At 42.4% G+C, this 72,089-nt stretch overlaps 1 protein-coding gene across 1 annotated transcript; it reads left to right on the forward strand.

Annotated features, from left to right (window-relative positions):
• Positions 1-20,096: 20,096 nt before the first annotated feature.
• LOC143276448 (uncharacterized) lies at positions 20,097-38,242 on the forward strand. The gene is made up of 5 exons (XM_076580941.1): positions 20,097-20,179; positions 24,024-24,136; positions 26,494-27,173; positions 32,199-32,270; positions 35,025-38,242. The coding sequence occupies exons 2-5, from the start codon at positions 24,037-24,039 to the stop codon at positions 36,279-36,281; spliced, it is 2,109 nt and encodes a 702-aa protein (XP_076437056.1). The 5' UTR covers positions 20,097-20,179; positions 24,024-24,036; the 3' UTR covers positions 36,282-38,242.
• Positions 38,243-72,089: the final 33,847 nt, after the last annotated feature.

Consider the following 72,089-nt stretch of genomic DNA (forward strand, 5'->3'; position numbering starts at 1 on the left):
GTGTTTGTTTGATCACATTGCATCTTACTGCATTGTGTTTGATCACATTGCATCTTACTGCATTGTGTTTGATCACATTGCATCTTACTGCATTGTGTTTGATCACATTGCATCTTACTGCATTGTGTTTGTTTGATCACATTGCATCTTACTGTATTGTGTTTGATCACAGTGCATCTTACTGCATTGTGTTTGATCACATTGCATCTTACTGCATTGTGTTTGATCACATTGCATCTTACTGCATTGTGTTTGTTTGATCACATTGCATCTTACTGCATTGTGTTTGATCACATTGCATCTTACTGCATTGTGTTTGATCACACTGCATCTTACTGCATTGTGTTTGTTTGATCACATTGCATCTTACTGCATTGTGTTTGATCACATTGCATCTTACTGCATTGTATTTGTTTGATCACATTGCATCTTACTGCATTGCATTGTGTTTGATCACATTGCATCTTACTGTATTTTATTTGATCACATTGCATCTTACTGCATTGTGTTTGATCACATTACATCTTACTGCATTGTGTTTGATCACATTGCATCTTACTGCATTGTATTTGTTTGATCACATTGCATCTTACTGCATTGCATTGTGTTTGATCACATTGCATCTTACTGCATTGCGTTTGATCACACTGCATCTTACTGCATTGCGTTTGATCACACTGCATCTTACTGCATTGTGTTTGTTTGATCACATTGCATCTTACTGCATTGTGTTTGATCACATTGCATCTTACTGCATTGTGTTTGATCACGTTGCATCTTACTGCATTGTGTTTGATCACGTTGCATCTTACTGCATTGTGTTTGATCACGTTGCATCTTACTGCATTGTGTTTGATCACATTGCATCTTACTGCATTTTATTTGATCACATTGCATCTTACTGTATTGTGTTTGATCACATTGCATCTTACTGCATTGTGTTTGTTTGATCACATTACATCTTACTGCATTGTGTTTGATCACATTGCTTTTTACTGCATTGTGTTTGATCACATTGCATCTTACTGCATTTTATTTGATCACATTGCATCTTACTGCATTGTGTTTGATCACATTGCATCTTACTGCATTGTGTTTGTTTGATCACATTGCATCTTACTGCATTGTGTTTGATCACATTGCTTCTTACTGCATTGTGTTTGATCACATTGCATCTTACTGCATTGTGTTTGATCACACTGCATCTTACTGCATTGTGTTTGATCACAGTGCATCTTACTGCATTGTGTTTGTTTGATCACATTGCATCTTACTGCATTGTGTTTGATCACATTGCATCTTACTGCATTGTGTTTGATCACATTGCATCTTACTGCATTGTGTTTGATCACATTGCATCTTACTGCATTGTGTTTGATCACATTGCATCTTACTGCATTGCGTTTGATCACACTGCATCTTACTGCATTGTGTTTGTTTGATCACATTGCATCTTACTGCATTGTGTTTGATCACATTGCATCTTACTGCATTGTGTTTGATCACAGTGCATCTTACTGCATTGTGTTTGATCACATTCCATCTTACTGCATTGTGTTTGATCACATTGCATCTTACTGCATTTTATTTGATCACATTGCATCTTACTGCATTGTGTTTGATCACATTGCATCTTACTGCATTGTGTTTGATCACATTGCTTCTTACTGCATTGCATTTGTTTGATCACATTGCATCTTACTGCATTGTGTTTGATCACATTGCATCTTACTGCATTGTGTTTGATCACACTGCATCTTACTGTATTTTATTTGATCACGTTGCATCTTACTGCATTGTGTTTGATCACGTTGCATCTTACTGCATTGTGTTTGATCACAGTGCATCTTACTGCATTGTGTTCGTTTGATCACATTGCATCTTACTGCATTGTGTTTGATCACATTGCATCTTTCTGCATTGTATTTGTTTGATCACATTGCATCTTACTGCATTGTGTTTGATCACATTGCATCTTACTGCATTGTGTTTGATCACATTGCATCTTACTGCATTGTGTTTGATCACATTGCATCTTACTGCATTGTGTTTGATCACACTGCATCTTACTGCATTGTGTTTGATCACAGTGCATCTTACTGCATTGTGTTTGTTTGATCACATTGCATCTTACTGCATTGTGTTTGATCACATTGCATCTTACTGCATTGTGTTTGATCACATTGCATCTTACTGCATTGTGTTTGATCACATTGCATCTTACTGCATTGTGTTTGATCACATTGCATCTTACTGCATTGCGTTTGATCACACTGCATCTTACTGCATTGTGTTTGTTTGATCACATTGCATCTTACTGCATTGTGTTTGATCACATTGCATCTTACTGCATTGTGTTTGATCACAGTGCATCTTACTGCATTGTGTTTGATCACATTGCTTTTTACTGCATTGTGTTTGATCACATTGCATCTTACTGCATTTTATTTGATCACATTGCATCTTACTGCATTGTGTTTGATCACATTGCATCTTACTGCATTGTGTTTGTTTGATCACATTGCATCTTACTGCATTGTGTTTGATCACATTGCATCTTACTGCATTGTGTTTGTTTGATCACATTGCATCTTACTGCATTGTGTTTGATCACATTGCATCTTACTGCATTGTGTTTGATCACATTGCATCTTACTGCATTGTTTGATCACATTGCATCTTACTGCATTGTGTTTGATCACATTGCTTCTTACTGCATTGTGTTTGATCACACTGCATCTTACTGCATTGTGTTTGATCACATTGCATCTTACTGCATTGTGTTTGATCACATTGCATCTTACTGCATTGTGTTTGATCACATTGCATTTTATCGCACTGTATTTTATGACATTGCATTCTATGACATTGTATTCTATCGCATTGTATTCTTTCGTACTGTATTCTATTGCACTGTATTCTACCGCATCGTATTTTGTCACCTAATGTTCTATTCAATCGTATTTTATCACATTATATTTCACTGATTATTGTATTTTATCGCATTGTATTTTATCACTGTGTTCTATTGCATCGGTTGTATTTTATCACATTGTATTGTATATTGTATTCTATTGCATTGTACTTTATCGCATTGTATTCTATTATTGTGTTCTATTGCATTGTATTTTATTATTGTATTATTTTTGCATTGTATTTTATCACATTGTGTTGTATTATTGTATTCTATTTCATTGTATTTTACCGCGTCAGTCGTATTTTTAGTATTGTATTCTATTGCATCGTGCTGTATCATATTTATTTCATGATTGTTTTCTATCGCATCGTATTTTATTGTATCGTATCGTATTTTGTCATGTCGTATCGTGCAATACTCCACTGGTTTGTCATATACTGCAGTGTTCTGCACAGTGTTCTATTTCGTTGCATTGCATTGACGGGCGCAATAGCCGAGTGGTTAAAGCGTTGAACTGTCAGTCTGAGGGTCCCGGGTTGGAATCACGGTGACGGCGTCTGGTGGGTAAAGGGTGGAGATTTTTACGATCTCCCAGGTCAACATATGTGCAGACCTGCCAGTGCCTGAACCCCCTTCGTGTGTATATGCAAGCAGAAGATCAAATACGCACGTTAAAGATCCTGTAATCCATGTCAGCGTTCGGTGGGTTATGGAAACAAGAACATACCCAGCATGCACACCACCGAAAACGGAGTATGGCTGCCTACATGGCGGTGTAAAAACGGTCATACACGTAAAAGCCCACTCGTGTGCATACGAGTGAACGTGGGAGTTGCAGCCCACGAACGCAGAAGAAGAAGTTGCATTGCATTGCATGGTATTGTCTTGTCTTAAATCGCATCGTGTCGTATCGTATTGTCGTCCGAATGGGTTTTCCACCTTGTGTGACAGAACTTCATGGACAATCTCTCTGTTTGTATGTCTGTCTATCTGCCCCTCTGTCTCTCTCTGCCTCTCTCTCTTCTGTATTTGTGCCTGTCATTGATACTTTGAGCATTGTGTTATTTTTACAAGTATTGCTCCAAAAAAGAACGGTCTCGTCATATTTTGTACAGTAATGTAGTGTGTGTGTGTGTGTGTGTGTGTGTGTGTGTGTGTGTGTGTGTGCATGCGTGGGTGTGTGTGTGTGTGTGTGTGTGTGTGTGTGTGTGTGTGTGTGTTATTGATTTGCGTGTGTACACAACGGGGATCTATCTCTTTTCACGTGGGATAACTGGTGTTTTTGCCATGTACAAAAGATGAATCAAATGGACTTCCCATTTGCATACGTATTGTTAGTTTTGCAAACGTTTTGTGATCTGTTGCAGCTGCAACGATGAGCACAATGCTGTGTGTTATTCAGCATTGTTTCCATCTTATGATCGTTGATTTTGTCTGCAGTTATCATTGCTAAAATTAATCTGTTTGTATGTTCCTAATACATGGTCGTTTTTGTTTTTACTCCAAATATGTCTCTTAACTAATCAAGCTGGTATGGCCATTGTTTTGGGTTTTTTGTTTGTTTGTTTTTTGTTGTTGTTTTTTGTTGTTGTTTTTTTTTTGTGAACGCAGTACAATTGTTTTTCTTTTAATTAATTTTCTTCTTCTTCTTCTTGATTAAAGCGGCGAATTTCATTGGTCCTCTATGTGTGCTGTTTTCTGAAAAACTGGAACATGTGTGAATTGTATATGTTGTCAGCCCGCTGATCACTTGAACTGATGAGGAATTTAAGTGTTGCGTTTTTTAGCATTGGAGTCAGTTCTTCTTTGGTTTCCTGGAACGTCGTGTTATTTGTTTTGTGACTATTATTCATTCATTCATTCATTCATTTATTCGTTCATTGGTTGGTTCGTTTGTTCGTTCATTCATTCACTTGTTCGGTCGTTCATTCATCCATTTGTTGGTTCAGTCAATTGCTCATTCGTTTGTTTGTCGCTAAGTGGATAACACATTTGTTTTTTCTGATTCCAATAGATACGTGTTGTGTGTTGTGTATCGGAATATAAACTAAAAAAAATGGAAGACATCCATCTGTATTAAATGTATATATCATCCAGTTGCTTCTTTAATATTTTTCTTTGTTTCATTATTTTGATTCTTCTGGTTGCTTATTCAATCATTTATTTATTCATTCATACGCATGTTAATTAATCATTTTCTCTATCCATTTATTTATTTATCTATTTAATCATCAGTCGGCATTTTCCAATATTCCTATATCTATTTATTCATTTATTCGCTTTATCTATCATTACATTCATTTTTTGTATGTTTATGGGTGTATGTATCTGTAAGACTCTCTCTCTCTCTGTGTCACAATCTGGCAAACGTTTTTATCTTGTTTTCCTCTATCTTCTATCTTTCATTTTCTTTTCTTTTGTGACTAACTTAATTTGTTGTCACTGTTTCTTTATGAGCGTCTTGACTGAAATAAAGAGACTTGGTCTTGACTCTGTGTGTGTGTGTGTGTGTGTGTGTGTGTGTGTGTGTGTGTGTGTGTGTGATTGTTTTCGTGTGTGTTTGTGTGTGTGTTGCTTTTGTGTGTATATACATAATTATGTGTATACATGTGTGTTTGTGTGCGTGTGTGTGTGTGTGTGTGTGTGTGTAAGAGAGAGAGAGATAGACTCTCTCTCTCTCTCTCTCTCTCTCTCTCTCAGAGTAACTCACTTCGTAATCAAGACAAAAGAATCAAAGTTCAATCATACTGATATAATTTCAAAGAGCAAAAAATTGTTTCCATCAGAAGCAAGGTGTTGCAAAGTATTCCAGTGCAACACTAACAGAATACAAACTCTTTTCTGAAACCTAATGCCTGGCAGTGGTAATGATTAATTTTCTTTCCATTGGAAAATAATCAGTACAATATGCCGCAATATTTCAGTGTCTCTATCACAATAATATATGCTGCCATATTTCAGTGTCTCTATCACAACAATATGCTGCCATATCTTTCAGTGTCTCTATCACAACAATATGCTGTCATATTTCAGTGTCTCTATCACAACAATATGCTGTCATATTTCAGTGTCTCTGTCACAACAATATGCTGGCATATTATTTCAGTGTCTCTATCACAATATGCCGCAATATTTCAGTGTCTCTATCACAACAATATGCTACCATATTTCAGTGTCTCTATTACAACAATATGCCACCATAATTATATCAGTGTCTCTATCACAACAATATCCTGCCATAATTATATCAGTGTCTCTATCACAACAATATGCTGCCATAATTATATCAGTGTCTCTATCACAACAATATGCCGCCATATCTTTCAGTGTCTCTATCACAATATGCCGCCGTATTACAGTGGCTCTGTCACAATATGCTGCCATATATTTTAGTGTCTATCACAAGACTGATATGCTACCATATTTCAGTGCTTCTATCACAACAATAATTATGCAGCCATATCTTTCAGTGTAGCCACGCGCTCTCCCTGGGGAGAGCAGCCCGAATTTCACACAAAGAGTTGTGATAAAAAGAAGTACAAATACAACATAATGATGAAAACGAAACACTCACGCATGGCGTGGTCTGCTACGGTCTGGAATCGACGAAAGGAGATAGGGTCTTCATCTGTATCACTGTCAGACATGGCATCCTGTAGCTCCCCGGTCTCTTCATCGGAGCTATCAAAGTTTTAGTTTTCCGAGATAGAGTGTTGTGCTGAAAGGTCACCTCGGGAAGGCCCACTCCATTCTAGTGCCACAACGCGGCGAACAGGGGAAGCCAATTCCAGAAAAGTCGCTCCGTCATTACGTCAGCTGATGATGCAGTGATACATTTTGTGGCTGCGGCTTGTAGATGTTATTTAGATCAGGGATCTATAGGCTCTTTTTTTTTTTTTCTTTTCTTTTTTTCTTCTTCTTTTGTTTCGAACTGATTGTAACTAAGAATAAAATTTCTATATCAACTTATACGTTTTAAGACATACAATGATATCTAGTTCCCAAAAAAGGTTTTTCCGACTGGATAAAAACAGCTGATTCCAATTCCAGTTCATTCAAAATTGCATTTAAATCAGTTCTTTTATCTAGTACAATGACTATATATATATATATATATATATATATATATATATATATATATATATATATATCCATTTTCTTAATGAATTCAATCAGAGTGAAACAGCAGACTTGAACCAGGATATGATGCACAACAGACAAAAAAGCCTGATCTCGGTGGCACCAAACCCAAACGGTGTGCAAGAAGCATTTTCATACCAACGGTTTTAAGAGAGATCGAAAGTCAGAAAAGTGGAGTGATGTTTTCGGCGAAAACCAGCTTAATAACTGACACTCTGAGATTAGCCTCAGTATTTTCTTCTAACCATGAATGTAACCTTGAATTCAACACAGTTGTGTAACATTTGGATATGATATTAGGGAAGACAGTGACACCCCTCTGAAATTAATTTACACCTTCTATTTTCACCTTTTTTTAATGGATTGGTATAACAATAGCTTTTGCCCATTCCTGTGGACACTCACCCTTACTAGATTTAAATATAGTATTAAATAGTTTTGTTAAGAAGGAAATAATTTCCTCACCACCTAATTCAGTTCAACATTTCCGTGCACTTACACCATGATCAAGACCACTTGCTTTGCCTGTTTTTAGCTTTTTAATAGCCAGTTTCACTTCCGAGCTCTTCTGTAATAATCAGTGTAAACATGACTGATGTGATCTGGTTCTTCAAACCGATCAGTCAAACTTGAACTCAGGAAGGTCATGACTGAATTCATCAGTATTACTATTTCCAAGAACATTCTTAAAAGTAATGTTCATACCATTCATCAATCGTTATATTGTTGCTAAGTCTTTTTGTGACATGGGGGTACAAATCAGAACAATAACTGATGGTGAAAACAATGAAACAAAATCGAATAGGGTAAAGAAAAAAAAGAAGAAGAAAACGAGAGAAAGAGAGAGAAAGAGAGAGACAAGACAAGACAAAACAAATTCCTTATTTCGAGGATAATAGATAAGCACTGGTGTGCTTTTTTTTTTTTTACATCCAGTCCCCGCCCGGAATAGGGTCTACACTACATAATATTTAATAAAATGAAAGCATGGTGTTAGTAGAGATACATAACAGAGGAAAAAATGTACATAAATCAAAACAAAACAACGCAGTCACACACACACACACACACACACACACACACACACACACCGACGCACGCGCACACACACACACACACACACACACACACACACACACACACACATGGCATACAGGCACTAGCATGGTGTTAGTAAAATGCATAGGAGAAAAAATTAGTGAACAAAATGAAAGAAACAAACACACAGAACACACACCGCACTACAGACCAGAATGGGGGATAGAGGGTGAGGAAGGTTCTCAGTCAACCATACACATTTGACAAACAGTATCAATATAATGAACGATTTACATAACATATTATGGCATAACTGAAGGTACAGAGAGAGAGCGTTCCCCGTACTATGAGTCGTGATGAGAGCGTCTAAATCCGTGAAATAAGGCCCGTGTGACTACACGTAAAGGCAGCGAGCCCACACTCACTGGCTCCAACCATTGAGCTGAATGGCCCCAACCATCGAGCTCAATAGTACCCTTTCAGCTCAATGGCCCCAACACACATGTCAGGCACTGCAGCAGCTCAACTCTGAAGTCGGACGCCCGGTTGTAAGAAGCGGAGAACACATAACACATTCATCATTCCACAACACATCTTTGATCAAGCAGAAAGCATTATAAGTCACAACTGTATACATAAATGTATATTTGACTGTTTTTGGATCTTTTTGAGAGGGATTAACGAGCCGGGGGAGTATCGGCACGGCGGAGTATCGACTCGGGGGGGGGGGGGGGGTCAGCCCGATACTCCCCCGTGCCGATACTCCCCCGTGCCGATACTCCCCCAAGTCGATACTCCCCCGAGTCGATACTCCCCCGAGTCGATACTCCCCCGTGCCGATGCTCCCCCGTGCCGATACTCCCCCGAGTCGATACTCCCCCGAGTCGATACTCCCCCGGCTCGTTAATCCCTCTCGAAAAGATCCAAAAATAAGCAATTGTAATTATACAGTTGTGACTGATAATATGTTTTCTGCTTGATCAAAGATGTGTTGTGGAATGTTCAATGTGTTATGTGTTCTCCGCTTCTTACAACCGTCCGCCTTCAGAGTTGAGCAGCATTGCGCGACGTGTGTTGGGGCCCGCTATGTGTGGGCTCGCTACTGCTGTCGTCACGATTCAGTGCATATATGGGTGAACGCTCTCTCTCTCTCTCTCTCTCTCTCTCTCTCAATAGATGGTTTGAGACAGGTAGATTAACATCTCCTTGTCCAATGTGTGGCGAGAGTAAAGAAGATGAGATACATTTCATGTTCAGTTGCAAAGGATACGAGGAGGTTCGGGAAAACTGTACACTCTTTAAAACAGCTGCAACAAAGAGGAAAGACCTGGTCAGTGTCTTAACATCAAATGACGAAAATATTATCCTCTCAAAATACGTCTCAGAGGCAGAAGATACACGGAAAAAGAAAATAAATGATCAAAATGCCCGTTAATTCAAAATATATACAAACATTAATGGTTTCAAAAATGATTTCTTTGAGGGTCAAAATAGAAGCAGATAGAATTAGTATTTGGATGGTCAATCTGATGATGATGATGTTGTTGTTATTTTTTGTGTGCAATTTGTTGGCTGTTGTTTATTGATATAACCTTTGTAACATTAGGTGCGTTAGTTTTTGTTTTTGTTTTGTTTTGTTTTACTTTTTCAAATGATTGGATAAAACGACACTGTAACTTCCCCTGCACCCCCCTGTCACATGGGCTGTTAAGCTAATGACAGTAAAGAGTCAAAGTGTCAAAGTGTCTCTCTCTCTCAACAGAAACATCCTGTAGAGTAAGAGCGGGGTACATGGGAAGTTTCACATGGCTGTGAAAAGTATCTATGATTCTGTACTTGTATGTGTTCGTGACAAAGGTACTCATTCAGACTTTTCTCAGTGTGCTAGAGGGGTTAAGCCCACAGCTGTTTTCCTTTTTCATCAATGAATTGGCAGTGGAGTTATCCGGCAAAGAAGAGTAGACATCAGTGGAATACAAATGATACCTGGCGCAACAGAATTGTTCTGAATGCTATTTGCAGATGATGTTGTTCTCTTGTCTGACACACCCATAGGGTTACAAAATCAATTAAATGCCCTTAAGCAAGAAACAGACTACAACTAACAGTAAATCTCGATAAGACCGCAATGGAAGTCATCTTTCGACTAGTAAAAATGGTGCTATGGTGATAGGGAAATAAAAGTAACCAAAACATATAAATATTTGGGAATGTTATTCACAACAAAATTGAGTTTGACGTCTGCGTGGGATGAAGCAAATAGAAAAGGGGAAAAAGGTGTAATCCAAATTATAAAATCACTCAAGAGACTGCCTTCGACTGACGCACAGCTTTTTTGGAAACTTTTCGACACACAAATTGAACCAGCCTTGAGCTATGGAGCGGAAATATGGGGACTCATGCCAAATAACCAAATGGAAAAGGTACATACATTTGCAACGAAGCGCTTTTTTGGTGTCCCATTACACTCATCAAACACTATAATGAATGGCGAAACCGGCAGGTACCCATTGCATATTAGATCAATTGCAAAATGCATAAAATATTGGCTCAAACTAACAAGACTGCCAATATCACGATTGTGTAGACAAGCATACGAGATGCTGCTACTGCAAGAGGAGAAGGGCAAACAGAACTGGGTATTCCACATTAAGAAAACACTAACGGAACATGGATTCAGTCTTGTTTGGATGAGCCAAGGAGTAGGTCACGAGAGCGGCTTTGTATCGGAATTTAAAGACAGACTTATAGCATGTTACAAACAAAATTGGCACGGAGAAATAGAGAGCAATGATAGGTATAAATGGTTTTATTCTTTTAAATCAATATTTCAAACAGAGAAGTATATTAAGATTATAACAAATAAATGGCATAAAATCTGCTTTGCGAAGCTCAGATTGAGAACACTTGGACTGAATGCCAACAGAAGATGGTTCGATTCAGACGTAGCAACATCTCGTTGCCCAATGTGTGGCGAAAGCCCAGAAGATGAAAATCATTTCATACTTAACTGCAAAACATACGATGAATTACGAAAAAACTGCACCATTTTCAATACAGCTCCAGCGCAGAGAAAAGATTTGTTCGGCATACTAATGACAGAAAATGAAGATATGATACTTTCACTGGCAAAATATGTATCTGAGGCAATAAATATACGGAAAACGTCCATCATCGGTCCAAATACTCATTAGTCAATTAACAATTAGTATAGATTCTATGAGAAAAAAGCATAGGCAAAAAAAGGAAGGACTACATTTGGATGGTCAATGTCGACATTGTAATTATTTGATGTGTTCGTATTGATATGATGTGTATCGATGTTACATGCTTTTTATATGATTTATCTGTACTTTGTTTTATGTGTACTGTCCAAACCTTGGAGACGAACGACTGAAAAAAAAGCAAATTACTTCCTGTCACATTTACGTTTAAGCTAATGACAATGAGCCAAAGTGTCGCAAATCTCTTATTAGTTTATGCTGTTTCAATTCTGGTTTTGTTTTTTGGGGTGTTTTTTTCTGTTCCATTTCATCTGTTTGCACTATTTTGTTCTTATTAATTTTGTACCTACTATGTCACCAGAGCTTTTCAGCTAATGACATTATACATTTCAGTGTTCAGTGCTCTCTCTCTCTCTCTCACGCACACACACACACACACACACACACACACACACACACACACACACACACACACACACACACACACACACACACACACACACATTTACTCATTTGTTGGGGTCTTCTTCATACCTTTTCTTTAGACATGTTTCCCTTTCGAGGGCTGGAGAAAGCAATTGTTTGCTTACTCTAATGCTATCGGAAATAAAATTCCTTCCTTTCTTCATTCATTCATTTATTCCATCCTTCCTTCCTTCTCTCTCTCTCTCTCTCTCTCTCTCTCTCTCTCTCTCTCTATCTATCTATCTATCTATCTATCTATCTATCTCTCACTCACTCATTCACTCTTTCTCTCTCTCATTACTTTATTCACATACATTATTGTCATGAATGCAGGTATCATGATTATGTACTTGTAAATGCTTACTGTGCAATTGAGTGTATTTGAATGTCACGTATGTTTTTCTATAACCTTTTGTTATCTTGTGAACAATTTGATTTCATTTCTCTTTGCCCTGAGGGCTGGATGTAAAAAAGCATATACATGCTTATTCCACGTCCCTCATTAAAAAGATTTGTTCGTTTGTTCTCTCTCTGTGTCTGTCTGTCTCTCTCTCTCAGATTCTCTCTCTGTCCCTCTGTCTCTCAGATTCTCTCTCTGTCCCTCTGTCTCTCAGATTCTCTCTCTGTCCCTCTGTCTCTCAGATTCTCTCTCCCCGTCTCTCTCTCTCTCTGTCTCTGTCTCTCTCCCCTCCTCTGTCAGATTCTCTCTCTCTCTCTCTCTCTCTCTCTCTCTCTCATAGTCTCATGTTATTTGCAGATGATGTAATTCTTTTGTCTGACACGGCCATAGGACTTCAAAATCAGCTGAACATATTAAAGCAAGAAGCAGATAGATTATTTTTAAAAGTTAATCTTGAGAAAACAAATGTAGTTGTGTTTAGAAAAGGTGGTTACTTATCTAGATATGAAAGATGGCACTATGGAACTGATGAAGTGAAGGTAACTAATGCTTATAAGTATCTTGGTATGATTTTTACAACTAAGCTGAGTTTGACAAGGACAGTAGCAGAAATTTGTAGAAAGAGGAAGAAGGGGGTTATAGAAATCTTAAGGTGTTTACGTAAGTTAGGCTCGATAGATTCATATATATTTTGGAAACTTTTTGATACTCAAATAGAACCAATGATAACATACAGTGCCGAAATTTGGGGACTTTCTGATAACAAAGATTTAGAAAAAGTACATACATTAGCTATTAAACGTTTTTTAAATGTTCCATTACATGCTTCAAATACTGTATTATATGGAGAAAGTGGTAGATACCCATTATACATTAAATCATGTGTGAAATGTATAAAATATTGGTTAAAATTAATAAGGCTACCCACATCGAGATTATGTAAGCAGGCGTATGAAATGTTAGTAAATGAACATGAGAGAGGGAAGGAAAACTGGGTATATTTTGTAAAGAAGACATTAACTGTAAATGGATTTGGGATTGTGTGGATGTGTCAGGGAGTTGGATGTGTAGAAGGATTTGTTTCAGAATTCAAAGATAGGCTAATTGCTTCATATAAACAGAATTGGCACTGTAAAATTAATGGAAAGCACTGAGAAATATAGATGTTTTTTTAGTTTTAAAAGTATATTTCAAACAGAAAAATATATCACAGTCGTGACAAACAAGTGGCACCGAACAAGTCTCGCCAGATTTAGAACGAGAACGATTGGTTTGAATGCTTATGAAAAGTGGTTTCAGACTGAGCCCTCGTTACTCTCCCCTTGTCCGATGTGCGGTCATTCAAGGGAGGATGAATTACATTTTTTGTTTAGTTGTAAAGCTCATGACGATATTCGAGAAAAATGTGTTGTATTTAAAACAAATTCAGCAAAGTATGAAGATATTTTTGGAGTGCTTAATTTAAATCAGGAAACTTCACTACAGTCACTTGCAAAATATATTGCAGAAGCGAATAACATGCGACGAAAAAAAACTCAACAATAATAAAATAGTATCAGGTGTTGCTCATTGTGAAAAGTGAAATCTGTGTTGTCATTCTCATATGGAAAATATTTATGTTATACATTTATATATGTTTTTGTTTTTATTTCTCACTACATGCCATTACTTTGAATGGATGGTCGAACTGCACTTTGTTGCACAGATTGATTGATTTCGTTTTGGTTTTGGTTTTCATCAATATTATTACTATTGATGCATGTTGTTATTTGTATTATGAACCCCCATGTCATTAGGGCTGTAAAGCTATTGACATTAAAGTGTTCAGTGTTCAGTGTTCAGTGTTCTCTCTCATAGTCTCTCTCGTTTTCCATTGTTTTGTTTTTTCCCCTATCCAGTTTTGTGTTTCATTGTTTTCACCATTATTGCTCTGATTTGTACCCCCATGTCATCTAGTACAGCCAATGATATTAGATATTTCAATATTCACCGACGGGCGCAATAGCCGAGTGGTTAAAGCGTTGGACTGTCAATCTGAGGGTCCCTGGTTCGAATCACGGTGACGGCGCCTGGTGGGTGAAGGGCGGAGATTTTTACGATCTCCCAGGTCAACATATGTGCAGACCTGCTAGTGCCTGAACCCCCTTCGTGTATATATGCAAGCAGAAGATCAAATACGCACGTTAAAGATCCCGTAATCCATGTCAGCGTTCGGTGGGTTATGGTTATGGGTTATGCATGCACACCCCCGAAAACGGAGTATGGCTGCCTACATGGCGGGGTAAAAACGGTCATACACGTAAAAGCCCACTCGTGTGCATACGAGTGAACGTGGGAGTTGCAGCCCACGAACGCAGAAGAAGAAGTATTCACCTCTGTCTGTCTGTCTGTCTCTCTCGTATATTAGTGTGTGTGTTAGTGTGTGTGACCAGGGACAGGAACCGGCTGTTGGACAGCTGGGTGTTATTCTGTTATTAGCGTTATTAGCTAGGACTTCGCCTCGAGTCGTGCTGTTCACTTTGATTTTCTTGTGATGTCTGTGTTGATGTCCACCTACCACTCTGAGTGTTTTCAATGCCGCTGAATCAGTGAACAAAAGATTTTTTCCCCTTCCTGAAAAAATAGATACCATCATTCAAATAATTTTCATTAAATTCATCCGTTCAGTCTACTGATCTCTCATCCATTCCTTTCGAGTCTCTCTTAATACAATATTCAACAAGCCATCTCTCTGTGTCTCTTTCTATGTCTTTCCGCATGTGCGTGTTTGTGTTCGATCGGTCCATATTTATTAATTCCGTGCATACACACGCAGACACACACATACGCACACACAGTCTCTCTCTCTCTCTCTCTCCCTCTTTCCAATGCACGTGCACGAGCACACACAGAGACAGATATGCACACACTCACTCACTCTCTCTCTTTTTCTCTATCTATCTCACACACGCACACACAAGCCTACACCCACCTACTCTCAAACACACATCCCCCCCCCCTTCCACCATCCCTCCACCGTGGTGGAAGGGAGAGTAGGGCACACCTAGAGAGTGATGTAGATATAGATATATGTTTATCCGTCCACCATCTCCCACTACTCCCCCCCTTCCACCCCCTACTCTCCCTCCCCCCCCTACTCTCCCTTCACCCCCATCCCTCCGTCTCCCCACTGTCCTACTCTCCCTTCCACAATCTTTCCACTGCCCCCCCCCTTCCCCCATCCCTCCACCATCCCCCTTACTCTCCCTTCCCCCATCCCTCCACCATCAGCCCCTCCTCAACCCCACCCTACTCTCCCTTCCACCATCTTCCCCTTGTCCTATTTGACCTTCCCCTATATTTCCCACCCATCCCCCTACTGCCCTGCATCTCTATCCCTAGGTGCTTCTCCACCCCACGCCCTCCTTCTACTCTCCTGTCTGACCTAGGAGACACTTTTCACAACAACAAAAAAAACCGGAAGAAAGACCACACATTTTCCTCTAAAGAACAGAGGAGTAGAGTTATTGGGTGTGATCCCCGCAGAGATCGCCTAACTCAAAGCTAGTTTTTGAAGACATTTTCCTGCTACAATGCCACCCAACCAAACTAAAATGCCCATAATGTCCTGGTGTATCCACTTTAGCAATTTTTAGCGTATTTCATATTTCAATTCTTTTCATTTCCCGAGATTTTACTGCCTTACCAATGATACTAAAGCCCTATATTTATTTCATACAATCTTCTTGCATAATTTGATATGGCATGATTACCATATTTTCTTGGTTTCTTGGGTTTTTTTACCCTTTTACAAAAGCAAATCTTACATGATTATCTTACAAACACAAGACGTTGCATGACAAAAAGATAAGGTGTGATACATCACTAAAATTACTCCGCTGCTCTCAGCGTGTATACTCATTAGCAAACAATGCTTTACCATCGTGTCAAACTGCATGTGAAGCGGAGAAATCAAATGATTGTTGTTTGGGTAAAAAAGCCAATGGGTTTAGTTGGAAATTACTGCCCTTTGATTAACAGAGGGAACGTCCACCTTCATCAAGAATTTATAAAATTATATGAGACGTTACATGACAAAAAGATAAGGTGCGATGCATCAGTAAAGTTACTCAATTGCTCTCAGCGTGTATACTGATTAGCAAACAATGCTTTTGATTTGTGTTCAACTGCATGTAAAGCGGAGAAATCAAAGGATTATGTCGTTATGGGGGGAAAAAAAAAACTCAACTAATTATTTGGTCGGAAATTACTGCCCTTTGCCTAACAGAGGGAACATCCACCTTCACTCCCCTTACTGCCAATATTCGACAGCTGAGTTATTTCTGTCCCTCTCCCCGCCACCTTCCTGTCTCTGTCTAATTCTTCATCATGATCAAAGTGTAATCTGTTCAGTCTTAAGGATAAAGTCCTGTCATGCACTGGATTGAATAATAAATGACTTCCACACACACACACACACACACACACGTGCGCGCACCTGCGTGCACCAAATAAATACCTCCCTCTCCCTCGACACACACACACACACACACACACCAAGAGAGGGGTGAGGGAGGCATGGAGATAGATTTATATTTGTTTATTTATGTGTGTACGTCTTTTTAAGCCACTGATGATTAGATGTGTTCAATTCTGTGCAGGATAAGACGCTATCCTAAAGACTGAGCAGATTATATTTTGATGTTGATGATTGATAAGACAGAGAAAGACAGGAAGGTGGGATGGTGATGGACGGATATGACTCAGTCGATTGTTGAATAGTGAAGGTGGATGTTCCCTCTATTAATCAAAGGGCAGTAATTTCCAACTAAACCCATTGGCTTTTTTACCCAAACGACATAATCATTTGATTTCTCCGATTCACATGCAGTTTGACACGATGTTAAAGCATGGTTTGCTAATGAGTATACACGCTGAGAGCAGCGGAGTAATTTTAGTGATGTATCACACCTTATCTCTTTGTCATGCAACGTCTTGTGTTTGTAAGATAATCATGTAAGATTTGCTTTTGTAAAAGGGTAAAAAACCCAAAAAAAACAAGAAAATATGGTAATCATGCCGTATCAAATTATGCAAGAACATTGCATGAAATGAATATAGGGCTTTAGTATCATTGGTAAGGCAGTAAAATCTCGGGAAATGAAAAAAATTGAAATATGAAATACGCTAAAAATTGCTAAAGTGGATACACCAGGACATTATGGACATTTTAGTTTGGTTGGGTGGCATTGTAGCGGGAAAATGTCTGCAAAAACTAGCTTTGAGTTAGGCGATCTCTGCGGGGATCACACCCAATAACTCTACTCCTCTGTTCTTTGGAGGAAAATGTGTGGTCTTTCTTCGTTGTTTTTGTTTTTGTTTTTTTTTGTTTTGTTTTTTTTTGTTTTGTTTTGTTTGTTTTTGTTTTGGTGAAAAGTGTCTGCTAGGTCAGACAGGAGAGTAGAAGGAGGGCGTGGGGTGGAGATGCAGGACAGTGGGGGGAGGGGTGGGAAACATAGGGGAAGGTCAAATAGGACAAGGGGGGTCAAAGGGTAAGAGTAGGACAGTGGGAAAATGGTGGAAGGGTGAGTAGGAGAGTGGGGAGATGGAAGGATGGTGGAGGGAGAGTATGGGGGGGATGGTGGAAGGGTGGGGGGGGTGGTGGAGTAGGGCACTCCTAGAGAGTGATGTAGATATATGTTTATTTGCTCATGGGAAGGAGGCTGATGATACTTGAACAGCATCACAGTTTTGGTCTTTTAATTGACATTTTAATAAATTATGTCTGAGTAGATTGTTTCTCCTTTTGATCACGTGGAAAATAAACTTTGATACTTGACAATTTATCTGCTTGTTGTTTGATCGGAAAAGTGTCCTTGGAAACATATTTAAATAGTCTTGAAGAACCTCATCTGCAAATCAATGTACATATAACAAACAATAAATGGTATTCAGTTTCAGTTCATCCTGGCAAAAAGGACAGAGAGAGAGGGGGGGAGAGGGAGAGACAGAGAGAGAGAGAGAAAGAAAGAGAGAAATAGAGTGAGATGGATGGATAAACAGGCAGACACATAATTATTGTTGCCGGTAATGTATGGCAGGAGAGACACAACAAAAAATCAACTGCGCCGGCGACACTGCATGCAAACTATAACATATTGCGGCATATAATGTCGCCGGGAATCACCTCAACAGTTGCGTAGCTGTTGTGCTGGTGGTGGTGGCCACGGTGTGTTCGTGCGCGCATGCGTGTGTGAGTATGTGTGATTATGCGTGCGAGTATTACAAGGTGTGTTTGTGTGTGAAAGTACTTTGAAGTTGTGTGTGTGTGTGTGTGTGTGTGTGTGTGTGTAAGTGGGTGCTTGCGTGTGTGCGCGCACGGCGGCGATCGCACCCAGTATTATCTGGCGTTTATAACTAACATTGCTGTCGTGTTATCTCCGCCACTTGGCTGGGTCATAAAACTTACAACTTTTGTGTCTGCTGTGCTCACTGTGTCGATGTGTGCGTGCGTGCGTGCGTGCGTGCGTGCGTGCGTGTGTGTGTGTGTGTGTGTGTGTGTGTGTGTGTGTATGCTAGCGCGTGCATTTGAATTATACATGTGAATATGTGTGTGTGTAAGTGGTGGGTATGTATGTGGGGAATGGGTATGTATGAGGGTGGGAGGGGAGGCGTCAGATGGTCCGTGTGTGTGCGTTTGTGTGTGCGTTCATGTGTGCATGTGTGTATATGTGTGTGTGTGTGTGCGTGTGTGTGCGTATGCGTGTGTGTGTGTGTGTTCTTAAATGTGGGTCTTTGTCTTATGTGTAACGTCTCTTCCTCGGCCCCTTCACATCTGCATCTGGGGTGGGGCGCTCCAAGATGGGGCCATAAAAAGGCCATAAAAGTGGCCCATAAAAGGTCGGAAGGTTGTTTCAGGCAGCGGGATCAAAGCCTAGCGCGGCGGCTTGGCCAAAGAATGGGGGGCCAAGGGGAAGGGGGTGGGGGGTGGGGGGTGGGGGGCAATATATCGAGGTCCAACAATGTCACTGTACGCGCACGCGCCGTGTGTGTGTGTGTGTGTGTGTGTGTGTGTGTGTGTGTGTGTGTGTGAAAATAATCAATAAAAACGAAACGAAAAAAAAAAAAAATTTAAATGCAACGAGCAGTAATTGCTACATACAACTGATTAATTGCCTTCTTTATTTTATGTATTACAAATTATGTAACATGAATTATCCGTGCTAAACCTGACAGCGGCAAAACGCTATGTATGTGTGTGTGTGTGTGTGTGTGTGTGTGTGTGTGTGTGTGTGTGTGTGTGTGTGTGTGACGGTGTGAAAACAATCAATAAAAAGAATCGAAAACCGTGAAAAATCCATGCAAACACTGACGCATAACCCCACCCCTCAAAACCATATGCCTTAAATAAATCATACAATTAATTAAAATCTTTTTTTACCTGTTTATATGTTGCTAATCGCATTATATTATATTGCTTATTAACGCTTAATCATACCGATTCAAATCTTTGATTAGTCAAGTTCGCTTACTGTTATCATTAGCATTTCGTTCTAATGATGTTTTATTGTAATCTCATTTTTTAATCAAAATTTCACCAATTATGATTATCCAACACACACACACACACACACACACACACACACACACACACACACACACACACACACTTGCAGTTACCTTCACCAGTAGCCGTCTTTTCCCCCCTATCTTTGTCAAATAACACTTTTGGCTAAAAGACGCAAAACTGAAGAAGAAGACAACAACAACAACACACACACACACACACACACACACACACATACGTGTGTGTGTACGGGGTAGCATTGACACGGGGGAGTATCGACACGGGGGAGTATTGACACGGGGGAGTATCGACACGCTCCCGACTCGGGGGAGTATCGACACGGGGGGGTATCGGGCTGAGCCCGCACCAACCAACTCGTGCAAAATCGCGAGTCAGTACGAGAACTTGTTTCATTTGACGTACATTTGGTGCATTTGGTCAAGAAAACTGTGAGTTCGGATATTGTTACGATAGGGTTTTGAATTTGGTTTGCTTTAATATGATGGTGTTGCCCAGTTGAGAGATTTCCACTGTCCACATTCGTCTATGTCCGTGTTTGTTAGTGCAGAACAATTACAGAATCTTCACTATGATGAAGGCGGTAGAGAAGGGAAAGAAGAAGAACATGGATTGATTCTGATCGTTGACCTCAATCATCAAAACTTATGATGGAGTGAAATATCGAGATAGATAATAATATAACAATATGATTTTCATATATTTATATATATTCTTTCCGATTACGTCCACGTCTTGATATTAACACTACTCATTCCGTTCCGAGGGGGAAAATTGTGGATATTGCTTATTGTCAAATATTCTGAATTTTAGTTTCAGTTGTGCCCTGTTAACTAGTATTCGTAGTAAATTTTGTTAATGTTCTGTGAATATTTTAACACTGAGTTCAGGTTCAGTTCAAACTTAGACATGATAATTTATATTAGTGTGTATGGTTCAAAATACTGTGGTTCATGTGACCGTTTCAGACAAAAACAATGGGCCATTTTCAAAATAAAAGTGTCGTGAAAAACACCAGCTTCTTCCACCCCCATAGGTTCCCACAAAATATTTGCAATTTATTTGTATTGTTCTCACACTCTTCAGTCTTTGGTATGTGACAGGGTTTAAATTGTGTGTGTGTGTGTGTGTGTGTGTGTGTGTGTACAGACTATGTGCCAATGTTAACTGTGGAACAACCTAGCTGTTACATGACTGATGTGCTGATTAACATGGAAATAAACAACAAAGCCATTACCAAATTTTATTTTGCAAAGCTGAAGTGAAATGCTGATAGTGTGCTGACTGCTCAGGACTGTAAAAGTACACATTGCGTTAGAATAAAAGTAAAGGAGAAAATAGAAACGTAAGAACTAAAATACTGAAATGATAAAAAACGTAAGAACTAAAATACTAAGTACCATAGCCAGAACTAGCTGAGTTCAGTTTTTGGAAAAAATTTAAGTGAAATAAAACAATGGATGGTAGCTGAAAGGGTGTATCACAATTTGAAAAACAACAACAAAGAAATCAAAGCAAAACTAGTTGTGTCAGTGTTTATGACACCATTTTGATCTTATGAATAACTGTTATCAAAGATGAAACAAAGCAGTTGATGGACTTGAAGTTGTAATTTGTAACATGATGATCAAAACTTGTGGGATGCATATTCAAAGCTTTAGCTGACCTGTGTAATTAACATGCCAGAATTAAACTGTGAAATCCTGAGTTGAGCAGCTTCTCAGCCAGCCATGCCAAACAATTTTCTGTGGTGATTTATGCTGTACAAGTGCATAGCACATTGCTGTTTCAACTTCATTGTGTGAGAGCTGGCAGGATTTGCAATCATCATTCAGCCCTCTCTGCACAGTCTGGTGCATGAAGCGATGGCAAGGGAGCACCACTAGTCTCTGTCAGCTGCTGTTCGAAGGGTTTTCTGTTGTGTCAGGCCTTGGCTTCCACCTCTCTTTCCATTGTCCTATTCCACAGTTTCTTTTCCCCTTCGGCGCCCATATGAGTGCGGTTCTGAGCATTAGGTCCTCATTGGAGATCATGTTGAGCCAGAGCCTTACTTTCTAGGCACTTGAAAATAACAACTCTTATTCCAACTTTATGCACCTCACAGAGCCACACTTTCTAAAGGACATAATTTTATTGATAAAGACTTTCCGTTTTGTTACATTGTGGGTCTCACACTTTTTGGAGCACTAATATTGTTCGGCAAACAATTTACAAGAGATGGCCAACAAAAAGCTGACACCATATATTCACATCATTGTGTGTAAGACCTTTTGTTTGTTGATCCAATAAGGACCACTCTAGTCATCCTAGTGCTTTGATAGTCTGTGGGTGCAGAGTTGGCTGATAATGTTGCTTCATGCATGGAATGTTTGGTTACAACTAGGGTTAAAACTTCCTGAGGGTTGCCAGTTAAAACTTTTCTGGCCTGTTTTTGTTGTTGTTGTTGTTGTTGTTTTGTTTTTTGTTTGTTTTTTTGCTGTGCTGCAGATGTTCTGTTTTCCTTATATTTTGGTGCCTTTATGGATAGAGTGGTGCCACTTTGCATGATCCTTGACAGTTTTTCCCCAGGTGTCAGGGTATATTCAGAATACTTTTATTGAATGTTTCAGTCTTTGTAGCATTTCTTTTGACCACCATTTGACTGCAGTTCTGGTTGAAGCTTACCAAAATTAAAATATCTTGGGTAGCTGGTAGTCTGATATGTGAACCACATGTCTAGCCCAGCAAAGCTGGGACTACATCTGGGTGGTGTGGATGCTGGACAGATCTCATCAGATCTGCTTGAGCATTCACCTTGGTGTCTGGTGTCTTGTCCGCAGGATGTGTGGGAGCAGTTTAGCTTCTTGGCATGATGTTTGTGTATTGTTCAAGTTTCACAGGCATGTTGGAAAAGTGACAGTTCTGTACACCTTTAGCTGAGTCTGTCGACTGATGTCTCTTGTGTTCTTGATGCTGGCATGAAGTCTGCCAAAGGCTTCACCTTCTCTCCCAATTCTGGCACTCACTTTATTGTCAGTGATGGTACTTGATAGGTGAACTTATTCACTACATTGAGTCACTGATTATTGACTGTTAATTATGTGGGGCTCAGCATAAGGTCTCCATGGATCTGTTGGATGCAGCACTCTGTCTTTGTGTTTATTGTGAGGCCAAAGTTTATGCTGGCAGTGGAAGACTTGTCAGCACAGCATTGCATGTCAGCGTTTGTGCCAGCGTTGATGATGCAGTCATCATTGATCAGAAAGCCTCTGCTCTCTCTCTCTCTCTCTCTCTCTCTCTCTCTCTCTCTCTCTTTCTTTTTCTCTCTGTGTATGTATGTGAGTGTGACTATTAATATGAATGCAGTGGAAATATGTTTTGGTGTTTATGTGTTGAATACACACGAACACAGAGTTGCATCCTGTTGCTCTGGACACGCTGCCTGGTTTGCAGCCTTTTTCCAAAGGCAGCAGCTCAGACTCTGAGCATGAAGTTGAATTGGGGAAGATATTCCTTATGAGGATGGCAGTACTTTTCAGCACCACCACCTGCGACTAGAAATACTACAAACCACCCACAGTTCATCTTCAATGATGCCAGACTAAGTGACCCTGTGTCTACATTCAAATTCTGTCTGACATCAGATAATTTATCACATATAAGATTTACCAACATTGGACAAACATGGCATGTCTTAAAACCAATGGTGAAACCAATATTGTATTGATGCTTTGATTGGTTGTAGCAATGTATAACAAAGAAATAGAACTGTTTTGTGCTGCTGATGCTGCCCCAAACCTTGATAAAGTGGGAAGGATCAGTCAGGTTGAATTGGCAAGGAATGTTGTCATTGAACTCCACTCTTGCTGATATAGAGTTAGGTGAATTGCTAGTCTACAGTGAGCTGTTGTTGGCACTGTCAGGAGCAACAAACATTTCCTGCCACTGTATTTCAAGGAGAAAAGCAGCCTTCCTGGATAGCAGAGTTTGTATCCCAACGGACCCAAGATACATACAGATATGGGAGCACTGCAAAAATTGACTCTATAGTGAGTATGGGTATGACAGACCCACAGCACAGGAATAAGTGGGTAAATAATGAAGCACTGTGAAGATTAAGATCCATTCTCTGTATGGCCATTTCATGATACAGTTGCAAAAGTTGGTAATGGGCCCACTTTGCTGCTCATGGCACCAGAACTTACACCTCCATTTTTATTTTTATGAAATGTATTCATAAGCAAATATTGATTAAAACTGTGTAGAAGATTTTACATGGGTGTGATATGTGTTCAGACAATCAGACCAAATGGCATCCCTGGATCCGCAAGAACTGATGAAGGTGAAGGTTGAGCTCAGTGACCGTGAAGATGTGAAACCACAATTGATGAAACAAAATCAACATTCAGGTCAGTGTCATCTTTTTTTTCCACAAGAGGGTGCCTCTGTATGCTCAAGATGTATTGCTAAAAATGGTTGCATTATTTGAAAATGCTCAAAACTGCACTTAAGGAACTTCACTAACCAGTTGAGTGCCAGAGAATTTTGTATTTAAAAAAAAGAAGAAAAAAAGTGCTCTCCCCTTGCCAGGGAATTTTGAGGATTCGGGGGTAATAGATTTAAAAAAAAGAAAAGAAAAAAAAAGTGCACAGTCTTTGGGAGATACAGAAAGAAAGTAAATATTTTGTGAAGGAAAATGAATGTAGATTCTGCATCTGGGCTTTTTTTTCCTAATCAGGGTGATTGTAGATAACTGTTCAGGCATTTAAAGTCAGAATATTAATTTTTGTGCAACAAAAAAGTCAATTTCAACCTCTTGATAATGACATCCATAAAGAAAAGAAAAAATACAGCTAGAAATAGCATGCCTATTGTCAGATTATACCTGTAGAAGAAATTAAAACAGGCTATAAGTTAAAAAAAAAAAAAAAAAAAAATCACAGCTTGTGTAGATATGGAAATGAATCACTTTCCCAGCAATGACAAAGGTGGTTATATCAGTGTAAAAGGTCAATCACGGTCTCAGAAACTGAGCTGGCAAGCTTTTTGACAGCTAAGGGCTGTCGCAAGTGAGAGGGTGAAGTTCTTTGATGACATTCGCTCCCTTCGAGTTGCACGTGAGCTGATTAAAGTGTCTGTTGTGCATCTGGCATGCCACCACTTCAAACAAGTCAACCATCTGATTCAATGAAAAAAAAAGTGTTAACTCTCTCTGGACGATGGAACACTATAGTGTTCCTGACAAAAGACATGGTTCCGGATGACGGAACATGATAGCAGTTTAGACAATTAAAACATTTTCTATGTGTTCCAAGGTTTTCTAAGACTTCTTGGCCAAGTTTGACTATTCACTGACCAATGCAGATAGCTACCAAAAAGTGTGCAGCTGGAGTTTGAATATAAATATGGTTTTGTATCTTGAGTACATTTTATGTATTATTTTTCACTGCTTTTGACCAGTGACCAATTCGGGACACTACCAAAAACTGCATTATCATGAAACAAATACAAGCCTGGATAAAAACAGACCTGGGGGATTATAGACCACACACACACACACACACACACACACACACACACACACACAGTGATTCACAGGGTACATGCAGAGTAGTGTTGGAAGAGGGAGGGAGATAAGTGATGTAAAATGATGGGTCATATGCCAGTTACAGGGCACAAAAGGGAACGTGGCCATCCGTGAAATGTTCTGTCACTGAACACTGCTGGAAACAGACAACAGCTAGTAATCTGTGATTTTCATTCAATAAAGAATTTTAATATGTGTGGATGTGAAACACATGTTTTATTTTTTCACACTTTTTGTCACAGAATCACACTTTTTGTCACTGAATCAGATGGATGACTTTGTAGAGGAGGCAAAATGGATGCACAACAGACACTTTAATCAGCCCACTAAACTAAACCTGGGGGAGGGGAGGGTGGGGGGGTGGAGAGCTGGGGGAGGGAGTAAGTGTTATCTGTCAAAAAGCTTGACTGCTCAGTTTCTGATAACATGATAGACCTTTTATGTAGACTTTTCCCACTTTCGTTATTGTTGGGACAGCTATTCACTTACATGACCAAAAGAGTTTTTATTTGTTTTAATGAACTTATAAAACAAGTTTAATTACTTCTCTTTGTATAATATGACAACAAGCATACCATTTCCAGTTGTGTTTTGTTTGTTTTCTTTTTTGGAGGTCATTCTGTGGAGGTGGAAATAGACTTTTGATGCACAAAAATTATTACTTTCAAATGCAGGAACAGTTATCTACAATCAAAATAATTGGGAAAAAAACTTGAATCAGAATCCACATTCATATTCCTTTAAAATATTTGCTTTCTTTTTGTATCTCCCACAGCTTTTGTGATAGAATTAGTTGGGGCCTTTTTACCCATGAATCCTTGAAATTCCCTTGCAATGGGAGAGCACTTTTTCTTTATTAACTTTTTTTTTTTTTTTTTTTTTTTTACAACAGGTGTGGTGCAGCATATATGGATCTGTCCACATGCTCTGACACCTCCTTGATGCTGAAACTGAGTGACAAATCAAGTTGCTGTATTTTAGTACTTTTGTTTGTATCAAGCTTGATACATTTTACTTTCTGTAATTTTATTCATGTTCATGTTTTGTTCATGTTTATGATGTGCATCAGACTAGACTGTGAACTTTGAGAAACTGTGTTGTGTGAATGGAGAGCCGTTGGATGCACAAGTTATTTCCAATTTAATCGTTGATATTCAGAATTCTGTTGTGCTGTTGCAGGTATGACACATGACTTGTGTGAAAAAAGTGTTGGTGCAGCCAGCCAAGCCTCAGAGTCTGACCCCAGGAGCCCCTCAGACGCTGACCCCTTGTCTGAATCAAACCCACTGACAGTCATTAAAACTGAACCAGTTAATGACTACCCAGCAACAAGCCAGACTCCTGACCAGAACCCGTCAGTAGACACCAGAGAAGGGAAAGGGGACATCAGATGTGGATCTTCCATCTGTGCTGTACTCACTGAAGTTCCTGAAGAAGAAGAAGCTTCTTCAGGGAATTCCGTGAATTCTGACTGCACTGAGACAAACTTGTGGCCTGGTAGGCAGGCAGAAACAGACTTGGATTCCCCGACTGTATCTGTCAGGGGAAATAGCAGCAGCGATAGGATCAAGACAGAACCAGACACTGGCAGTGACATGGAAATTGAAACAGGCGCAACAACCATCAGCAGTGACCTGCGGACTGAATCAGTGGCACCAAACAGTGGTATCATCAAGGCAGAACTAGACATAACAGGCAACAGTAGTGATGTGCAGACTGTAATGGTTGCTGACAACAGCAGTTACATGCAGTCTGACACACTTACAGAGGTTGTGATGATAGCACCACAGGATGATGTCAGATCTCAATCCATCTCCTGCAGGGATGACGACAGGAACAGACCAGAAGATGACAAAGAGGTGTGTAAAACTTTTCTTCATGATTTTTATTCATAAGCTTTGTGGGGCTGTTATGTTTTCTCTTTTTGAATATAATTATATATTTCTTTTTGAAGGTGGAGGTGGTTACAAGAGGAGAACATTTGAGATGTTTGTGAAACAACCCGAGAGAATTGTATTTCTTTTTTTGTCACAACAGATTTCTCTGTGTGAAATTCAGGCTGCTCTCCCCAGGGAGAGCGTGTCGCTACACTACAGCGCCACCCATTTTTTTGTATTTTTTCCTGTATGCAGTTTTATTTGTTTTTCCTATCAAATTGGATTTTTCTACTGAATTTTGCCAGGAACAACCCTTTTGTGCTGTGGGTTCTTTTATATGCGCAAAGTGCATGCTGCATATGGGACCTCGGTTTATCGTCTCATCCGAATGACTAGCGTCCAGACTACCATTCATGGTCTAGTGGAGGGGGTGAAAATATTGGCAGCTGAGCCATGATTTGAACCAGTATGCTCTCAGACGAGTTACCTCTATGCCATTACTGCATGGGTCTTCATGCTGGATGAAAATTCAGCAGAAATTATGCATGGATACTTCTGTGTTGCACAAATTTCCATATTGGCATTTTGGTGATTTGAAAGGGGGAAAAAACCCTACATTTGACTTTGTTTCAATATAAAAACACACTGTATACAGCTGACATCTTGTTCAGCATGCTAGCCTTCAGTTTCAGTTTCATGTGTCTCCAAAACACATGGGGACATAACAAGTAAACAACATAGTGGAAGAATGAATGGCTTCTGAAGGGACAAAACTTAGCTGCAAACTTTTCAGTATTGCAAAAGTCAGTTATCCCACCAATGAATTCTTCATATTCATAGAGCAAGTTAAATGCTTAGAAATGTGCACCTAACTGCACTGTTCCATTTAGTGAAATCTTTTTGACCATTCATCAAACATACCATTAATACATAAAAATTTATTGTCTTTCACTCAGATGTGGTGATAAACTGAGGTGTTGTTTGCATCATGCACTTTGCGCATGAATAGAATCCATGGCAACAGGAGAGTTGCACCTGGCAAAATTCTTCAGAAAATTCCTCTTTGTAAGGCAAAACCAATAAAATGCACTCTTGCAGACAGAAAAACGGAGAAGGAGCAGCCAGGATTTCACATTGAGGAATTTAATGTGGCAGGAAAATAATACAACACAAGATCTGTATAATATAATGTGCATGTATTTTCATTAACTATTTGAGCTGATCTGTATTATCAAATTATTGTGTCAGTATACACTTTTAATGCTTAAAAAACAAGTAAACAACTATCTGCATAAGTAGTATAATCAGTAGGAGATAAAAAATTAAAAAAATAGAATCTTTTTGTTGTTAAGGTCTCACTTGTGTAAACAAAGTGAATCTGTAATAACCTGGTGTTCGGCTGTGTGTATTTGTGTGTGTGTTTGTGTGTGTGTGTGTGTTTACAGTCATACCAATGATAGTTGTTAGTCCTCTGGATTAAACCATATTTCTGGATCATGAATGGTTTATTTCGTTGAGGCTCCAGATCCAGAAAAATTATTGTGCTCACCCCAGTTAGTTGCCTGAATGTTTGTTTGGGTTTGAAGATGGCATGACATCGTTTTCTTGTTCACAATTAAAAAAGAAAACTAATGCAAACTCTGGATAGGACACATAGAAAGATACTAACTGCACCATCAGTGTGTTTACTCCATGTGAATATTTTTAACTAAATACAGAATTAACTAGAATGAACATTAGGGAAAAAAAGAAAAGAAAAAAAAAAAAGAATCAGCAGCACCTCCCAGTTTCTGTAATATACCTGGTCTGCTCAGATCTGAAGAAAACAGCAGATCTGAAGAAAGCAGCAACATGGTGTGCCTGAGGCGATGGCAACGTCTCCTTTACCAGTACACCAAATTAACATGATTTAAATGATGGTATCATTTTGAATACAGTCATCAATTTATTGTAAGTAACAAGTAAGAAACTTTCAGTGCTAGTCATCAGATGTGTTTTGGCCCTGTGGTAGGTCTTGCTTCCGAACAGAACATAAGTGGTTCGTTCCTGCACTGGTACCTTTTTTCTCTTCAAGCTTAATGATATTCAATACAGAACACATTATACTTTTTTTTTACCCCCCCCCCTTCCCCCACATGATTCAATTATTGGATAAACCATGTATTGTATCACAACTGAGTCTTGAAGGCCTTCCCTCTCTTGTTTTGTTTGTTTGTTTAATAGAAGTTTCCTTTGTTTGAGTCAGTGAATTGAATTTGTGAATGTCACATAGCTTATGAAGATCTGCTTGGAAGTCATTTTTCTTTATTGAAAGCCTCACACTGAAAAGGAAAGGACTGGTCACAGATCCTTTAATGATTAGCATGTCAGTACGTACCAGTCAGATATACCACTTTCTGGGAATTCCTTTAAAGCCTTTCAAAAAAAATGTTTACAGACTTTACACACACACACACACACACACACACACACACACACACTGATAGCAAACCATGCATTCTGCCGTAATGTCTTTTGTTTCCATGTATTTGTCTGGCAATTTGTTGCATCACTATCACTATAGTATATATTTACTTTTTATATGCACTATTGCAGATGAATATTTTTCTAATTTTCAACAGTCTATATTTCCTTCTTGGGCTTGCTAAGGGCTCTCTCACTTTAAACAGTATCCATGTCTTCTGGAAATTCCGTGCCTGAAACTTCTCAGTCTCTCTCTTTGTTTCTATCCTTTTCCTTTTCTTTCTATTATTTCTTCCTTTCATATCTTTTTTTTTTCCAATCACCTATATTTTTTTTCTATAATAAAGTCCAATAATTTTTTGTTTTATTCTTGACTTGATAATTGAGCATTCTTGTTCCTGTTGTATTCTTTGTTTTCTGCCTCCTAAGATTTTTGAGTTTTGTATGCCTGTTTTGCATGATGTTTGTGTCCAGCTTAATTTTTCAGTACTCTGGTAAAAAATTGACAGAGTGGGTCAACACCACAGACATATCGTTGGTTGATCTGCTTGAATTATTCAGTTTAGTTTCAGTTTCAGTTTCTCAAGGATGTGTCACTGTTCAGACAAAATCATATTATATGCTACACCACATATGCAAGCAGATGCCAGACCAGCAGCGTAACCCAGTGCAGTTAGTCTGGCCTTGAGGAAGAAAATTGATTTATTGAATATGATAATACTTGTGCCAGATTTTCTTTTTCTTTTTTCTTGCTTTTCAGGCTGTGATGGATTGATCATCTCTTGATGTGATGTTTTTTTTCAGCCCTGACATGGCCCTGTGTTGCAGTGTTTGCAACAGAGTTAATAATGATAATAATAAACTGTTTGACATCAATTTACTATGGATATTCAAACAGCAAAATAGCCCATCCAGATGACTGTAATATTGTACAGTGGTGTTTGGACATTGTTAACATGGATTTACTGAATGAGACAGTTGATTTCCATTTAGAGTAGTCAAGACATCAAATGCCATACTATCCACTTCCATTTAAATTGTATAAAAAAAAGAAGTTCTGAACACTGTTGAACAGTAACAGTAACGTCACATTATCCACACAAGAAATTGGGGAGGGGGGGGGAAGAAAAAAAAAAAGATTTCAAGAAAATTGTGTCAGTTTCATTAACATTAAATTAATGAATGTTTTATCCAGAAATAATTCTCTTCCTCTGGATCTCCGTCACTTACGAACACTGTCCTCTTTGAAAACGAACTTGAAAACCCATCTGTTCAAACAGGCCTTTGGGTGTGATGATCACAGCTAATTGTCTGCATTCTTCCTCCTCCTACCCACACCACTTTGCCCTCTACTGAAGTCATCATGTAGTGTGTGTGTGTGTCTGTGGGTTGATGTTTGTGTGCGCGGGTGTATGTGTGTGCGTGAGCGTGTGTGTGTGTGCGTGTGTAGGGTATTTTGTGTGTGTGTGTGTGTGTGTGTGTGTGTGTGTGTGTGTGTGTTTATACATGCCATTTGTAGTATTGTCTTGGTTTATAGATGCACATATATGCATTGGTTTTTTTCATGTGCAGAGGTATGTTATAATGCACTATTGTATATGTGTTGATGGGCACCAATAGCCGAATGGTTAAAGTGTTGGACTTTCAATCTGAGGGTCCCGGGTTCGAATCTCCATAACAGCGCCTGGTGGTTAAGGGTGGAGATTTTTCCTATCTCCGAGGTCAACATATGTGCAGACCTACTTATGCCTGAGCCCCTTTCATGTGTATACGCAAGCAGAACATCAAATACACACATTGTTAAAGATCCTGTAATCCATGTCAGCATTCGGTAGGTTATGGAAACAAGAACATACCCAGCATGCACATCCCCAAAAACGGAGTATGGCTGCCTACATGGCGGGATAAAAACGGTCATACATAACATGTAAAAGGCCCACTCGTGTACATACGAGTGACCATGGGAGTTGCAGCCCACGGATGAAGAAGAACTGTATGTGTTGTTTCATGTAAGATGCTAAGAGCCCATTACATGGGGAGTTTGTGCCATATAATGATATATGTACTATCTGTTATTATCAAAGAGAGAAGATAAACCAAACGACCTGTGTAAATTTTACAACTTACTTGAGCAAGCTCACTGTCATTAAATACAATATTCATGTATTCATAAAAAATAAGTCTGTATTACTATCATTCCATTGAAAAAAATATTAGATTATGCTGCAGATACATGCACCTTTGATAATCTCAGTGTTCACCTAATACTGTGAAAGTGCCGGTGTACATGTATACTCGCATTCATATTTCTATAAAATCTGTCTGTAGAATGAAGGTTATTATTTCATTTTTGAAATTGTTAGTGTGTATTAACAGTTTGCTGTTTACTGATGGGTTAAAGAAGAAGTCAAAGGTCCCTACAAATGTAAAGGTTAAAAAAAAAAAAAAAGCTTGTGTTACAATTTACATTGCTGATTATCATGCTGTAAACTGTTTTAAACAAATGATGGTGAAGGTATATTCATTTGTTTTTTTTTCCTCCAGGTACTATTACCGACACAAACGACAGATGAAATGAGACAGCATTCTAGAAACCTGCAGGAAGATTTCATCATTGTGAGTATATATGTGTGTATCTGCATGTGCAAAATACTGGAAACACCCAGTAGGATGATTTTGTCGCATCCAAAACTACAGTGACCGTGTGTTTTGATCATGAAGGTTACACAATGACAGTGATGAAATGTTTGACAGCAACATTGTTCAGTCTCATATAGCATAGTGGACATCAAGTTTGAGGGCTGACAGTAACAGGCAGAGAGAGAAGCAGGTATGTGCATCTAGTTGAGAAGAGGAGTGTGGAGGTAAGAAGGAGAAGACTGGTATAGGATGATAGGTCCTAGGCCAGTCAGAGGGTGTGGAAGGGGGTATGACTGTGGACACCAGAGAACTGTTGTCACAGATTACTGCCATGGTTTAGACAGCAGCATGAAACCCAGGGTTGAATGTGCAAAAGACAGGAAGGACAAGTATTTAATTTTTTCATGCTTTATGTCACCGATCAGATGATGGACTTGTTCGCAGAGGAAGCAGATCAGCATGCTCTTGTCCTTTCTCCCAAGTTTGACTGGAAAATCAGTTTGAGTGTCTAGTCATTAGGATGAGATGGTAGGTAAACCAAGGTCTCCTTTGCTCCATGCACTTTGTGCACTGAAAAAGAGAGTGCTGTCCTCTGGCAGAATTCTGTAGAAGAAATCCACTCTTATAGGTACACAGATATGTATCACTGTTTGCATGCGCTCAGAGCCTGTCAGAACGTGTTGGGTTATGCTCCTAATCAGGCATCTGCCCAGCAGATGTGGTGTAGCATATATGGAATTGTCCGAACACAGTTGCTCCTCTTTGAGAAATCGAAACTAGAAGTTTAGGGATTTGCCTACTTCACCGAGTACTGCTAAATTTGTAGATTTTTTTGTGGACTCCTACTGTTTGAATGTGTGCTTGTATGTATGTGTGTATGTATGCATTGTGTTTATCATGTGTGCACAGTTTGCTAGATTTTGGTGTATATTTATATGTAATATTGATGTAACGTTTTATGTATATTATGTGTTTAGTAAAGCACATAGGGCAGTTTTTTTGATAGAGCACTAGATAAATATCCATCATTATTTTTATGATTACTTTTCTGTTACTGTCTTTGCATCTTTTTTTTTTTCTTTTCTTTTTTGTCATCTCTTTTGCAGTTTCTGTCTTCACATTTAATTTACTGCTAATACAAATGTGTGTCTCAGGACTTGATTCTTCTGTGTTTATTAGTTATTTTGTATTGTATTACATATTTGGTTACAACAGATTTTGTTCTGTGTGAAATTTGGGAAAGTCTGTTTGGAGGAGCACAGTGCAGCATACCTTTTTCTCCTGTCTGCAGATACATTTGATTTGCTATTTGATGGTGGGTTTTCCTTCAGAATTCTGCAGGGACAACCTTTGTGTTACCATGGGGTCTTTTACGTCCTCTGAATGTGTTACACACAGGACCTCAGTTTGTCATCGTTTGAAAGACTGGTACCCAGGCCACCACTTGAAGGTCCAGTAGAGGAAGGAGTTTTTGAATACATCCTGGTCCATGGAAGACTCAAAACCTGTGGACACTTGCTTCCAAACCAGGCGCATTTTGCACTAGACTGCCACTCCCCGTGACCCGTTTGGCACACAGGGCAGGGGAGTGAGTAACGTTGATGCATCACCTGCAGACAATAGCTGACCCTCATGTTTTATCACTGTATTTGTATTTCTCTTTTTTGTCACAACAGATTTCTTTGTGTGAAATTTGGGCTGCTCTCCCCAGGGAGAGCGCATCGCTACACTGAGAGTGCCACCCATTTTTTTTCTTTTTTTTTTCCTGTGTGCAGTTTTATTTGTTTTTCCTATCGAAGTGGATTTTTCAACTGAATTTTGCCAGGAACAACCCTTTTGTTGCCATGGGTTCTTTTACGTGCGCTAAGTGCATGCTGCATACGGGACCTCGGTTTATCGTCTCATCCAAATGACAAGCATTTAGACCACCACTCAAAGTCTAGTAGAGGGGAAGAAAATATTGGCGACTGAGCCGTGATTCAGACCAGTGCACTCAGATTCTCTTGCTTCCTAGGCAGACACGTTACTTCTAGGCTATCACTACACTATGTGTGGCGTGTTTTGCTGAAACCAAAGTTTCATATCTCGTACAAACTTGTTCCACCTCTTTCGTCCCTTCCTTTCTGCTCAGAATAAGTGGAAAGTTTGTCTTTCAGTTCAACTCTGGGACAGCCACAGCGCTATACTGGGCTTCCTGTTCCACTTTTCACCTTTGCTGACTACATCTTGCTCTTCAGCTACCCCCCCAAACCCCCTCTTCTCTGCAAATCGTCACACTCACTCTGTCTTGTCAAGCGAACCATCTTACATGATTTTGCCACACCTAGCACTGAATCCATTGTCATCTATGACTTGTGAAGCTTCTGCAGCATTTGGGTGGCAAAGTCTCAAGATTTTTTTTTTTGTAATACACTGCTGTTTCAAGCCACTAGGGCCAGGTTCTGGTTTGCTATCTGCCATTTAGAAAGTGTCTGAATTTACAGGTTTGTTCATCATGACAGACTTTTATCTTGTGTGGTTGTCACCTGGTTTCTTTTTCTCTTTACTGTGCACATCACAGTCAACGCATTGATTATTTTTCCATAGAATCAGGAACTTGAGCCAATTGCTCCAAAAGAAAATAAATGAAGGAAAGATAGGTCAAACTGAAAATGTGTGAATTGTTTGCTAGGTGTGGTGTGTTCTGGACATGTGAATGACAAAAAACAATGGGGTCTTTTCTTGTCACAGAAGCTGGAACTTCCCTGGTCCCTAAAGGAAGAGCCACTGGTGTCACCTGTCTCCGGCACTTCACAGTCGGAGTTAGACAACGCTCCTGGGTCTCCATTGCCCCGGAATGGTAGTCATGTGTGTCAGCATTGTTCAGCTGCTTTTGTTCTGCACAGCAGCTTGGAGCTTCATGTGGCCTCCTTCCATTCTTTGCCCGTGTTCTTCTCATCTGATCAGGGCAACCAAGGCACCAAGAAATTGGACAACCCTGGGAGGAAGAGAGCTGGGAAAGGAAGGAAAGACAGAGTGAAAGACACCTGCTCTGACAAAGCAGAGGGGAAGAAAGGGAAGAAAAGGCATGTGTGTGATGTGTGCAGTAAGGATTTTCTGAAAGCTAGCCATCTTAGGACACACATGATGATCCACACTGGCCAAAAACCATTTGTGTGTGATGTTTGCCATAAAGGTTTCACAGAGGCTGGCTCGCTGAAGAGACACAAGCGAATCCACACGAAGGAGAAACCGTACAGCTGTTCCCAGTGCCATGCCAGCTTCAACACGTCCTGCACTCTACAGAAACACATCCGGACAGTACACATTGGTGACAAACCCTATGTTTGTGATATCTGCGGAGCAGCATTCTCTGGAGCTGGTAACTTCAAAATACACAAAAGGGTCCACACAGGAGAGAAACCTTATTCCTGTGATGTCTGTGAGGCAGCTTTCTCGGTGAGTGGGGCCTTAAAAAAACACAAGAGGATCCACACTGGGGAGAAACCCTACACCTGTAATGTCTGTGGTGTGGCTTTCTCAAGGACCGGTACCCTCAACACGCACAAGAAGATCCATACGGGTGAGAAACCTTTTATCTGTGATATCTGTGGAGTGGCTTTCCCAGAGAGCGCTCCCTTAAGAATTCACAAGAGGATCCACACAGGTGAAAAACCTTACACTTGTGACGTTTGTGGAACTGCTTTCTGTCGTGCTGATGGTTTGAAAAGACACAAGCGGACCCACACAGGCGAGAAACCTTACACTTGTGATGTCTGTGGGGTGGCTTTCTCTGCGACTGAGCATTTGAAGAGGCACAAGAAGATCCACACGGGTGAGAAACCTTACATGTGTGCCAACTGTGGGAAAGGGTTTGCCCGGTCCGTGCACTTAAAGATCCATTGCCTGACCCACACGGGAGAGAAGCCCCACACCTGTCCACACTGCCCGGTGGCTTTTACCCAGTCCTACAGCTTGAAGAAACATCTGCACAGTTGTCATGTCTAATGCTCACAGTACACAGTGCTCTCTGCTCACATTACAACTCTTGCTAGAGTTAAATCACATAACTTTTATTTATCTTCCCTTGCAGGTGATTATCAGGGTTTGGGTAGACATTCATGTTGGCACATGTTTACACACACCATGTGGAAAAAATTGGATGTGTTCTGGCACACTTGCACAGACACATAATAGTCGGTGAGCATGCACACACACACACACACACACACACACACACACACACACCACACACACACACACACACACACACACAATCTCAATAACTTAGATTGCAATTAGCTGGTTAGAACAGACATGCAATTGAAATGCAATCCATGCTCTCATGTGACAGGGACTCGGATCACTTCATCTATTTCCAGGCTCCAGAACATGAACAGCATGGACACTAACCACATTCAGCTTAATGGCATTCAAATTATACACATAAGCAGTCACACACATATGTACTACACACACACACTCACACACACACACACACACACACACACACACATGTTTAAGTAGGCACTGCAGCACAACCACTATATAAGGGACACACTGAAATATGCATGCATACCGCTAGTAATACATTCTAAATACGTGAACATGCAACTTTTTTGCAAGCACACATGCAAACATACCCCCCCATTCCTCCCCACACACATGTACACACACACACAAACATAGGCACCTTCTTTGCCAAACAGATGTCCTTTTCCACCCCCTCCCACTTGTACACAATCACATGGCACAAGCTGAAAGCAGGACAGTTGTTTAGATGATTTGTTGTTATTATTGTCTGTTGATTAAGCAACTTTGTCTCTGCCAAGCCTTTAGTGACCCAATCATGACCGATACACAGAGGTATTTTGCAAGACTTTTGTTCTGTGACTGTGGTAATGGCGTCTGCATCAGCCCTGGCACCACCTTTCTGTGTACTGTCCCTGGTGAACCGATGATCAACAAGATTTCCATGTGAAAGCCAGCATCATTTAATGACAGAAACATTGGCATATACCTGTAAAATTTGCTTTTGCAGCACTGGTCAGTAAAGGCACTGAAAGGGTTTGTTACTTCTACAATGACTTTTACTGAAATGCCATGGTCAACCAGGCACAGGTCAGGTCTGCTCCTGTCAGTGAAGGTGACATCATCCAGATAGGCTGGTCCTCCAAGACAGCTACACTATTGTCTTTTCCAGCTCCTCTCTCACCAGCTGGTCACACCTGATTTGCAATTCTGTGTACAGGCCTTGCAGTCCTCAGCAACAGATCAGTGAACTTGAATGCATGCTCACACACACAGACAGACACACACAGACAGACAGACACACACACACACACACACACAGAGGCACACACAAAACACACACAGTCCACATAACACTGGATTTGGGGCGTCAGTAACAAGGAGACCTCATTGTTCCCGCAACTCATAACAAATTTTCTGAACATCACCTCATATTGCCCTGACTCACAGACATTAACTCCTCCACTCTCAGTATGTCAACTGTCCACATGGTTAGAATATACACAATAGAAAACATAATCTAAACACAAACTCCTTACATAGCAAATTCAGTGCATATTTCCAAGCAGCCAGTTATTGAAATTGTTGAATAACTCAGTGTATCATGTCACCACCAACAACCACCAAAACAGACAGTAAAAAAGAAACAACAACAATAGCAACAATTACAATACAACAAAAATAACCAAAATACTGGTACCAGCAGCCAGTTGCATTGCTTGGACGGAAGAGCCTAGTATGGTCGTAACCCACTATTAACTGTGTGTAGTATGGAACTAACCAATGGTGTAGTTTGGTCAATGCAGGCATTTAGTCACGTGTAACTGTCAAAAAGTTAGAACCAAGCAATGCAACTGGCACCAGGTCTCTCTAAATGGTCATGTGTGACTGAAGAGACAGGGTGGGCGGGGCAGTTTGCTGGCTGTAGTGACTGAAGAGACAGGGTGGGTGGGGCAGTTTGCTGGCTGTAGTGACTGAAGAGACCGGGTGGGCGGGGCAGTTTGCTGGCTGTAGTGACTGAAGAGACAGGGTGGGTGGGGCAGTTTGCTGGCTGTAGTGACTGAAGAGACAGGGTGGGTGGGGCTGGTTGTAGTGACTGAAGAGACAGGGTGGGGGGGGCAGTTTGCTGGCTGTAGTGACTGAAGAGACAGGGTGGGTGGGGCAGTTTGCTGGCTGTAGTGACTGAAGAGACAGGGTGGGTGGGGCAGTTTGCTGGCTGTAGTGACTGAAGAGACAGGGTGGGCGTGGCAGTTTGCTGGCTGTAGTGACTGAAGAGACAGGGTGGGTGGGGCAGTTTGCTGGCTGTAGTGACTGAAGAGACAGGGTGGGTGGGGCAGTTTGCTGGCTGTAGTGACTGAAGAGACAGGGTGGGCGGGGCAGTTTGCTGGCTGTAGTGACTGAAGAGACAGGGTGGGTGGGGCAGTTTGCTGGCTGTAGTGACTGAAGAGACAGGGTGGGTGGGGCAGTTTGCTGGCTGTAGTGACTGAAGAGACAGGGTGGGTGGGGCTGGCTGTAGTGACTGAAGAGACAGGGTGGGCGGGGCAGTTTGCTGGCTGTAGTGACTGAAGAGACAGGGTGGGTGGGGCAGTTTGCTGGCTGTAGTCACTGAAGAGACAGGGTGGGCGGGGCAGTTTGCTGGCTGTAGTGACTGAAGAGACAGGGTGGGTGGGGCAGTTTGCTGGCTGTAGTGACTGAAGAGACAGGGGTGGGCGGGGCAGTTTGCTGGCTGTAGTGACTGAAGAGACAGGGTGGGTGGGGCTGGCTGTAGTGACTGAAGAGACAGGGTGGGTGGGGCAGTTTGCTGGCTGTAGTGACTGAAGAGACAGGGTGGGTGGGGCAGTTTGCTGGCTGTAGTGACTGAAGAGACAGGGTGGGTGGGGCAGTTTGCTGGCTGTAGTGACTGAAGAGACAGGGTGGGTGGGGCAGTTTGCTGGCTGTAGTGACTGAAGAGACAGGGTGGGTGGGGCAGTTTGCTGGCTGTAGTGACTGAAGAGACAGGGTGGGTGGGGCAGTTTGCTGGCTGTAGTGACTGAAGAGACAGGGTGGGTGGGGCAGTTTGCTGGCTGTAGTGACTGAAGAGACAGGGTGGGTGGGCAGTTTGCTGCTGTAGTGACTGAAGAGACAGGGTGGGTGGGGCAGTTTGCTGGCTGTAGTGACTGAAGAGACAGGGTGGCGGGGCAGTTTGCTGGCTGTAGTGACTGAAGAGACAGGGTGGGTGGGGCAGTTTGCTGGCTGTAGTGACTGAAGAGACAGGGTTGGTGGGCAGTTTGCTGGCTGTAGTGACTGAAGAGACAGGGGTGGGTGGGGCAGTTTGCTGGCTGTAGTGACTGAAGAGACAGGGTGGGTGGAGTTGCTGGCTGTAGTGACTGAAGAGACAGGGTGGGTGGGGCAGTTTGCTGGCTGTAGTGACTGAAGAGACAGGGTGGGCGGGGCAGTTTGCTGGCTGTAGTGACTGAAGAGACAGGGTGGGCGGGGCAGTTTGCTGGCTGTGGTGCTGACTGGCTGTGTGTCCATGATCTCCCTTTCCCCAGGCTCTGTGACTCTTCCCCTCTCCCCTCCTTCCCTTGTTCCACTACAGCCCTCATCTTTCATTCAGGTGCACAGCCCTGCTATCGCTCTCTTCCCCATTCATCCCCTCTCCTGCACAATGTGACCAAGTTTGTGACGGTTACATACATGTGCAGTTTTCTTTCTTTTTTTTATTTAATTGCTGAGAAGTTGAACTTGAAGCTGAGCATTGATTCACGTAAGTGGAATTGCTTTGCCCATCAAGGGTTTCATATTTTTGTCTTCATCAGATTTTTTTTAATTATTATTATTAAAAAGGAAAAAAAGGTGATATATATATATATTTATTACATTTTACAGAAAAACTGTTGGTATGATATGGTGAATGTTAGTATTAGGACTGGTGGAGTTCTTTAAAATGTCATGCGTACACAGTGCCAGCAATGAAAATGTTTGAGTTTTGGGATGAAGTATGCAGGTGTTTAGGGACTCTGACTATTGATATTGAGAGCTAATAACTTGTTACAGTGTTTTGTGCTGTTTGCATTATTATAACATTTGATATATGATCATTACATCAGTGTTTGATATTGTTGATCAAATAATTGTTGATATGAATTTATGATAGAAGTGGGTTTTTCTGAATGGTGATTAGTTCAGTACTGATTGAAGGTAAAGAAGCATTGTCTCCAGAATTCATCTCCCAACCCCACCTTCCCACACACATACAAAATGGGGGAAAAAAGACAACCCCCCCCCCCCCCCCCCCCTCCACACACACACACCCTCCAAAAAAAGTCTTGCTTAGATTGGAAGGAATGTGAATAATGAATATACTTAATAAGTATGAAATATATGTTTACTTGTATTGTAGACATGTGAAATTTTATAACTGTTCAGGAGTATAAAGTATATGTTGTATTGGTGAAATTTCACTGTTTAAAAAATAGCATAAATGAAGTATAGGTTGTATTGTGGTACGATGAGTAATTTCAATAAAAGTGGTTTGGGTAAAAAAAAAAAAAAAAAGCTGTGACCAAGGCAATTTGATGTTTTTATTTTTGTTGTGATTCACTGATGCTGTGATGCAAAATATGAAAAGTCATGTCTGTTACTTGTATTATCAAATGGATTTCTCTTCAGAGCCAGACAACTGTTTAGTTTTGTCTGTGGTTGATTAACAGAATGGAGTCTGTCTTTCAGGAGTCGAATAGATTACAAGGTTTCCTGCCAGTCCAAGTTCTCCTCAGCATGCACTTGACAGTAAAATATACCAGGCAGCTGGTATGACAGACTGTACATCTGTTTATTTGTGTGTGTGGGTGTGAATGGGTACTTACATGGCATGCACAAGAGCATGCATGTGTGTGTGTGTGATACAGTCAGAATTGGAACATTGTGAAAACTCTTGCCAACACAGGCAGAAAGGTGGCAGAATGGTTAAGACGTGTGTATCTGCCAATACAGTGTCTATGAGGGCCAGGGTTTGATTCCAGCTCTCAACCTTTCTGCCAGGTTTGACTGGAAAATCAAACTGAGCCTCTAGTCATTTGTATGAGATGATAAACTGACGTCCCATATCCAGCACACACTTGGTGCACTGAAAAAGACCCCAAGGCAACATAAGTGTTACCTTCTGGCAAAATTCTGTCGAAAAAATCCACTGATCAGTACACAAATATACACACATACACACAAGGCCTGTTTATACTGTTAGTCAGGCATCCACGTAGGAGATGTGGTGTAGCATAAAATCATATTGTTTTGTCCGAATGCAGTGACACCTTGAGAAACTTAAACGGAAGGACAACTACCGAGGGATAGGTGTGAAGCACATACCACACCTTTCCCCACTCCAACAAGCACACAGACCCCCAAAGAGTACGGTACCCACAATACCCAACCCCAGACATCGTTGGTATGGATGCCCTCTGTCACAACAGGGAGGAGGTAAGAATATGAGAGTGTATTACAAAACGCACCCAACCCATCGTCTGAAAATTCGTAAAGAAGGGACACAACTACACATTCCGATTCTGCCACGGGAACCACAACGGTTACCTCTCCTGGCACGGCCACTGGCCCTCCTGTCACTGCCAATGGTGTCGCCGCCGTGAATCAGTCGGCCACGTCAAGGCAGTTCCTGTTCGGGCCAACAACAGAATGAACACTATATATACCGTGCTATGTGAATATCTATAATCATTCTTATAACATCCCTCTAGATATAAGACTACATCTCTCTCTCTCTCTCTCTCTCTCTCTCTCTCTCTCTCTCTCAAATAATTTAACTATGTACTTAAACCGGCCATGTTTTCCCGTCCCCAGGAACATCTAACTCCGGATATACCGGACATCGTGTATACCGTCAAAGATACCTTATCCCGGAGCCTTCTCTCTGGATATAGCGTCATGTCAGACATCGCTGATGGCGCCCAGTGCCGTCCCCAGGAGTACCTAATAATTCTGATCAATTGTCAGATATCAATAGCAGTGACACAGCAGGTTGTCATGGCGAGTTTAGACAGTCTGTGACTTGACTGACCAGCACCCTGGTGTGTTTGCTCCGTGCATTGACGATGGCGACACAACACGTCACGTGAGGGAAATGCGGAAGTCAGGCAGGTGGGCCACTACCTGTGAAATATGTAGCGAGAAACTGGCGCCAGGTGGCCAAGACTTTGTATACCGATGGCTCCTCTTCTCTCCACTCCAGCTCAGCACCAGCGGAAAAGGTCCTTCGTAGTAGACACTGTGCAGCACGAACGGCAACCACTATGAGCGTGTCGTTTTATCAGTCGCCAAGTGCTGTTGCCAAATACCCGCACCAGTAATCATCAGTGAGGAGGACTCCATCGCTCTTGATCTCGGGCAAGAGGTGCAAAGGATGAAGAATGAGGACAAAGAAGGCGGACTTTAAAGTTTTGACCCAGAAACTGACCTCAATCTCTTGCTCCATCCCATGTTCCTCGTGTTCAGGGTCCAGAGCCTTCTTCAGTGAGTGTACAGGACCGAATTTCAATTTCGCTACAATGACTGATTTACCTAAAATGGTTTGCATCTACACAGCTCTCTTTACTGATTGTATTATACCTAATTTACATTAATTTTTCAGTTGTTTGGTAAATGATTTAACTAAAAACACATGTTCAGAGCCCTCTTTTCTGTGTGATAAATAAATGATTTTACTGAAAATACATGTCCAGAGTCATCTTTACTGAGTATATTGGACTAATTTATATTTTGTTTATGTCACACAACACTAACAAACCTATTTGACCAATGGCTTACTAACATTAACAATAACGAAATCACTTGAGTTTTAGTTGTAGATTTTGCTAAGGCATTTGATGTAACTGACCATTCATTCCTGTTAAAAGAGTGAAAGCTTAATGGATTTTCTTTGAAAGCTTTGGAATTCCTATCATCATTTCTGTCCGAAAGAAAACAAATAGTATCAGCAGATAGGTCTCATTCCTCATTATCATCTATCAAATATGGTCTACCTCAAGGTTCTGTTTTGGGGTCAATCCTATTCTGCATATACATAAATGACTTACCTCTGTACTTCACACCATGATGTGAGATTTTTGCTGATGACACCACCATTCATACTAACCACACTAAATTCGATAAAGTAACTTCATCTTTACAATATAGTATTGGCCAACTGCTTAAATGGTCTTGAGTTAAATCATATGCGTATCCACCCGAGAAAAAAAACCCCTAAATATCTAATCATTACCACTAGACAAAAGCTCCAGAATTTCTCTTCAGCCCCCCGTGCTTTGTAACCAGCCCAGTCCGTCATCCACCCAAGATTATGGTGCCACTCCCAAGAGTCGATATTCTCTCAAATCTAGTCTAATTTATTCTGGAGGTTGCTTATGGAATGCAGTGTTATCTACTATTCATGAAATAAAAATTTAAAAAACAAAAACAAAAAAACAAAACAAAAACGTACATGCATTTAAGAAAATTACTTGTGACTATCTCATGAAGAACTTAAAAACACTGTAACTCATAGTATTGTTCGTCCACTATAATGACGTTTATTTCTCGCATAAAGAAAAACAACAAGTGACGTCAGATGCGCGGCAGCAGTGGGGATTTGTCAGCTTGCTTCGGAACTGAACATGCATGGTTGATCCCACTCCCATGCCTTTTTCTCTTTTTTTTCTTCTTTTTTTTCTCTCCCAAGCTCATTCTATATATCATATTTGATACAGAACACTTTTAAATGATTTTTATTACTATTTTTTTCTCTTCATGATTCCTTTATTGGATAAAGCGTGAAGCAAAGTGGGTCTTCAATTCATTCTTCAAATAATTGGAAGATCAGCCGTTATTACTGACTATTAATGACCTGTGTGCGCAGAGGCGTCAAAAAAAACAACAAAAAAACAAAAACAAAAACAAAACCCAAACTATTATATAAACCTAATCAGAACCTAAGTAGACCTATCTTCCTACCGGAGGGGGTGACAGTGAGAAAGAACATGTATACATATTCCCTCCCACCGTCACTCGCAGCGTCCCTCCGGAGGATCCTAAAAAAAAAAAAAAAGGAAAAAAAAAGGGGACTAAACTGTGATCTTGTTCAGCTCCCTCTTGAAAGCTACCAAGGAGGGAGCCTCTGCTGCTGTTGCAGGCAGGGAGTTCCAGGCGGGGATGGTTGATGGGAAAAAACTGTATTTATAAGGGTCAGAGGAGGAGCTAAGATGGACAAATTTGTGTCGATGATTTGATCTTGTTTTGCTGGATCCTTTCTTGAGAAATTTGTCTGGAGGGATGTCCACAATGCCATTGACAATTTTATACATTAGGGTTAGCCTTTGTCTGTTCCGCCGTGATTCGAGGGATTCCCATCCTAGTTCTTGCAGCATGGATGTCACGCTGCTGGTCCACCTATAGTCGTTGTGTACATAACGTGCTGCTCTTCTTTGCACCACTTCAATCTTGTTCTTTTGGCCTTCTTTGTACGGGCTCCAGACTGATGAGCAATACTCCAGGTGCGGGCGTACGAGAGTTTGGTAGGCGTTGGCTTTGGTGGTTTTACTGGATGTTTTTAGATTCCTTTTTAGGAAGACTGCCATGCTATTGGCTTTATTGGTGACTCTTGTAACATGTTCTTTCCAGTTTAGATCATTTCTTATGTCTTGTCTTATCATTTCTCATTACTTGAAGGCTTTGCCTCTTGTTATAATTAGCACGCTTTGTACTGTTAAAGGGATTTTTCATTCAGTCCAATCCTTCGTTGTTTCTCCCTTTCCACTTCTCTGTCACTTTTTTGATTGCTTTCTCTCAGTCATCGCACCACCTCTCTCCATTGCTCCGTATGCACACACATTGCCTACACACCTGTTTCCCGTCTAAAATAACAAAACAGTCAAAAGACGTGAAACAGTTTCTGTCGTTCCAACTGTCTAGCTTTCTTCCCCCCCTTCCTTTTGTGACTCACTTGTGAAAACAAAGTGAATCTATGTTATAACCCGGTGTTCGGTTGTGTGTGTCTGTGTCTGTGTGTGTGTCTTTGTGTCCGTGGTAAACTTTAATATTGCCATTTTCTCCAGAAATACTGTGTCTGCCAATACCAAATTTGGCTTAAACATAGTAAGAAAAAAAAATCTAAACAGCCACACCAATAATAGGTTGTAAGTCTCCCGAATTAAGCTGTATTTCCATATCATCAACGGTTTATTTCGTTGAGATTCGTTCCGAAATCCGAAAATTCTAAAAACCGCATCCCACAGAGTTAGGCCTACTATAAGGTAGGTTATGCTCGAAGACGACATGACCTCGTTTTTCTTGTTCACAATTAAAAGAAAAGAACTCATACAACGATACTAACAACTTTTTTTGTGTTGCTGTTGCTTGTTGTTGTTGTTGTTGTTGAGTGTTTGTTTCCTTGTTTACCACAGTTGATATCTGCTATTGTGAATGTACGTTTATTTAATTGATTTTGTTGACATCATCTTCTTGCCCTCTGTGGCCCCAAAAGACAAATGCTAGTGCGACATCGATCGGACTTGTTCAACAGTTGTGACAAACGCTCCCAGAATACCCTGACGGTTCATGTCATTTCCGGCGTGATTGTGGTGAATGTGTGGCTGAATGGAAGCTTTGGCCCACTGAACAGACAGGCAGCTTTGTGAGTTGATGGGAACAGCAGCACAGAAGGTGCTGGTGAAGTTTATTGGACCAGGCTGATTGATTAACTGAGAGAGAGAGGGGGGAGACAGAGACAGAGGGAGACAGAGAGGGAAAGGGAAGAGAGAGAGAGAGAGGGGGGGTGGGGGGAAGAGAGGGAGGTAGGAATGGAGACGAATATATATATATATATATATATATATATATATATATACATACATATATATATATATATATGTGTGTGTGTGTGTGTGTGTGTGTGTGTGTGTGTGTGTGTGTGTACAGAGAGGGAGAGAGAGGCAAACTGACAGACGAAAAGACAAAAGACGTCATGGCACTATCTCGTGAGTAACTCACTGACAAGCAGTGAAATATTCCAACCAACAACAAAAACACCTTTTTATAATTTTTTTTTTTTTTTAAGAAAAAAAAGGTGAATAATTGTTCCACAATTGATAGAAATCAACTTGCCCGATGCGATGATACTGAACAAGACACAGCTTTAACCCTTTCACTGTCAAACTCGCATTTATGCAGCAGCTAGGTAGAGGACCCATGTCACTGAAGGGTGACCAAATCATGGGTCTGTTATCCATGAACCTGCTGCTGTTAATGTTCAGTGGTAGGATAAGTCATATTTTCTACCCATCACAGGGGGAATCCCCAGCTGTACTTAGACCATATTTACTGTGTTTATAGCACAAGGGAATTTTGCACTCAGAATTGACTGGCGGTGAAAGGGTTAAGAAGAAAACAATCACGGCAGGCATTAACATTTAATTAGAAACACCATATAACACAATCATAAAAGTATTAAAACTCCGACTGTGAATTTAGATATTGTTAAAGCTGTTTGATGTTTTTTTTTCTGGAATGACTGGTCAGACTTTAGTCGTGATATAGTTCGGAGTAACACATGGTTTCTCACATGTATTTATGTGATTCATTTTTCTCATGTGACTTTTTCTGAGATTACGTGATCGTATTATTATACTTTATATTATCATAATTCTATGTATAGTGTACTTTTTTTCTTTTTTTTTTGTGATTATTTGTTTGTTCGTTTATTTGTTTTTGGCTTTCCCTTTTCTGTGTGTGAAGTGTTTTGAGTTTCGTTCTTCTGTATAGAAGCCTAAAAAATTAAACGTTCTCTCTCTGTCTCTCTCTATCCATGTCTGTCTGTCTGTCTGTCTGTCTCTGTCTTTAAGGAGGAAGGTGACAGGGTGGTTAAGACGCTTATCTGCCAATACAGTGTCCGAGTTCGATTCCCGGCGCTACCCTTCCTCCCAAGTTTCATTGGAAAATCAAACTGAGCGTCTGGTCATTCGGATGGTACGATAAATCGATGTCCTCTGTGCAGCAGTCACTCGCTGGGCTTCCTCCAGTCTCAGGAGGCTATGGAGTTGTGCTCCGGGTGGTGTTTCTGGCGCTGCGTCGGTTGTAGCTTGACAGGCATGTTGGGGAATGGCACCTCTCCCACTTGGTGTTGACCAAGTCTGATGCTGGTCTGTCTTGTCAAGACTCTGGGCATCCCTTCTTTGCCGTTTACCCTCTGGCTATTGGGCAAGTGTCTCTTCAAACTTGGAGTAGCCTTTCTGCACTGTCTGCCTCCAAGATGATCATTCTGAGAAATACAGCTTCCCACGTGCGTGGGCTAATGCCTAGGGTCTTCAGGTCTATTTTGCAGACAGCTATGTAGTGTGAAATTGCCATTTTGGTTTATCGCCACTTTGAAGGATCTCTCCCATCTTCTGTCCTTGATACCTACACCCCTTTCAGTTCTCTCAGGCCTTCTGTTGAAAAGCTCCCTCATGTCCCCCAAACCTCTTCAAAGACATTTGGATAAAGGGCCTTTCAGTATCAAGCACCTGTCTGGAATTCTCTTCCCCTGGATCTCCGTCACTTATGAACTCTGTCCTCTTTCAAAACAAATTTGAAAGCCCACCTGTTCAAACAGACCTTTGGGTGTGATGAACCATTGCTGTATGTCTGCATTCTTCCTCCTTCTATCCACCCCACTTTACCCTCTTCTGAAATGGGGGAGGGTGGGGGGGGGCGTTACTGTGTGTGTGTGTGTGCGTGTGTGTGTGTGTGTGTGTGTGTGTGCGTGTGTGTGTGTAGGGCATTTTTTTTGTCTTGTGTGTGTGTGTGTGTGTGTGTGTGTGTGTGTGTGTGCGTGCGTGCGTGTGCGTGCGCGCGCGCGTGTGTGTGTGTTTATAACTCCAATTTGTTGTATTGCCTCAAAGTTGAGAAAGAGGGAGTCTGAGATCGTTGACCCCAGATACACAGTCATGGACAACTATTAGTTCATAACCGGAGTTGGGTGACATGTATTTTCTTAAGACTGACATTCTTCAGCTGAGTACGGTGAATGCTGCATCATCCTCAAAAGAGGAAATCACACAAGCATTTTATCTTAACTTTGTCTGGAGATTTTGAGGAGCTTTCCATTAAAATTTTTTACATTGTTCGAAGGTAAATGCCCTCTGTGGAAAATCCGAAGCCATGCTTCATTTGGACTGCGAAGATCCCGAAAAGGGAGGGAGGAAACAGCCCTGCTTTACTCCACTTCGGATGTCGAAAGCGTCAATATTGAGCCATCAAAGACCACAGTGCCATGCCCCTCATGTCTTCATGGAAGAATCTGATGACGCTAATAGCCTAGGCAGGATCCATTCTAAGGAAGGATTCTGAAGACGTCATCCCTGCTGACAAAGTCAAAGGCCTTTGTAAGATCTATGAAGGCAGTGAAGAGGGGCTGTCTTTTTCTCCTGCATTTCTCCTGCAGCTGTCTAGCGGAGAAGACCATTTTGATGGCGGATCTGTTGTTGTGGAATCCACACAGTGATGCTGGGTAGACTCTCTCCGCAAGAACTTGGAGTCACTAAAGTACGATTCGAGCAAACACCTTACCGACATTTAATGCAATCGTTCTTGTCGCCTTCGTTTTTGTACAAGGTGGATGATGTTGGCATCTCTCACGTCTTGTGGAGCACCTTCCTTCCGTGCTCCAGCAGAGGCTCATGATCTCATATATAGCTCAGTGATGATGAAGGCTTCAGCAGGGATGTCGTCTTTTCATTGTGTTTTGCCAGGGGCAAGAGAGTCCAAAGCCTCATGGAGTTCTTCGAGGGTGGGTTCTCTGTCGGGCTCATTTAACACAGGTAGACACTTTATTATTATTATTATTATTATTATTATTATTAGCATTATTAGCATTATTATTATTAGCATTATCATTATTAGCATTTACGCCTAATCTTGAAAATAAGCCCTAGGCGTTTACAAGTAGAACACATATGTAAATATCAAAAAGGAAAATTGAACACAAGATACCAAACATCATTGAAAACTATTCATCCACCCCCCTCACCACCACACCACCCCCTCCGCACCCCCCGAAGCCCCCCCCCTCCCCCCAACCCCCCACACAATACACACAAGCACACGCGCACACACACATAAGTCATAGCACACAATCGTAAATAGTACACAATAAAAAATACCACCAACAAATCCTGAAACTATCAAAACTCTCACTCATAAAATTAATAGTCAATTTAGTTCATACTGGAAACGGATGAGCCGTTGAGAATTAATCTGGAGGGGAAAAGGTGGGTCTTCAAACTGAATTTGAAAGATAGCAGCGAAGATGAGTGACGGAGAGGCTGAGGAAGTTGATTCCAAAGAAAGGGGGTTTGGTATGAAAAACTGCGTTGGTCATACGTTTTGGTTCGAGCGCTTGATGGAGTTTTCGCAGATTAAAGCCCTTTGGACTTGGCCGTCAGTAGATATGTGAGATGCGGGAGGAGAAAGAACTCCCAGAGAACAAAAACGCAAAAGAAATAGACTGTAATGTACCCAGTAGAACTGTACATCACATTTAACATGATAAAAAGGGACCCAAATGTGCGAAGCACGAGATACAGTTATTTGGTTGAAATGCGGCCTCTGTTTTCTCTCGCACCCGTTTACATTTATCTGCGTATACAGGTTTGCATAGATCTGCAGAAAACGGCTACATGTTTCGATGTGCCTAGTGCGATGGCAAGGTCATTTTTCTTTATCGAAGTTAAGAATACCTTAAATTATTGAGACACATCACAGACAGATGTCTCCCCCACCCCCGTCAGCATCCCGGAATGGAACACACTGTCCCAGGAAGTTGTCACAGGACTGCTTCAAGTCCAGACTGGCCTCCTGCCTGTGACACAACAGTGTAGCTTGAGTAGCGCGTTGGGTTATGCTGCTGGTCAGCCAAGCAGATGTGGTGTGGTGTTTATGGACTTGTCCGAACGCAGTGAAGCCTCCTGCGAAACTAAAACTGTATATGCCTGTCTTTCCTCGGCAGTCATCTGCACACACACACACACACACACGCAGAAACACACACACACACACACACACACACACACACACACACACACACACACACACACACACACACACACACCACTCTTTCTATTACTTTAAACTGATGACTCGAAACTTCCTTCAGTCCTGCAGCACCGATCTGATCTGTCATTCCAATGTCCAAAGACAGACACTAAAACATGAGCAACAATATGGCCGTAACTCTGGAACCATTATTGTCATCCCTTCCATTGTCCCTGCCATTGTCTTCACACGTTCCTTTCATCATTCCTGTCATTGTCTTCACACGTTCCTTTCATCATTCCTGTCATTGTCTTCACACGTTCCTTTCATCGTCCCTGTCATTGTCTTCACACGTTCCTTTCATCATTCCTGTCATTGTCTTCACACGTTCCTTTCATCATTCCTGTCATTGTCTTCACACGTTCCTTTCATCATTCCTGTCATTGTCTTCACACGTTCCTTTCATCGTCCCTGTCATTGTCTTCACACGTTCCTTTCATCATTCCTGTCATTGTCTTCACACGTTCCTTTCATCATTCTTGTCATTGTCTTCACACGTTCCTTTCATCGTCCCTGTCATTGTCTTCACACGTTCCTTTCATCATTCTTGTCATTGTCTTCACACGTTCCTTTCATCATTCTTGTCATTGTCTTCACACGTTCCTTTCATCATTCTTCTTATTGTTTTCACACGTTCCTTTCATCGTCTCTGTCATTGTCTTCACACGTTCCTTTCATCGTACATGTCATTGTCTTCACACGTTCCTTTCATCATCCCTGTCATTGTCTTGACACGTTCCTTTCATCATTCCTGTCATTGTCTTCACACGTTCCTTTCATCGTCCCGTTCATTGTCTTCACACGTTCCTTGCTTTCATCATCCTTGTCATTGTCTTCACACGTTCCTTTCATCGTCCAAGGGTACTGTCAGAAGCTTGGAAGCCCCATGAATGTCAGATATGCTCAAACAGCCTATGAGTGACATGAGTCATGATGCGTGTCTATGTGGAAGGGAATGTCAATCAATGATGAACCGGGTTTAAAAAAAGAAAAGAAAAAAAGCGTCCCTTGGGCCGCTGTCACATTATTACTGACAGGCGCAACAGCAAAATGGTTAATTATGGACTCTCAATCTTTGGGTCATGGAATCGAATCTCCACCACGGCGTCTGGTAAACCAGAGTGGAGAATTTTCCGATCCCCCAGACAAACAGATGTGCAAACCTGTTAGTCCCTGTGTCCTCTGTTGTGTGTACTATGCAGAAGATCGAAATCAATCCGTGCGTTAAAGATCCCGCAGTCCATGTCAGCATGCACAACCCTGAAATCAGAATATGGAGCGTGTGCACACGTGTGTGTGCGTGTTTGTGGGTGCTTGTGTGTGTGTGTGTGTGTGTGTGTGTGTGTGTGTGTGTGCGTGTGTATGCTTGTAGGCACGAGCATGGACAGGGAAGCAAAACTGAATTTCTACTGTATTCATTTCAGTTTGCTACATTATTGCAATTCAACTTTGAATTTTCTCCCGATTGTTCATTGCAACCATGCTATATTTGCTGACAAAGATATGTCCTGTGCTGTGCTGCCCAAAGCAAACAAAATGACGACATATGACCACACAAAGGACAATACAACCAAGGAAGCGAAATCAATTCTAATCAAACACACCTCGCACATGATAACAACCCCTACCCCCCCCCCCCCGCCCCCTTTCCCCTCTCCCCCACGTTAATTTCACTCTCCCACTCATGCCCCATCATGGCGGTGAAGGACAAAAAAGGTACCCCAGGGAAATCATGTCACGGCCAAGTATTCACGGTATCCATATTGTACAGGCGTTCTCAGTTTGAATGATGACTGAATGTCTTCATTTGCAAGTTAGATCTGCAAGGGTAGGGGTGGAGAAGGATGTGTGTGTATGTGTGTGTGTGTGTGTGTGTGTGTGTGTCTGTCTGTCTGTCTGTCTGTGCGCGCGCGCGCGCTTTCGTGCACCTCTCTTTTCTCTCTCTGCTCAGCCCGTTGCCCCCTGTCTATATTACAAAACACATAAAACATTAATTTCTCTGTGTAGAGAATGTATTTTCAGAACTGAGAGACGTCGTTTCTACAAGCTTTGATTAAGGGACGTTTCCGAAACACAGTCTGCCAAAGTTTGCCAGGGCAACTGGAAAATTTCTTCTAACTATGTAGATATGTCAGTGTATATATTCATGTGTGTATGTATCTAAGTATCTGTCCGTATATATTTATCTGTGTATGTATGTAAGTATCTGTCTATCTATGAATCTATTTACTATTTAAAAGGTGAAATGCTTATGTTGTTAATCTTCAAGTCTCAATGTAGCATTTGCAGTCTTTGTTGTAATAATATACAACTCAAAAATCTTCGCGGGTATCTCCTTCTAGGAATCTACACAACAGTCTGAATGTCTCTCCCGTCCTTTGATCTCTTTTGCTTGAATAAAGATTTGTTTCGAACGTCTTGTTGTCCGAACAGGATTTTTCTGTTTCCCATTCTTCTAAATGCCGTGAGCACCAACTAGCCAGCCACAGTGACCTTGACATGTCAGCGGAAGAAATGACATGAATTCTGGGAGGAAGGTGGCAGAATGGTTAAGACGCTCAGCTGCCAATACAGAGAGTCCGTGAGGGTGTGGGTTCGAATCCCGCTCTCGCCCTTTCTCCTAAGTTTGACTGGAAAATCAAACTGAGCGTCTAGTCTTTCGGATGAGACGATAAACCGAGGTCCCGTGTGCAGCACGCACTTGGCGCACTGAAAAAGAACCCATGGCAACGAGAGTGTTGTCCTCTGGCGAAATTACGTAAAATGAAATCCACTTTCATAGGTACACAAATATGTAAGCATGCACTCAAGGCCTGACTAAGCGCGTTGGGTTATGCTGCTGGTCAGGCATCTGCTCAACAGATGTGGTGTAGCGTGTATGGATTTGTCCGAACGCAGTGACGCCTCCTTGAGAAAGTGAAACTGAAACTGATCTGGGAACCTTTCTGTGAAGTCGACAGTCTTCTCAGACAAACCAGAACTGAATTTTTTTCCCCCGTCTTGTGATCTATGATTAGCTGCCGTTGTCTTATTTGCATTTCTTTCGGGGATGTTGATTTTACAGCCGGCAGTCTGGCTGATGAAGCGTGAAGAGTTTGTGAAGGGCTGACAGGCCGGGTGGTCATGGTGTACGGCATTGTAGTTCCATCTTCAAGTTCTCCAGCCCCCGGTTCCCTTCACTAGGGATGCTTCAGGTTCAAAGGCAAAGGTCGATTTTACCGTAAGTGAACACACACACACACACACACACACACACACACACACACACACACACACACACACACACACACACACAGAGAGAGAGAGAGAGAGAGAGAGAGAGAGGCAAAAAGCTAGTTCGCTAACTAAAGTGCACCATTGTAATGGAACAGAAAATGAATAAATACGATATCAGTTATAATTTGAGGCCAAATCGACACATTAAAAATATCCTCTCAGGACATATGGAACAAAAATGTAATTTGATTTATGACTTCATTGCATTTTGTCTCTTTTTTTTCATATTTTCCTTCACGTCCTGAAAGTTCGTGGTGAGGGCAAAATTAACGCCGAGAAAGATGGATCAAAAATTAAATTAGAATTCGACAGAGAGAGAGAGAGAGAGAGAGAGAGAGAGAGAGAGAGAGAGAGAGAGAGGGGCGGCGGGGGGAGGGGGGGGAGGGAGGGGAGGACGGGGAAAGAACGAACGAACGAACGAACGAATGGTTTATCGTGGTCAGGCCCATTTCTGCCCATTCACAAGGGGGCAGGGTGGGGGAGGGGCTGTACATGTCAGAAACATAACGAAATATGAAAACTGCTGCACTGTACACGTGGTCACGACAAGGAATCAACGTCATGCAATTAATTATAATTAGTCATACAAAGTCTGTCTAATCACAAGGCTTGTTTTCAAACAGGTCTACAAACTGTGCAGCTTGTGGCTGACCGGTTGTTGTCAGTCTGAGAATGACGACAGTCTGGCCGCCTCTGCCTTCCACATAATATAATTTTTCACTGTAGCTTGGTGAAGCCTTTTGTACACGAAAGTGTGTCTTCACAAGTGACTGAGAACGTTAATGTTTTTGACTTTTTGCATTCATTATCAGTTGTTTCGCTTGTCAGTATAACGACTTCTCTTTTACGAAGTCCTTTAAGTAATTTCCTGTAACTGTATTTAGAGTTGTTTTGTTGTTGTTGTTGTTTTCTTCCAAATTCCACCCACATTTTTACCCTCATTTGCCCAGTTTCTCCCAACCCTCCATTCATCCACATCTCCCACCCCTTCTAACCGATGATACTCAGATGTATTCATAAATACTTTAACAAAATGTCTTCAATCACCGATATGTGTGACGGGACATTAAACAAAATTCCTCCTCCTCTGCCTTCCATTCTGAAGGAAGACAGCTTCATGTCTCGCAGCATTGCTTTCAGCATGCTTTCCAACGTCGATGACGCACTCTAATCTACGGACTAGAGGGAGAATATTCGCTTGTTTATAGTCTGAGTCCAATAGGGAAGTCTTTTTTTTTAGGAGTACTAGTTTGAGCCCCCGTTTATGAAGATTTAGTAATGGATTCAGAGAGAGAGAGAGAGGGGCGTGGGTGGGGGTGGGGGTGGGGGTTTGGGGGCGGACGGTAATTAACAAGACATTAGGAGACTGGTAAGTCCCCAAAGAATGTAATGGACATCTTCTGTTGTGGCAGCAGTAAAACACCTACCTTTCTTCCTCGTGAGAACGAGGGTACAGGATGAGCTGTATTTATCTCCCTCTGTCACCATCCCTTTCTCTTGTCGTATTTTGTGTATGTGTATGTGACAGGTAGACTGTCAGACAGAAAGACGGACAGAGAGAGAAAGTGAGAGAGAGTGTGGGGGCAGCCAGAAAGACAGACAAACAGACACACACACACGCACGCGCGCATGCTCGCACACATGCACACATTTCACAGATACTCTTACTGATGAGTGTGCGTGTGTGCATGCACACGTGGCTCTCTCTGTCACTGTGTGTGTGTGTGTGTGTGTGTGTGTGTGTGTGTGTGTGTGTGTGTGTGTGTGTGTGTGCAAGTGTGCGTGAGAATGCAGTTACGCACGCATGATTGACAGGTGTTTTTTTTCAGATACAGTAATCAAAGTCATCCTTGTTCTAAGTAATAGAAAATACAAAATCTCCGCGGTTAATTCAGTGCAAAAACATACATGATAATAATGATGATATTCTTTTTGAGCGCTTTCCTCCCTAAAAGGGAACTCGAAGCGCTTTACAAAAAACATTAAACACACATACACAAGAAAAGATTTAACTCTCTCCATACGAAGGAGACGACGTTAACAGCGTTTCTCCCCAAATACCACCATCAAAATATTACAAGCGGAAGGCTCTTACACTGAAGAGGTGAATGTTGACAAAGAATACCCCAATTCCGACGACGGAAGCTAATGGTTGGATCATTCAGACACCCACTGGACATCCGAGGGGTCTGTGTAGAGGAGAAGAGAGGACTGGCCGTACTGAGTGAGTTAAAGACTACGCGTATTACATTACTGAGTTACGCATTCACTCACGCGGCATCCCTGAGGAGGAACGAAGTGCTGTCTTCCATGGAATCAAGTGGTGCACATGACCACACACTTAACTCGCCACTCCGGGCACCGCTATACCTGGCAGCTGTTTCAGTACACGTGAAGTGTTGTGGCACTGGGTGTGGGGGACAGGGTGTGGGGGACAGGGTGTGGTGGACTGGGTGTGGGGGACTGGGTGTGGGGGATAGGGTGTGCGGGACTGGGTGTGGGGGACTGGGTGTGGGGGATAGGGTGTGGGGGACAGGACAGGGTGTGTGGGACGGGGTGTGGGGGACGGGGTGTGGGGGACTGGGTGTGTGGGACAGGACAGGGTGTGTGGGACAGGGTGTGTGGGACGGGGTGTGGGGGACTGGGTGTGTGGGACAGGACAGGGTGTGGGGGACTGGGTGTGGGGGACTGGGTGTGGGGGACAGGGTGTGGGGGACAGGGTGTGTGGGACAGGGTGTGGGGGACTGGGTGTGGGGGACAGGGTGTCGGGGACTGGGTTTGGGGGACTGGGTTTGGGGGACAGGGTGTGGGGGTCAGGGTGTGGGGACTGGGTGTGGGGGACTGGGTGTGGGGGACTGGGTGTGTGGCACTGGGTGTGGGGGACAGGGTGTGGGGGACTGGGTGTGGGGGACTGGGTGTGGGGGACAGGGTGTGGGGGACAGGGTGTGGGGGACTGGGTGTGTGGCACTGGGTGTGGGGGACAGGGTGTGGGGGACTGGGTGTGGGGGACTGGGTGTGGGGGACTGGGTGTGTGGCACTGGGTGTGGGGGACAGGGTGTGGGGGACAGGGTGTGGGGGACTGGGTGTGGGGGACTGGGTGTGGGGGACAGGGTGTGGGGGACAGGACAGGGTGTGGGGGACTGGGTGTGGGGGACAGGGTGTGAGGGACAGGGTGTGGGGGACATGGTGTGGGGCACTGGGTGTGGGGGACTGGGTGTGGGGGACTGGGTGTGGGGGACTGGGTGTGAGGGACAGGGTGTGGGGGACATGGTGTGGGGGACAGGGTGTGGGGGACAGGACAGGGTGTGGGGGACTGGGTGTAGGGGACAGGGTGTGGGGGACAGGACAGGGTGTGGGGGACAGGGTGTGGGGGACTGGGTGTGGGGGACAAGGTGTGGGGGACAGGGTGTGTGTGGGTGTGTGTGGGGGACTGGGTGTGGGGGACAGGGTGTCGGGGACTGGGTTTGGGGGACTGGGTTTGGGGGACAGGGTGTGGGGGTCAGGGTGTGGGGACTGGGTGTGGGGGACAGGGTGTGGGGGACTGGGGGTGGGGGACTGGGTGTGGGGGACAGGGTGTGGGGGACTGGGGGTGGGGGACTGGGTGTGGGGGACAGGGTGTGGGGGACTGGGTGTGGGGGACTGGGTGTGGGGGACAGGGTGTGGGGGACAGGGTGTGGGGGACAGGGTGTGGGGGACTGGGGGTGGGGGACTGGGTGTGGGGGACAGGGTGTGGGGGACTGGGGGTGGGGGACTGGGTGTGGGGGACAGGGTGTGGGGGGACAGGGTGTGGGGGGACAGGGTGTGGGGGACAGGGTGTGTGGGACAGGGTGTGGGGGGACTGGGTGTGGGGGACAGGGTGTGGGGGACAGGGTGTGGGGGGACAGGGTGTGGGGGACAGGGTGTGTGGGACAGGGTGTGGGGGGACAGGGTGTGGGGGACAGGGTGTGTGGGACAGGGTGTGGGGGGACTGGGTGTGGGGGACAGGGTGTGGGGGACTGGGTGTGGGTGTGGGGGACTGGGGGGTAGGGAACTGGGTGTGGGGGTGGGGACTGGGTGTGGGGGACTGGGTGTGGGGGACAGGGGGGTGGGGGACAGGGTGTGGGGGACTGGGTGTGGGGGTGGGGGACTGGGGGGGTGGGGGACTGGGTGTGGGGGTGGGGACTGGGTGTGGGGGACTGGGTGTGAGGGACAGGGTGTGAAGGACAGGGTGTGGGGGACAGGGTGTGAGGGACAGGGTGTGTGGGACAGGGTGTGGGGGGACAGGGTGTGGGGGACAGGGTGTGGGGGACAGGGTGTGTGGGACAGGGTGTGGGGGGACTGGGTGTGGGGGACAGGGTGTGGGGGACTGGGTGTGGGTGTGGGGGACTGGGGGGTAGGGAACTGGGTGTGGGGGTGGGGACTGGGTGTGGGGGACTGGGTGTGGGGGGACAGGGGGGTGGGGGACAGGGTGTGGGGGACTGGGTGTGGGGGTGGGGGACTGGGGGGTGGGGGACTGGGTGTGGGGGTGGGGACTGGGTGTGGGGGACTGGGTGTGAGGGACAGGGTGTGAAGGACAGGGTGTGAGGGACAGGGTGTGAGGGACAGGGTGTGGGGGACAGGGTGTGAGGGACAGGGTGTGGGGGACAGGGTGTGTGGGACAGGGTGTGGGGGACAGGGTGTGAGGGACAGGGTGTGTGGGACAGGGTGTGAGGGACAGGGTGTGTGGGACAGGGTGTGGGGGACAGGGTGTGTGGGACAGGGTGTTGGGGACAGGGTGTGAGGGACAGGGTGTGTGGCACTGGGGGACTGGGGGTGGGGGACTGGGTGTGGGGGACTGGGTGTGGGGTTGGGGACTGGGGGTGGGGGACTGGGGGTGGGGGACAGGGTGTGGGGGACAGGGTGTGGGGTTGGGGACTGGGGGACTGGGGGTGGGGGACTGGGTGTGGGGTTGGGGACTGGGGGTGGGGGACTGGGGGGGTGGGGGACTGGGGGGGTGGGGGACTGGGTGTGGGGTTGGGGACTGGGGGTGGGGGACTGGGGGTGGGGGACTGGGTGTGGGGTTGGGGACTGGGGGTGGGGGACTGGGGGTGGGGGTGGGGGACTGGGTGTGGGGGTGGGGAACAGCGTGTGGGGGACTGGGGGAGTGGGGGACTGGGTGTGGGTGTGGCTGACTGGGTGTGGGTGACTGGGTGTGGGGGTGGGGGACTGGGTGTGGGTGTGGCTAACTGGGTGTGGGTGACTGGGTGTGGGGGACTGGGGGGGTGGGGGACTGGGTGTGGGTGTGGGTGTGGGTGACTGGGTGTGGCTGACTGGGTGTGGCGGTGGGGGACTGGGTGTGGGTGACTGGGTGTGGGTGTGGGGGACTGGGTGTGGGGGACTGGGTGTGGGGGGACAGGGTGTGAGGGACAGGGTGTGGGGGACTGGGTGTGGGGGACTGGGTGTGGGGGGACAGGGTGTGGGGGACAGGGTGTGGGGGACTGGGTGTGTGGGACTGGGTGTGGGGGACTGGGTGTGGGGGACTGGGTGTGGGGGACTGGGTGTGGGGGGACAGGGTGTGGGGGACAGGGTGTGGGGGACTGGGTGTGTGGGACTGGGTGTGGGGGACTGGGTGTGGGGGACTGGGTGTGGGGCACTGGGTGTGGGGGACTGGGGGTGGGGAACTGGGGAAGGGTCTGTGGGTGGGGTGGGGTGGAAGGTGGTGGGCGGAAGAATGGGGGGAGGTTTGGGTATAGTTTTGAGATAAAACTTGTGTAAACAGAACGTGATATGTCACTTTGTTTCTGTGCATAAGTTCCTGTCTCTGTCTGTCTCTCTATCCACTTTCTCTTTGTCTCTGTCTCCCCCTCTGTCTGTCTCTCTATCCACTTTCTCTTTGTCTCTGTCTCCCACCTCTGTCTGTCTCTCTATCCACTTTCTCTATGTCTCTGTCTCCCCCGTCTGTCTGTCTATCCACTTTCTCTATGTCTCTGTCTCCCCCCTCTGTCTGTCTCTCTATCCACTTTCTCTATGTCTCTGTCTCCCCCCTCTGTCTGTCTGTCTCTCTATCCACTTTCTCTATGTCTCTATCTTTCCCCTCTGTCTGTCTCTCTATCCACTGTCTCTATGTCTCTGTCTCCCCCCTCTGTCTGTCTGTCTCTCTATCCACTTTCTCTATGTCTCTGTCTCCCCCCTCTGTCTGTCTGTCTCTCTATCCACTTTCTATGTCTCTGTCTCCCCCCTCTGTCTGTCTGTCTCTCTATCCACTTTCTATGTCTCTGTCTCCCCCGTCTGTCTGTCTCTCTATCCACTTTCTCTATGTCTCTGTCTCCCCCCTCTGTCTGTCTCTCTATCCACTTTCTCTATGTCTCTGTCTCCCCCCTCTGTCTGTCTGTCTCTCTATCCACTTTCTCTATGTCTCTGTCTCCCCCTCTGTCTGTCTGTCTCTCTATCCACTTTCTCTATGTCTCTGTCTCCCCCTCTGTCTGTCTGTCTCTCTATCCACTTTCTCTATGTCTCTGTCTCCCCCTCTGTCTGTCTCTCTATCCACTTTCTCTATATCTCTGTCTCCCCCCTCTGTCTGTCTCTCTATCCACTTTCTCTATGTCTCTGTCTCCCCCCTCTGTCTGTCTCTCTATCCACTTTCTCTATGTCTCTGTCTCCCCCCTCTGTCTGTCTCTCTATCCACTTTCTCTATGTCTCTGTCTCCACCCTCTGTCTGTCTCTCTATCCACTTTCTCTATGTCTCTATACCCCCCTCTGTCTGTCTCTCTATCCACTTTCTGTATGTCTCTGTCTCCCCCTCTGTCTGTCTGTCTCTCTATCCACTGTCTCTATGTCTCTGTCTCCCCCCTCTGTCTGTCTCTATCCACTTTCTCTATGTCTCTGTCTCCCCCCTCTGTCTGTCTCTCTATCCACTTTCTCTATGTCTCTGTCTCCCCCCTCTGTCTGTCTCTCTATCCACTTTCTCTATGTCTCTGTCTCCCCCTTTCTGTCTGTCTGTCTCTCTATCCACTTTCTCTATGTCTCTATACCCCCCCCCCCCCCCTCTGTCAGAAACAGAACTGTTCATTTCTTTCTCATTTTTACTTCCACAAACCACTCTGTTGACATTGTCTTTCTCGGCTGGAGCAATGCCAACAGTTGGTGTCCATGTGTGTATTATAATATGTACTTACACAGAGACTGCATCAAATGAAAAGGAGAAACGGAGCGGAGACATAGAGAGAGGGGGTGAGGGGGCGGGGGGAGGGATAACGATAACGATCTTTATTCAGATGAAGGCTAAAGCCCCGTACTGAAGGGGGTCACATTATAAGAAAATAAAGAAAAGAACATGATACTATGAATCGACACCACAAATCACACTAAATTGTTAATGCAACATTTCACAACATTCACGAAATAACAGTTCGTAGTCTCTTCAGTGCATCATATATGAAAGTCGCCAAGTTATGTAGAGTAAACTCATGTCTTGACGACATGAGCAAATTAATTCTAAAAGTAGATGGATCTTTGTAATATTTTGGTTGAGTTAACTTTTGTCAGAGGTCACTTAAGCAGGGCAACATAATGAAAAATGTAATTCGTCTTCCGTCCCTAGATTGCATAATAGACAGGTATTCACAGATTCACATATAATGCTATAATAATCTGAAACTGTGAACAGCAATACTAGAAATACAAATCCAAATTTTGTCATTGCACTTTATATATATATATATATATATATATATATATATATGTGTGTGTGTGTGTGTGTGTGTGTGTGTGTGTGTGTGTGTGTGTGTGTGTGTGTGTGTGTGTGTGTGTGTGTGTGTGTGTGTGTGTGTGTGTGTGTGTGTGTGTGTGTGTTGATTTCCATCTCAATATGTGGTTCTATCCCTTTCAATGTTTTAAAGAGTCTAAACAGTGCAAATCTATTACTAGTTTCCAAATGATCATGCTAGTCTTAATTTCCACCTACAGTCAATTAATCGTTATCTAAAACACTTTAAAACATGTCATGTCTTCAACACCCTGATTATCCCATACAATTGCAAAACCACAAGAATTTAAACTCTGACGAACACACGTTGCCCATGTCTTCTGGCCATATCAACTAAGAAATACAACCTCCGATACGCTTTAAACGGTAACTTGTTTCCATCCATTCTCGTGTGTTTTAGGTGATAACAAATACATTTAATCTACGAATTTAAATAAATTAGAGACCTCCCTAGCTCTCCATACATAAGATCATTTGGTTTTCGGACCGTCCACATTACAAAAACCTTTTCGTTGCAAATGAATGTATTTTTTCTATATGTACACTCTTTTCCAATGCCTATATTTCTGCTCCATACTGCAGTATTGGCTGAACTTGAGAATCAGTGACTTAACAAAAACACTAAACGAACTACAGTTTACTAAAATAAAACGGTAAATCAGAAAAAAAAAGAAGAAAAAGAAAAAAAAGAAAAAAGTATACATAAAAGGCGTCTGCATCACCATGCCTTTTAGAAGAGAAAAGAAAACGCACATTATCTCACTATACCTCACCCCCCGCCCCGCACCCCCCCCCCCCCCCCCCCCTTCATGTTGGGGTCCGCGTGTCCTGCCGTTATCATGTCGTGCCGTTATCGTTAAGATTCGTCTGTTTCTTTCTCCTTTTTCTTTCTTTTTTCCCTTCTGAGAAACAGAATTTCCGTGTTTTTTCAATAACACTGACGTCAAATCCCGCGTGGCTGTCAGTGAATGTGAGTAAGAGTGCTGCCAAAACGACCCTTGAAAATAAGGATGTTTGAGTGATTTATTTGATATTGGTGAATGCACTTTAATTCTTTAAATACATACATACATGCATATATACATACATACATACATACATATATATGGGGTACACCCATATGGAGAGAGATAGATAGATAGATAGAGAGATAGAGAGAGAGAGACAGAGAGAGAGAGAGAGAGAGAGAGAGAGAGAGAGAGAGAGAGAGAGAGAGAGAGAATAATAAACTCTGGCTCATTTTCAATAAGGGGAAAAAGCGTCAGAAATCAATCATCGTTTAACTTTTAACTTTAACGAAGTGAAATAGCATCATGCTCTTTCAGTTTTCAGTTTCAGTAGCTCAAGGAGGCGTGACTGCGTTCGGACAAATCCATATGCGCTGCACCACATCTGCCAAGCAGATGCCTGACCAGCAGCGTAACCCAACGCGCTTAGTCAGGCCTTGAGAAAAAAAAAGAAAAAGATAAGCTTACATAAATAAATAAATAAATAATAATTATGATATTAAAAAAGGTAGTAGTAATGAAAATAATAATAAAATAATAATAATAATAAATAGATAATTAAATAAGTAAGACAACAATGATGATAAATAAGCAAATAAATATAAAACATGAAGACACACATTCACACATACACCCACACATGCATAACAGATATGCCCCAAAAACGCAGTTTCACAGATATGAAAGCACAGTCAAATACATATAAAAGCACATGAGCTCCAACACACACACACACACACACACACACACACACACACATTACCCTGCACCTCCTCTACCCCCCCCCCCTCCTCCACACACTCATTTCTAGTCTATGTATCGCAGCTTCCACGGCACACACACACACACACACACACACACACACACACACAAACACGCACAGACACACACACACACACACACACACACACACACACACAGATGAACGCTTACTTGTACAAGCACACACACACACGCCCATATCTCCCACCCCCAACCCCACACACATATATACAAAGATACTCTAAAACCTGACAATGGGTAAATGATTACAACCTACATCGTATCAAAACAATAACATTGAATTAAACTGATTACAACCTACATCGTATCAAAGCAATAATATTGAATTAAACTGATCACAACGTATATCGTATCAAAGCAATAATATTGAATTAAACTGATTACAAACGTATAACGTATCAAAGCAATTATTGAATTAAACTGATTACAACGTATATCGTATCAAAGCAATAATATTGAATTAAACTGATTACAAACAATAACGCATCAAAGCAATAACATTGAATTAACTGATTACAACGTATAACGTATCAGAGCAATAACATTGAATTAACTGATTACAACGAATAACGTATCAAAGCAATAACATTGAATTAAACTGATTACAACGAATAACGTATCAAAGCAATAATATTGAATTAAACTGATTACAACGTATATCGTATCAAAGCAATAATATTGAATTAAACTGATTACAACGTATATCGTATCAAAGCAATAACATTGAATTAAACTGATTACAACGAATAACGTATCAAAGCAATAATATTGAATTAACTGATTACAACGTATAACGTATCAAAGCAATAATATTGAATTAAACTGATTACAACGAATAACGTATCAAAGCAATAATATTGAATTAAACTGATTACAACGAATAATGTATCAAAGCAATAACATTGAATTAAACTGTCAGCCTGTCACAACACAGGGTGCCACCATATTGGACCTGGCTCTCCAGAATGAATACAGAAAGAGGTAAATTTTGACGCCACATGAAGTGAGTTAAAAGCCAACTTCCAGGATTGCTCGGGTTAGTTCTATGATTCAAACTGCAGGCCCATCATATTCATCGTTTTCTAAAGCTGCGACAGTCAAATCATTGTCTCTGCAACATGTGCTATCTTCGGGCACAACTGAGAAAGCAAACATGCAGTTTCCACATCGGCACCTAAAACTTTGATCTGTTTGTGTTACTAACGTTTCAGCAGCTTCTTTTTACTTCCCCCCCCCCCCCCCCCCCCCCCCCCCGTAATTTCGCGTTCAGAATTATACGGAAATAAACCAAAATCAGTCTCGACATAGACCTTGCATAATATATTTTTTTCTTTTCTTTTGAAAGTCCTTGCACAGTATTTCTTTAACGAATTCCTTTCCATCTGCTTCGCAAGTCAGTCAAAAGCAAAAGTGAGTCTCCGTAAGCTGACGTCACAACCTTTTCAAAATGGCAGCCTCAATGACTACTGGAAGCATCACAATTAGATAAAGTTGTTTTTTTTCACAACATACACATTCATTTGCTTTAAAAAGTATTGGACAAGCTCTAAATACATAAAATCTATTTCTGGGAGCCACAAAGCCAAACCTCTTCGTGTCCACCACAGCACAGCAACCTGTCCCTGCCATGCTATCTGTGGAACCGAACAGAAAGACGTTGTACCAAACCCAGAGCTCCTTTGCCACGCAGACCTGGCCAGTGTTGAGAGGCTACAGTTCGGTAATCCGACGAGTCAATATACTGAAACATATAGTCCGATGTAGCAATGGCCCGACGTGGCAATAATCCGAATTGTCATTGTTTTACTGAAGACTTGAACATTGTTTTGTTATACCACACGTTAGTTTCTGCCTTCAAAGTTTACTTCTGTGGTATGTCATCTGTTTTTTTTTGTTGTTTTTTTAACTGTTATTTCAATGTTTTCAAGTCACTGACATATGAACCCATATCTCTCCGTCTAGCCTGTCTGTCTGTCTGTCTGTTTGTTTGTCCTACTGGTCTGTCTCTGTCTCTTTCGCTCTCTCTCCCTCTCCCTCCCCCCCTCTCTCTCTCTGTCTACACACACACACACACACACACACACACACACACACACACACACACACACTCACAAACACACACACACACACACACACACACACACACACACACACACACACACACACACACACACACACTTACAACTACACATGTTATTCAAGTCTTGATAGTCCTTTCTCTCCAACTGGAGTATCGAGGATGACTACAAAATAATGATTTCATGCCCGGAACAAACAATTCAAACTACACAACACTGTTACATAAAAGCTAAGAAAACACAATTAATGTCTTTCGACCTCAAAAGTTTATCTGGACAACAATTGCAAATCTAATTCACTTACTTATAGCTAAAATAACCCTTTTCTTTCCTTTGAGCATATTTCCAAAATAAAAACTTGATTCCGGAGACAAATATTTTAGGCACATATCTTTTTCGCAATTGATCATACTTTGGACATACTTTATAAAATGGAACTCATCTCCAGTCACAGACATGTTACAAATATTACATAACCGTAGGTCTCGTGGTATGCCTTTGCGTCTCTATTTGAATACTGCTGAATATAAAGAAGCTAATAACGTAATTATCAGGCATTTGACATGTACTTTTCTTTACTAAATTCACTTTTGAAATTTCGATAAAGCATTTATCACTTGCCTCTGGAACATGTCTCCATACATTTTGAAAATCATCTCTCAAAGCAATGTATTTTGTATTTGTATTACTCTTTGTGTCACAACAGATTTCTCTGTGTCAATTTCGGGCTGCTCTTCTCAGGGAGAGCGCGTCGCTACATTGACAGCACCACCCATTTTGGGGGGCTATTTTTTCTGCCTGCGATTTTATTTGTTTTCCTATCGAAGTGGATTTTTCTACAGAAATTTGCCAGGGGCAACCCTTTTGTTGCCGTGGGTTCTTTTACGTGCGCTAATTACATGCTGCACGCGGAACCTCGGTTTATTGTCTCGTCCGAATGACATGCGTCCAGACCACCACTCAAGTTCTAGTGGAGGGGGAGAAAATTCTGGCGACTGCCGGTGTGATTCAAACCAGTGCGCTCAGATTCTCTCGCTTCCTAGGCGGACGCGTTACCTCTAGGCCATCACTCCACATGTTGACATTATTTGCAGAAAGTTTCCCTCTCTAAGAAGGACTGAGCATTCCAAACATTGTCATATTCTGTTTCTGTTTATCTTTTTTTCTGATATTACTCACCCACTTTGAAGAATAGATACCCTTTCTATACAAATCAAATATTGTCTTGTATTGTATTGTATTGTATTACCCTTTTTTTTCGCAACAGATTTCCCTGTGTGAAATTCGGGCTGCTCTCCCCAGGGAGAGCGCGTCGCTACACTGAGAGAGCCCCCCCCCCCCCCCTTTTTTTTTCTTTAAATTTTTTCCTGCCTGCAGTTGTTGGGGTTTTTTTTTGTATATTTTATTTGTTTTTCCTATCGAAGTGGATTTTTTCAACAGAATTTTGCCAGGGACAACCCTTTTGTTGCCGTGGATTCTTTTACGTGCGCTAAGTGCATGTTGCACACGGGACCTCGGTTTATCGTCTCATCCGAATTATCAAGTATATTTTTCCAGAATATTTTTCTATGCTTGATAACACTAAGTTTGTCCTAAATCGAACAAATCTCGTTTTCACTAATACACTAATTGGATAAATGCCAGTTTCTCCATAAATCATTTGGGTCATAGTATTCCTATTAGGTTTCAACAAGCGTTTCAAAATTTTGAAATATAATTTTTCAAGCATATTTACATGTTCACAGCCCCACGAAACCCCATATTTCTGCACTACACAATAACATAGGATCAACCCTAGACGGATCATGTCAAGAATAATTTCTGGCTGACTGAAGTAACGAAAACATAGCTTTTTGAGCCTTTTTATAAATATATAATTTTTCAGCTTTATAAAAAGTGACGTTTCTGCTAAATTCGATGCGAAGATATTTGAAAGAATGGACGTGCATCACCAAACTAATAAAACAAAAAAGCAACAAACAGACAAACAAACAAACAAAAAACAAAACAAAAAAACTACAGGCTTTTGCATTTTGATAGAATTCAATAACATACTTTAGTTTTCTTTACATTAACCACTAGTTTCCATTTGAAACAATATTTGTGAAAGACATTGAGAGACTACTGTAATTCATCTTTCGTCTCAGTCATTGGTATACAAGAGTACAAATAATCGCATGTAACAACCTGAGTCTGAAATGTTAACATTAAAAAAATGATCAACAGATGGATTCTTATGCTGTCAGATAACACACACACACACACACACACACACACACACACACACACACACACACACACACAGAGGCAGAAACACACACACACACACACACACACACACACACACAGAGGCAGAAACAAACAAACAAACACACACACACACACACACACACACACACACACACACACACACACACACACACACACACAGAGGCAGAAACAAACAGAGCAAACATGCAGAGGCAAAGGCACAGAGAGAGAGAGAGAGAGAGAGCCAACGAGCGAGCAAGCAAGAGAGAGATACATACAGAGAGAGGGGGTGTGGGGGCGGGGGGTGAGGGGGGGCACAGACAGACAGGCAGACAGGAATGTATATTGGCAATTACAGTCAGGCAGACATACATATAAAGAGAAGCGGATGGGGCGTTGGGGGAAATAAGAGAGAGAGACAGAGAGAGAAAAAGACAGAGGGAAAGAGAGTTAGACGAGAGAGAGAGAGAGAGAGAGAGAGAGAGAGGGAGGGTGGGGGGGGAGGGTACTGTGTAATTAATAGCTATACATATTTTCGGACTATCGAACGTTAACACTCAAACTCTCACACATACCTACACGTGCGCAAGAAAGCACACACACACACACACACACACACACACACACACACACACACACAATCGGATGAGACGATAGACGGAGGTCCCACGTGCAACACACACTTAGCTCACATGCAAGACACATCAGTGACAGACAGACAGACAGACAAACGGACACAGAGAGACAGACACGCCGAGAAATAGCCCGCCATTCCCCCAGCAGCCTAACGAGAAAACACCACTCGCTTTGAATGAACTTCAACGTCATTCAACTAATCTATCCCTCACTAACTCCATCATTTAACCAGTCAATCAATCAACACTTGGAGGCTTGTGCAAAACCAAAAATACGTCATTCAACTAATCTATCCCTCACTAACTCCATCACTTAACCAGTCAATCAATCAACACTTGGAGGCTTGTGCAAAACCAAAAATACGTCATTCAACTAATCTATCCCTCACTAACTCCATCACTTAACCAGTCAATCAATCAACACTTGGAGGCTTGTGCAAAACCAAAAATACGTCATTCAACTAATCTATCCCTCACTAAATCCGTCACTTAACCAGTCAATCAATCAACACTTGGAGGCTTGTGCAAAAACCAAAAATACGTCATTCAACTAATCTATCCCTCGCTAACTCCATCACTTAACCAGTCAATCAATCAACACTTGGAGGCTTGTGCAAAACCAAAAATACGTCATTCAACTAATCTATCCCTCACTAACTCCATCACTTAACCAGTCAATCAATCAACACTTGGAGGCTTGTGCAAAACCAAAAATACGTCATTCAACTAATCTATCCCTCACTAACTCCATCATTTAACCAGTCAATCAATCAACACTTGGTGGTGGCTTGTGCAAAACCAAAAATACGTCATTCAACTAATCTATCCCTCACTAAATCCGTCACTTAACCAGTCAATCAATCAACACTTGGAGGCTTGTGCAAAAACCAAAAATACGTCATTCAACTAATCTATCCCTCACTAAATCCGTCACTTAACCAGTCAATCAATCAACACTTGGAGGCTTGTGCAAAACCAAAAATACGTCATTCAACTAATCTATCCCTCACTAAATCCGTCACTTAACCAGTCAATCAATCAACACTTGGAGGCTTGTGCAAAACCAAAAATACGTCATTCAACTAATCTATCCCTCGCTAACTCCATCACTTAACCAGTCAATCAATCAACACTTGGTGGTGGCTTGTGCAAAAACCAAAAATACTTTGACCAAAAATTTCTCTCTCTTCCCTTTCTCTCTCTCTCTCTCTCACGCTTTCTCTATCAGGCCCTTCTGTCTGTCTGTCTATTTGTCTCTCTGTCTCTGTCTCTGTCTCTCTCTCTCCTTCACACTATCTGTTCACGTTCATATTGATCACTTGCGTGTCATAGGTTGCCCAAACACTATCATTGTGTCACAGGTTGGCCAAACACTGTGTCATTGTGTCAGAGGTTGACGTGCGTCATGAGAGAGTAAAACCCATTCGACGTTCCCAATAACATAATTATATCTTCCACACACACGCCAGTCGTTGTAGCGTGCAAAGGATTTTTTTCTCAGTAGTCATGGTTGGATACCAATCAAGCTGTTTCTTTTAATTTTCATTTATTTGTTGCTCTTATATATATATATATATATATATATATATATATATATATATATATATATATATATATATATATATAAGGAAATTGTTGACCATTTTTCCTGCATCAAGTAAGTCGATGATTGTTTCTATTTTGTCGATGATATGAAGTGTTTGTTATGACTCCTGTGTGGATGATATGAAGTGTTTGTTATGACTCCTGTGTGGATGATATGAAGTGTTTGTTATGACTCCTGTGTCGATCAGCACGCTGGCAGTAATGTTTAATCCATTTGGTTTACTGACAGTGGGTTTTAGAACTTCCAACAAATACAATGTAGCCAGAAACCAAAGGGACAAATACCAAAAAACAGAAAGAAAAAAAAAGAAAAAGAAAAGAAATAGGAATGTAAGAAATGAGGTCAAACAAAACAAGAAAAACAACGACGACGACAGCGACAAAAAAACAAAACAAAACAAAACAAAACAAAACAAAACAAAAAGGAATCAGAGGTAGACAGGCACAGAAACAATAAAAAAACAGGTGTACCTCTCATAAAACAAAGAAAATCTTCAGATTTCTTTTTATTGTACTTGCTGAAATAACTCATTTTTATAGTTTCAGTTCCATTTGCGCCGATCATTTGAAATCGTACGTTTTATGAACACCATCATCATCATCATTGTCATCATCACCGGGAGGACCTCTCTCTTCCCAGCTGGACTGTCCAGATACACCTGGCGCTGTATCAGCTGCTGCCCAGAGCGCAAAAAGAAAAAGAAAAGAAATAGGAGAAATGTGGAGTGATGGCCTAGAGGTAACGCGTTCGCCTAGGAAGCGAGAGAATCTGAGCGCGCTGGTTCGAATCACGGCTCAGCCGCCGATATTTTCTCCCCCTCCACTAGACCTTGAGTGGTGGTCTGGATGCTAGTCATTCGGATGAGACGATAAACCGAGGTCCCGTGTGCAGCATGCACTTAGCGCACGTAAAAGAACCCACGGCAACAAAAGGGTTGTTCCTGGCAAAATTCTGTAGAAAAATCCACTGTGATAGGAAAAAACAAATAAAACTGCACGCAGGAAAAAAATACCAAAAAAAATGGGTGGCGCTGTAGTGTAGCGACGCGCTCTCCCTGGGGAGAGCAGCCCGAATTTCACACAGAGAAATCTGTTGTGATAAAAAGAAATACAAATACAAATACAAAACCCCGCTGTCTCCCGAGGGTGAGGGATGACGATCAACACTGTGTGACGTACACTGCTGGTGAGTTACCCTATCTGGCTGTGTCACTGATGACGTCAAGCAGTCATGACAGCTCGTCTTTATCTTCATTCTGATGACTCTAGACACTTGACTTTATCGTGTATGATCATGACTTTATCGTGTATGATCATGACTTTACCGTGTGTATTCATGACTTTACCGTGTATGATCATGACTTATACCGTGTATAATCATGACTTTACCGTGTATGATCATGACTTATACCGTGTATGATCATGACTTATAGTAAGTTATACCGTGTATAATCATGACTTTACCGTGTATGATCATGACTTTACCGTGTATGATCATGACATACCGTGTATAATCATGACTTTACCGTGTATGATCATGACTTTATCGTGTATAATCATGACTTTACCGTGTGTAATCATGACTTTACCGTGTGTAATCATGACTTTACCGTGTGACCGCTTTTGGTCACGTCACACTTTCAGGGGCTTTCATTGTCAGTGACTCTTGTTGCAGACGTTTTTTTGTCCACGACGTTTCCGCGTCTCTGTCGCAGTTGTGAATGACGCCAGACACTGATGAGTTCACTGTCTGTACAGTCTGCTGTTGTGGGGGTTAAGGAAAACAAGGCATTCCATTATTCTATCAGACTTGAAAACACAGTTTGCAATCCTAGCCCTTTTTACTCTCACAACTTTCCAAACTTGTCCGAATATCTTGCGTTCTCGGCTACGGTTCTCTTTACATACACATCTTTCTCTCCCCTCCCTCCCCTCTCACGCCTCTTACTCCCTTTGTGTCGCCCCGGCCCCCAAACCCCCTCCCTCAAGCCCCCGATCCGAACTCCGCCTTCTTGCTTCACCACAATCCCTCCTGTCCTTCCTCTGGTCTGAGTTTCCTGTCCGTCAGCTGGAGAACGTGGTTTGTGTGTGTGTGTGTGTGTGTGTGTATGCGCGCGCGCGCGTTTGTTTGACTACAAAGGATATATCAGTTCATCATTTCCCCTGTTATCTAATCATCTACAACAACTACCGCAGCTACTACTACAACTGCTACTACTACTACTACTGCTGCTGCTGCTGCTGCTGCTTTTACTACCAATAATAATGAAGATGATTATAACAATGACTATGTTGTATTATTCTTTTGTCACAACATAATTTTCTCTACGTCA

This window comes from Babylonia areolata, chromosome 32, assembly GCF_041734735.1.
Source record: "Babylonia areolata isolate BAREFJ2019XMU chromosome 32, ASM4173473v1, whole genome shotgun sequence".
In the NCBI taxonomy this organism is placed as follows: Eukaryota; Metazoa; Mollusca; class Gastropoda; order Neogastropoda; family Buccinidae; genus Babylonia; species Babylonia areolata.

Bases quoted from the DNA above. Each gene is read 5' to 3' on its own strand.
- LOC143276448 (XM_076580941.1), top strand. From the start codon at position 24,037: ATGGCATCCCTGGATCCGCAAGAACTGATGAAGGTGAAGGTTGAGCTC. The intron at 24,137-26,493 runs GTCAGTGTCATC...GTGCTGTTGCAG, and splicing joins GAAACAAAATCAACATTCAG to GTATGACACATGACTTGTGT. The intron at 32,271-35,024 runs GTGAGTATATAT...TTCTTGTCACAG, and splicing joins TGCAGGAAGATTTCATCATT to AAGCTGGAACTTCCCTGGTC.